At 40.1% G+C, this 63,922-nt stretch overlaps 2 long non-coding RNA genes across 2 annotated transcripts in view; one reads left to right on the top strand and one right to left on the bottom strand.

Moving 5' to 3' along the window:
• Nucleotides 1–6,712: 6,712 nt before the first annotated feature.
• Nucleotides 6,713–19,090, top strand: LOC120324863. Its single transcript, XR_005566534.1, has 3 exons — nucleotides 6,713–6,815; nucleotides 18,131–18,227; nucleotides 18,758–19,090. It is a non-coding gene; the product is annotated as an uncharacterized LOC120324863 (long non-coding RNA).
• A 43,246-nt stretch (nucleotides 19,091–62,336) lies between these two features.
• LOC113995213 overlaps nucleotides 62,337–63,922 on the bottom strand; it is a 5,014-nt gene continuing 3,428 nt past the window's right edge. Inside the window, exon 3 of the long non-coding RNA XR_003543304.2 lies at nucleotides 62,337–62,964. This is a non-coding gene — a long non-coding RNA (uncharacterized LOC113995213). The remainder of the gene's footprint in view (nucleotides 62,965–63,922) is intronic.

Genomic DNA, 63,922 nt, shown 5'->3' with positions numbered 1-63,922 from the left:
CCCAAAGGTTTCTGTTGGCAGGTACTCAACACTCCGTGCCTGACAGTTTTACCGAAGGGTCATTTTTCAAAATGTTACTTTTGGCACTGCCATACAAGCCCTGCATGTGCCCTTATTGAAATATTAAGTGTGGTATATACCTTACCCGGGCTAAGGTATTTTTATAAATATTTGCATAATTTTCATTACATATGGCATTTTAAAATCAGTGTAAACAGTGGATGCATTGTATATAAACATATACTTAGTTTAAAATATGTTTACCTACCCACATCTGGGTGAGAGAATTTTCCCCTTTGCTCTCTTTGCGTTGGAACACTTTAACGCTAACACACTTTACCACAGGGCATTTGTATTTTCTTTTTTTGTAAATACAGTGCCCAGATTCAGAGAACATGATCATTTCAAGGTGTTGAGACGGTAATATTCAGCATACCTGCAGACCGCTGTGCCCTTACATATGCAGGGTGCTGTCACTGGGCAGGAAGCATCATGCCATACATAGCGGTTTATATCCTGATCCTCCTATGTGAAATAAAAGTTACACAGAAAATAGTGACCTTTCACCTGAAATTTCTCGTTGCTGAACTATTTTTAATTCTATGAAAATCTTAATTTACATAACATGATTTTAAAAAAAAACCAAACAACTAAACCAAAAAAAACCCGAACCAAACTAAAAAACATATGTCAGTGTAATAGCCGAGGGTGAAGTTGCTTGCTCCATAGGAGCAAGAGCTTCGTGCAAACAGTCCCTCCCAGTTCCCGGTGTGAAGCCCCCCAGCTGGGAGCAGGCTGTGACTGAGCAGGTGGTTGGAGGCAGCAGCCCCACTGCTGCCCGAGGGATTGGGATGGCTTTGTGCCCCAGCCTCTGACAGTACTGAAGGCATGGCCAGAGTCTGCACAGTTCCAGTAATTCTTAATTGCTATTGCAGAAGCCAAAATAAATTTGAGAGCAGCCCAGAGGCTGCTCCCAGTTTATGCAAAAGGACAGTCAGAGAAAACAACTATTATAAAGTTTGTGTAAGCAAAAGAAAAAAAGAATTCTGTAATAATTCCTGGCTTCCTTGGATATGTTTCCAACTTTGCAATTATTCAATTATTTATCCTGTGTGAGTATACTCCACACTACTTTTAATCTACCAACTCTACTCTTGAGACTACTTTTTCATTTAAGAACCTAATTTAAGTGGTTTAGAACTTTTTAAAAGGGTTACTGTTGATGACATTGTTCATACTTCCTTTTAGTTCAGAAAGGACATGTGTGTGGCATGCATGTGTGTGGCGCCATGTGCTGAAGCTGAAGAAAATCCACACAACCATTTCTGAAGACAAAAGAGACAAACACATGGATTCGTTTGCTATAATAACAGGCTGGCAACATTTGACAGTGGTGCACTCAAAAGCTTGTCTCACTCATGTCACACATCCCTGCCTCTTCTGAATACTTTCCTTGGTTCTCCTCTTCAGAGCTGCGTTTCAAACCTCTGTGTGCCACTCTATTGCACCACAGTTGGTTTTACTCAAGTTTCTCTCTTGTGCCCTTTTGGGTCATGACCTCCTGCATCTCTATCTGTGGCACCTGTTCTAGCTTTTCCTCTTCAGTTTCCCCTTGTCTTTTTCCCATCTGAGATTCATGCTTGTTTTCACTGTGGTGAGGAGAGGAACGGCTTTACTATAGCCCTTAAAGCTGATTCGGCCCAAAGGCACAGCCGTGCCATTTTTGCTGGTCTTGTATCATTGCCATTACCTTTTCTAGTCCCATGTTAGCCATACAAAGGTCATCAAAGGCAGGCTGCAGCCCCCAGCAAAAGGAGCATGTTCTTTTCCCTGTACTGTGCCCAAGTGTACCATCATAGGCCATAATGATACTGGTTTGTTCTCCTGTGTAGGAGCAAAAGACATATTAATAGGAAAATGTCAATACAATTTGTGTTTTGAGGCAGTAATGGTTAAGAGCAAAGCTTCAGTTTCTCTGCAGAAAAAATGCTGATCCTTTCCCTAGCTAAACATGTTACGAGAAACCCTGGAGGACAGACATGTAGAGGCCAGAGGCAGAACCAAGGTTCCTAGGATTCTGTTCCAGTTCTGAATTTCTTCAACTTCTTAGCAGCTAAAGTATCAGCATTATTACTAACATGCAGGTTATGAATTGGTCACCAGGAAAGAGTGATGGGATCCTCTGCTGTTCAGTCTCTTTTGATCACAGATTTATGCCCCCTCTCCCTGTCATTTCAAACCTCTCTCATCCGGAATTAAAACTGGAGTTTAAAGCATGGTCTCAAGATTCCTAAATGGCAGGCATACTTGAATACTTAAATACTTGAATACTTATGTCCCTGTGATATCTAGAGAATTTGAGTATCTGTTTAAGTGCTTTGCTGAATCAGGACAACTTCTATTTGTCATAATATTGGGTTTATTTATATATGCCCAACTCAAGTGTGTGGTGCTTTTGCTCGTCTTTCAGCTAGAGCTAGACCACGAATTTAGTGAGGTTTGTTAAGCAATCTGTTATGCTTTGAAATTGTGTGTTTAAAAGCTGTACTTCGACAAAGGTTTCATGATCCTTAAGTATGCATGATTAAACATAAGCTCTGGAAACTAAGTTTAATTTAATGTAAACACTCTTCATACTACCATAAACAAGAAAATGTGACTAAAATCTTTTTCTAAAACGGTCCGTTTTCCTGTGTTCTTGAAGATTGCATTCTGAAATACTATTGCTAAATAGTGTTTAACAATACTACCTAGGAATGGTCTAAATATTTGCTCTTTTTTAATAATTCCTGTGGATTACCAATGCACACGTATCCAAACATACTACATTTCTGATAAGTTACTTAACAGAGCAACTATACTGTAGACTACTATAGAACTGTAGGGTCAGAACTGAAGGGGCTTCAGTTCACATAGTGCCCCGATGGAGGATCAAGCAACTTATTGCCATGCTCTTTTTCAGGGGACATACAGCCCCTTTAGAGTTCCCTAAAACAGGCTGCTACATAGTGCATACAAATTTGTCTTCACAGCCACCTTTCACAGTCCCTCCCAGATCCCTGTGGCACTGTGGGCAAGTGGGTCAACTACGTACCCGGCCTATTCTCGCACATCTTCATTTATCCTGTTCCTAAGATCACCCACTGATGGAAAATCCACAATCTCCTGAGGTAGTTCCATAGTCCCATTTTTTCACTATCTGTATTTTTTTCTGTTTTCCCAACAGATACACAACTTACATCTGTCTTGGCTGCAAATTAGTCTAGTTTCTTCTGTCAATGACCTCAGTGAACAGTGAGACCATCTTCTTTATAACAATCCTATTTGGAGGCTCTTATTTTCCCCAACTTTATAGTTTTTCCTCACTGTTTGCTCTTACCAATTGAAAACAATGATAAGAGCTACATCACAAAGCTTCTTTTCATGGAAATTATTATACAGCATGGGAAAGCAAGAATATGATCTGACTGAGGGAAAAAATCTTCTGCAACTTGTTTGCCACAGATTATCTCTGTAACTGTCACTTTGGGAATTTCTATAAATAAAATCACTATCACTCTTCTGAGAAGTGAGCATTTACTACCATTTTTTAAACAATGAAAAATACAGATCTGTTTTTCATCTAAATTCTTTATATATTTGAAATCAGTCGGAGAAGAGAGTCCAAAGAAATGTGGTTAGGTTTGACGAAAAGAAGTCTCCCAGTGGGATATTTAACAGAATACCTAGAAAACAGTGTTGAAAGACTTATACTATTTGGAACCCTTTTTTTGACTCTTGTTCCATGACCTCTGAGCTTCAGAGGGCCTTACTTGGCTTTAACTCATTATCCTCCGTGGTGATAACACCTTGGACCCAGGGGAGGAAAGAAGGACTAATTGACCCACATTTTGAGCAAGGCTTTTGCCTGACCTTGTGCATATTGGTGATGGATGTTTGACTTTCAACTTTTTTGATATTCAAACACTGCACAAGATTTGGCTTTGCTAGTCTGCCTTTTCTTTTGCTTTTTCTACTGCTTTCTGAAATGCCAAGTGGAAGCAGGGATCTGTGCAGGTACCAATCTTCCCCCTCTTCTCAGTCTTCCCAAGCTGCCCAGTAATGCCTGGAGGAGTGCATGAAGTGAAGTGGTGATTCATCTGGTGAAAGGAGGTGGTAATTCACATATTGGCCCAAAGGGCTTTTCCTTTCTTTTTTCATCTACTTTCTCTTGGTCCTCTAAGCTCAGAGCACTTTTTCTTACAAAACACTTTGATATCAGGGAGATATCAAAAATTCCACTGCGTTTGGCAGAAGGGCATGCAAACAAGTATCTAGTGCCAGACAAATGTCACTGTCTGTGATCACCAGCAGCTTCAAATACATCACTAGTTAATTTTCAATAAAAGGGCACTAATGGCTGTTTTAAGCTTAGAAGGGGAAAAGTAAGACAAAAGTAATTTGAAAGGATATGGCATTAGGTCACATAAATGTAATAAATGGATGTGACATAGAATAAATATTATGTTTATCAAGAAATACAATGTAAAAGAAGAGTGAAAGAACAATGGTCGCTCTGCAAAATGTTGTCTTGCTTAATATGAAAATTTGCACATAACTATCAGTATTTAGGGACTAATTCTGAAACTGCTGAGTACTCTTCCCTTCTATTAACTACTGTGGGAGTTGAGAGCACCTGGCACCTTGAGAAATTGGGCTCTTTGGCGGTTTTAATTTAGTCTGACAATAACGCTGAATAAAAATATTCTTGGGGATAGCCCACAATTATATAGCATGAGCTCATTTCTTCATTATAAAATGTGAGCTGAAACCATTCATACCTGCCAGCCAATATTACAACAGGCAATTCCAGTTTTTCCTTGCATGGGAAAAGCACTAGCGAGCTTTAATGAGTTTCAAAAATAGCTGCCGCATCAGAAAATTGCAATGGTGCTTGTTTTTCTAATGCGAATACCTGTTCAGCAGACATCGCTTAAACAATGGCATCCAAATAGACCAGGGCATGTAAAATAGCTACCTCTATTTGTCAGCTGCACACCCATTGTTTTAAGTCAGAGCCTGCAGAGCAGCTTCAGCTGTACATTCCTGGGAAGTGAATAATATCAGTTGAGATTACGCTACAGTACCACATCTATTACAAGCACATTATAAAGATTGAATATAACCTAATTAGGAAATGCTGAAGTCGGCTGGGTGTGGATGTGGGCTGGGAAAGAGTCATTTTACATGACCTCCTCTTAATGAAAATGAGAGTTCATAGAGGATAAAGCAAAGGTAACAGTGTAGATTTCAGTCCCAAATCCAGATATCACGTGCACATCCCATATTCCTCATACCCTTCCTGCTAAGCTAAACAATTGCTCCCCGTTTCACTTCCATTAAACTCGTTTGTAAACACTTTGTGAATCCAGCATGACAAGCCAAATTTGGTCACATTCTTAATTTTCATGCAGATTAGAAGTAGAGCTCTATTTCAACTTTTAGTGCTGGAAGGAAGAGGTTGCAGAGGGAGGCAGGGAGTTTCATCTTCTCTGGATAAGTAAAGGGGCAAGGTCTTCCAACAGCTTCATGGGACCTCACTCTTCTTGTAGATCTGGCTCTTCTGACACCCCTTCTTGTCTTAAGACAGAGTTGTTTCATTGCTTTCTGCTTGCAGCCTTACTACAACATCATGATCAGCATCATGGGATTTCACAGTTAAGAAAATCTGTATCAGCTGCCCTTGTATCTGCATGTTGTTAGCCAGGCGTGCTGCTGGCTAACAAGTCGCTGACAAAATGCCTTCAAACATGTCTCATGTCTTGCATTTACCTCCTGGTTCCAAAATGAAAGTTGCATTAATGCCAACAGCTGGAACAGATCAGTGCTCCAAGCTCGATTCATGCCTTACCACTGATTGGAACAGAGGTTGCAGAGAGAAAACTTCAGCATGCCAAGCTGAAAGTAGTTTACTGTGTTTGTGGGACAAAGTCTCATCTGTACAGGTACTCACAAAGGACAGACCAGTCTTCCCATAGCACACCACAGAATGGTGCAATTGAGCATGCAGTCAAAACCAGTAAATATAACCTCAGACATCGTGGTCTGTCCCATAAGTGAATACATTGTCAGAGTAGATACACTTGAGCAGAGCTCTGCTGTTCATGTGCTTAAAATCAACAATTACCCATTTTCTTTGCCACGAATCTATTTCTGAGATCCTGTTCCCACCAGAAACAAAGGAATGATTCATCTTTTTTTCTGTTGGCCTTTGCATATTAAATACTATGAAATTGATTCTCAGCTGATTTTACTGTAAGTTGAGAATAACTATTAATATCAATGACATGATGCTGGTGTGAAATTACATTCAGGAATCACTTAAAGAAATGGACCTCATAGAAACGTGCCTTTACTATGTATTTACTACAGGGTGCACTTCTGCGTCTCGTGATGTTGCCATAGGTGTACAGTTCCTGTCCTCTGCCTTGTAGATTGGAACTAAATCTGCTTCTGCCTTAGACTCTATAAACACCGGGGACTTATTTCTTCTCACAAATGGGGTTAGCTATGTCTATCAAAATCTGCATTTAAAATGCAAAATGAAATTACCTATTCCACAGTCCTACAAATATTCGCTAGTTAACAACTTATACAACTCATAAACCAACCTCGAAACCACCAAACCACCCAAGATTGTAAAGATGTGACTTTTTTTCTGTTCCCCAGTGTCCCCAGAGTGGTGAAGTGAGTTGCTACCTTATTTCTGAAGCACTAGTTTTGTGCCTGTTGTCTGTGGGGCCTTGTTGCCCAGTTCTGAGGCCCAATTATGAAAGGTAAGTAAGAAAAGAATGCTTATTGTCAGTAGGTATGGATCTGCAAAGGAAAATTTTTAGGAGTTTGCAATTTGAGAAAGATGGAAGTAGCTAATCCAGGACACACCTTTTTCTTACATATGGAAAGATGTAGTGCATTATTTTAGACTGAAGAGTATTAGTGGAAACAAAATACAGGAAAAGCTTAAAAATGGTTAGCATTATAAAATATGAAATAATTTTTTTTAAACATACTTCCATTTCATAAGATACCTAGTGCATTGTCAGAAAAATGTCTGGTTATACATGCATTATAAAATATGAAATAATTTTTTTTAAACATACTTCCATTTCATAAGATACCTAGTGCATTGTCAGAAAAATGTCTGGATACCTAATAACAAATATAACTGTTATACATGTTTCAATTTTCATAATCTTCACATCAATTATAGTAATATTTTTACCAGTACTTCTGTTATATAATTAGATGACCTGACGTCTGGCTAAACAAACAACATACCATATGTGATTAAAACACTGATCAAATTGCATAGGGTAATAATATGACAGTGCTGGAAAAATTCATTTGCTTGTGATAAATAGTGCATTTTTTTCTCCCCAGACAAAAATACTTTCATCTGAAGAATATAACCATCATTAACTCCTTCTCTCTCTTCCTCCCCATGCCACACATATGTTATCATCCTGGAAGATCATTTGGGAAGCAAATGGACTAATCTTTTTAAATGTGTAAACAGCCTACGAACTGGCTATTAACTACATGCAAATGGTGCATTGCAAGTGTAAAAAGAAAACGCCCACTTAATTCAGTAGGAATTTTGTCTGCAAAATTCCTGCTGCTTAGTCCAGAATCAGATGCTTGAGTGGAATTTTGTCACTTAGTGAATATTTTAAATCCTATTCTGTTTCAGCTAAATTATTGGTTCTGAGTAACCTCTTAAGAAAACTGGCATGACTGGAATACATATTTTAGTGAAGAAAGACGTGTACCAAACCTTAATCAAGAGTCTTTCTGCTGAATGACATAATTTGTTTTTCTTAAGTATCCACAACACTTGGAAGTTTTTATTTGGGATTTGGTATGTTAAATGTTGGCTTCCGTTTGCTGGTTTTTTTAAAATGGTGTCTACTATAGGTGTATAATACTTACACTTATGTCTGTCAAAACTGCTGGAGTGGAACAAATAGAGTCAGTTAGTAACATCTGCCAGTTTGCTAGAAACACAGAGTGGGTTTTTTGCAAGATTTTCATTACTTACAGCAGCCAGTGCTCTGAAACCTCTAAGAACAGCTCCTTCTACTTGGTCTAAATTTTCAGAATGCTACACAGAGGTATGTGTTAGCCGAAACCAGATTATACATTTGAGTTGATATAATCTGATGACAGAATTAAAAAAAGTACAAAAGTTTGTTTCAAGTCCTCCTGTAAGTGCAGTCAATATGGAATCTAATGAACCTTTCCAGATCTGAGCTAGCACTGCACAGAGAACAGAAAATCACACTTCTTTCCAACCATTTGTTTATTCAGCCTGACTGAATACTTATAAAATCTATTGCATGAATCTTTGTATTTCACTTCTGTGTGTCTGTTCAAGACTATAAATCAGAAAAAAATGAAATTGCTTTCAGTATCTAGTTTTTCTCCATTTTGATCTGATTTGTAAGTGAGAGTGTCCTTTTTTCCCATTAGCTTTGAGTTCCTTAAAATATTTCAGGTAGATTCATCAATCTTCAGTTTAATGTTTGAGCCACATCAACTTAAAGCTAGGGTGTTAGTGCTCAGCTTTCTATTTCAAGCCATGTATGGTTGTCTTGTATTTCTGTCCTTGAAGAGATGACTTTTCTACTTGGTCCATTCCATTTTTAACTGGACTCCTAACTGACATGCAAATCGCAGTTGTATATTTTATGCAGTACAGGCGCAGCTTTCGGAAAAAAAGACCTTGGCACCATGGAAAAATGTCATGTGATGACTCTCTCATGACCTGTCCAACGATGAATAAAAACTACTTAAAAATGCATCACTGGAAAAAAATGCCAGAGCATATTTCAATACATTCCCTAGTGAATTCCATCAAGAAAGGAAGTTGTCTCACTCAGTGTTTACTCACAGCCAACCAGTTCCTGAAGTCCTGAACAAAGATTTACTCAGGCTCTGATTTGGTAGGATGTTCACATGGAGATGCAGAGGCAATCCTTCCTGAGGGGATGCCAAAGCTCTCAGCATGCCCAGTGGTTTGGAGAAGGGAGGAAAGTATCAGCTAGGAGGAGACAGAGGATGGGATCTTATTTCTGCGTCTCAGTGTTTTCACATTTACCTTAGTTTGGCCTTGCTTACTATTGTATCGTGTTTGTTTGTAAAATGAGTCAGAATTTATGGAGCCGTTCAGGAGGATGTCCAGCAATCTGTGATTCACGACATCCTGAAGAAATTGCATGCTGATTAATAATACTCTCTCGCATGGAATAGCACTTCTGAGCTGTGAAATGTAAGAAGTGCTGACAAATCCTTCTAATTTAATTCTGTCAAAGACCTATTTTGTGATGTGCAGCCTTTCAGAGTATAAGTCTACCCCTCTAAAAGGCTTCCAGAGTATTTGGTGGTGCTCACAGAGCCCATCCCTCCACACACTGACGTACAAGAAATAAGGGGTCCTATTTAAAGTCATCTGAAAAACTGTTGCATATTTAAAATGTGAACTTCATAATTAAAGTTTTAGTTTGTAAAGCCAATCACCATGCCCACCACTCCCTGCTATAGAACGGTCCCAGGGATTTTGCCTGGGGGAGGTAATCTTACAGCCCACTTGAGTTCAAAGGGAAGGTTTTTGACTTCAGGTAGCCCACTGCCTGGTAATATATCTGTTAAGATTTACAAGTTTGGAACACATTGACTAGCGAGTTGTTTATATCTAATTTTAGATTACACTGTCATTTAGAATAAATAAACCATCACAATATTAACAAATTAACAGTATTAGCACTTAGGGAAATTAATTTTGAAATATGAAGTCTCTTCAAAGTAAAATGGAAATAAAAATGTAGAAAGGAAAATGCCATTAAAAGCAAGCTACTGAAATGACGCAGCATGCAAATGGATGGGCTTTATAGTTCATTATTAATTCCCATGGAATTTGCTCTAGTAATCAGCCTTTCTCTCCCTCTGCAGTTGGTGCTTGTAACTAGGCGTAGATTGGGGGACTTTGCTGCTGAGATTTGGCAAAATGCCCTAAGCAGTAAGTGCTGCCTGGGCACCAAATTGACTTACCAAAACATAGGCCAATGACATTATTGTGCATTCCTTACTGTTGGGGGGGGGGGGGCGATTCCTTTTCTGCAAGGTAGGAAAGTTTTACGCTTCTCAACAGGAATTACCTGAAAGGAAATTATTGTCTGGGGAGATAAATACTGATCCGAACTGAATCACCTTACAGCTAAAAAATAATTTCTGTGGGTGCAGACATGATAGTCCACACTAGAGAAAGATCAAGAAACACTGAACTTGTACATTCCAGCACCTCTCATGTTGTAGTATTTCCATGTGCTGTAAATAGCTCTGGCTTCAGCAGAGCAGTACAGGATATTGTAAACTGAAACACTTCCTAAAAAACACAATGCCTGCACAGGTGCAGTGAGCCAGCAGGATGACATAAAGAGTTGTTCTGTGACGCTCATCCTCACAAATATATGTCTCTTGATCTCTCTGGCCATAAGAAACCCTTTGGCCACCTTTCCTCAGCGTTGAAAACTCCAACATGCGAAGAATGTTTTCAAACAGGATGACAAGGCTACATCCTGCATGGATTTGAAAGGAATTGATTGCAAAGAGCAGGCAATAGCCCATTATATCCTTCCTGCTCAGTTGGCCCTCCTATCGCTGCTGATCTCAATATGGGGAAGTCCCAAATAAATAGGAGCTTTAAACTTCCCCTGTTGTGCTGCATTCCTGTTTGGCATCTAAACCCCTATTATTTGCTATCCAATGGGGAGACAAATGGATCATCGATTAGCTCATGGTAGGTTTGAATTGAGGAATGTGAGTACGTGAAATTGCAGCACCATTAGGTCACCCTGGACTGATAGCTGCTACAAACGAACCTCGCCCCATTGTTTTTCAAGGATCTTTCCCATTCCCTGTGGAACACAGATTCCCTGGTAAGTGCATCTGGCACATCTAGGCTGTGTCTAGGCTGGGGGTAGATGCTTGCTCTGGTATCCAGTGAGGATCCTGATCTTCTCGCAGCACTATCAAGGTCTTGCCCTGAGCAGGTGGCAGCTCTCAGCTCAGTTTCCAAGTTGCTTCCTGCACAAACCAGGGCAGGGAGGAGACAGCATGTGTCTGAGTTTACCTCCAGGACGCAGCTGGGAAGTGACTGGCCTGCCTTCACCCAGGGGATCGGAAGTGCTTCTGGATCAACCAGTTTAGACAGGCCTCAGGCGGGTTCTACAACCCTCAGGTGGGTTCTACCCGTTCTACAACGGGTTCTACAAACCGTTTGGTTTGACGGTGAGAGCCATCCCTTTCTAGGTTGAAAACATGAGCCACACCTCACCCTTGTTTGCATCTCACATCCAAACTCTTTTCACAGCATCCATATGGTGCTTCTTGATCTTCCAGCAGTAATGACCCTCTAGTAATCAGCCTTTCTCTCTCTCTGCAGGTGGTGCCTGTAATTAGGGGTAGATTGGGGACTGTGCGTAGGGTGGAATGGGGGATTGCCTGATTGCTGCTCAAGGACTCCTTGCACTGATGGTGTCCTGCACTGGGGTGTTTTGAGCAGAACAGGACTCCCCCTCAGGTGCTGATGTCCTTCTGGCCACGTGGTAAGGATCTGCCAGGAGCGAAGTGAGGGATCTGCTGCAGAGATGAGGTGTGGGTTTGGCAGCAACTCACAGCCCCATTGGCCACCACTGGGGCTCTGCTGTGGACATCTTGAAGGGAAGTCAGGGATCAGATTAAATTTGTGGCCGACAGCAGAGATGTGTTTTCTCTTAACTGTCCTGCAGTTACACAATAATTGTGAAACTTTTATCAGGTCTGTTTGTTCTTCCTCACAGTTCATCCATGTCTTATGTTTTCACTGTGTTTGTTTTTCCTAGTTTTAAAGAGTGAGAATTTCATATGATTTTCTCGGACAAGACTCCAGTGGTAACTGTGTCTTTCACTAATATGCTTTTTGTTAGCAACCAAATGTGACGATTAGTGTTTCATTTTCATAACAGAGGTCTCATAAAGAAAATGGCATAATCAAATAATGCAGCATTTTGTATTGCTTAATTGACAGAAGGGAAAGGCTGAGATAATTTACCACTTCATCATCCCTCAAATTAAAAATCTGGTGCTTGAGGCCTCTACCCAGAACTCCTAGTTGTTACTGTTAGGCTAAGGAAAAAAAGGTTATGGCAACAGGCCAACTTCTGATAAAATTATGATCTTCTAAGGTACTGATTCTGCTTTCATTAAGCATTGTGCAAATCAGAAGGAAACTCCATAGCTATCAGGCAGCTGTAATGCGAAAACATCAGTAATCTGGATCTTAGATATTCATAAAAAAACATGTAGTGTTCCTGTCTGTCCTACATTTGTTGATAGTTTCGTTTGAAGAAGAAGGTGCAGACCAAAATCCCAGACTGATGGTGATTACTTAATTCCTGTTTTTTATTTTACATATGTATATGTATAGATTTTATTTTACCTTATATTTGGATAATTTCATAAATTAATGAATAAAAGAGGAAATAAAAGAGTCTGCACTAAGTAGATAACATTGTACTTTTCCTTAAAAGCAAGTCCTTAATGTAATAGACTAAGCTAAGGTACTGACATGAAAATCAACTCTAAAGTGAAGATTAATATACTTTTAAAGTGTTCTCTGTAAAATGTCCTGAATCTCCGTGTATATCAGAGGAAGTAATTAACTTTTTTAGCAATGGCCAAGTGGTTCTGGATAAAAGACTTAAAACTGGACTTTGAAAGTGTTATTGTTTTCATTAATTGGAGGGATGAACAGGACCAGAGCTGATGAGTCATTGCGGGAGCCTGCTGGAATGTTGCTCCAGCTGTGTATTGGGATTTGCAGGTGCACATTTCTTGGCCCAGATATTCAAAATTAGTAGGGAGGCATTCAATATTCAGCAAATTCTTACTAGATGGAGAATGTTTTCTACAAAGGAGTAGCCAAACTCCTCATGGCAACATATAGTGCACATAACAGTATGGAAATACAGTGATTTCTGATCTGCTTTGACTTTCAGCCTTGGTTTCTTTTTTTAGCGGTACAAACACAGTAACACACTAGTGAGCAGGACCCAGTACGAAGAGATGTCTCGAATGTTTTCCTAAATTTTTTTTGCCATTTTTAGCCTCTAGCCTACACTGAAAGAGAAAGTGAACATCCTGGGACTGACAACCAGCCAAAAGCTCAGGGGCTTCTCACCTAGAAGTTTCTTGCAGAGCACAGCAGAGAGCATGTGCAAAAGGTATGAGCTATTGTTACTCAGTTTCTAATCTGACAAAGTTGAGTCAGATCTGCTGTGCTCTGCAAAGGACTCTGCCTATAAAATCCAGCTTACTCGTTGGTACCATATTACACTTCCCTAAAAATATTGAAAATTATGTTTCCTTTTAAACAACATGCATTTTTAATATGATTTGTATTTTTTATCACATATCTTGTAAGTGTTCATTTTTCATTATGAACAACTACTGAGAGAATTTCTCAGTATGTTTTTGCCGTTCCTCCTAAGGTTTCCTTTAATCCTAAATGAGAAATTATAGTTGTATGCCTTTAATAGGACTTTTCTGACCTGACCAACAGAAAAAGATGACTGTAATCATGGCAAATTATGCAATGAATCCGAATTGAGTTTGATCCAGCTCTAGTCATTAATATGTAATACAGACTTTTGATTACATGATTCTAATCATGATTCCTTAAGTGACTTTATAACACTCATTCACAACTAATAGTAGGAAGACATGCTTAAGCAGAAGGACTTTGAAATTTATATTTATATACTTTACAACAGCAATAGCATGCATTGACAGCTAGGAATGATACAGCAAAAACTGCCATTCCTAGCATGTCCCCTTGTTTGATGTTTGCTTTCTGTATCCCAGCATTTATCCTCTTTCTTCCTACCAGGCGATCTTGCCTGGGCAAATTTTGATCACTTTCTATATTTGTCTGGGATTTTAAGCCTTCCTGTTCTTGGTGAAAGGTCAGATGCTGGTTTTCATATGCCCTGAACTGACATGTGAGCTGACAGTTTTGGACCTGGCTTGTATTCAGAGGTCAAAGACAACCGTACTGTGAGTGGACACACAGTATGGATTTTAAACCTCACTTGCACAATGCCTGGTGGTTTGGCAAGCATGTGATATACCCCACATGCATTATACAGCCAACTTGGAGCTGTGCAATCAGTTCGACACTTACAGGAGGACTCAACTTTAATTACTGGGCTTTGTGGAGGGACAGTAGGTCTAGGAAACCCCAGAGGTATGTATGGAGGTGCCACACAGAGGTGAAGCATCTGTGGCAGAGTTCAACTGGTCCTATCCTCAATTGCACAAGAATAGCCATTGAATCAACCTTAATATTGTACTCCCTGTTAATTAGACTTGACTTTCTTGAGTGCTTTCTCAAAGACAAATTCTTATTGGAGATAGCCTTTTTTCTAATTTGACCCAGCTCTAGTTTTTTTCAGGACTACAAGAGGTTTGGACACTGCTTCCTTGTGTGGTTTATTATGAATCCACATTAGAGAGTTAATTATGCTTGTTATCTCAAAGAACTCTTGATGATCTCCTGTGACAACCTCATTCATTCTGTGGCCTGCTGAGCACATGTATATAAGAGCCTCTGAAGTGTAGCTGAAACACTGATGTATAGTTCCTTTTTCAATTGACTCATTTTAACTGGAATTTAGTATAATCAGACATTCTATTTTTTTTTTTAGATTTATGTTATTATATAAGCACCACTAAGACTACAAATAAAGCCTTAGATCATTGTGAAACAGCATCAAGAGTCCAAGAAAAACTCCAGGTTACCAGAAGAATGTTCACTTATGGGAGGAAAGATAAATATTTCTAAGACACACATCATAATTTTAGCAGTATCTGAAAGAATATTTTTTTTCAGTTTATCTTTTACCTTTGGTAATTAGAAGTTATAGTTCCTGCCCGGAGGATCTCCGGTTTCCATTTAACTTTAATTTCACTGCATGAATGGAATGTGGCTGCCTATTCAAAATCCACATGTTGCCCCGTGGCTTTCTCATGGTGGAGGATGTGCCTGTCTGGTGCTAGAGTTGAAAAACACTTTGGGTTGTGCAATGTCCTTTGCTTATGGATATATGGGACAGATTTGTACACAGCTAGGGCTGTTGGTGTCATTTCCATATATGTGAGCTTGTCAAATATATGTTTACATTTTAATCATGTTTGTGTTTATGCTTATTACATGGTTTTGTTTCATTAACTCTTTCATTCTGAATTTGCAGTCAAAAAGGGGTTCCCTAACCATTCTTTTCCAGAACCACTATCATATAAGAATAAAGATAAACATTAAAAAAGGGGAATAATCTTTTGCCAAGATTATAAATTCTAAGGAATTTAGTCAGTTTATTTGACTAAAATGTTTTATTTTAAATAATAAGAGGTTTTATAACACACCACATCATTTCCCAACTGAGCTCCTTTGGGATTTGTAAAAGCAGTCAGAAAAACTGAAAAAAAAATTATCAGGAGCTGGTTAATCATGAAATTTATTTCATGTAATTGCAGAACTCAGACATCCAAAAATAATAAGATAGTTTCTCCCCAAATCATAACAATCTAAGCAACAAAAAATGTTGAGGCTGTTTTTATTCCCTGCTGTTAGATACACTTCGTGTGACCTTCTACCTAGTCATACCTTGCTCTAAAAACAGCACCTGATATTGTATTTCATTGTCCTTAAAGAGTCCACTATGTCCCTGGACATTCAGCAGGTCTCTCTGAAGTATCATCAGTTCCTGTGCAGTTTTAAGCAAATCAAAAATAGTTCTAAGTAAGAATCATTCCATATGTGCATTAAGTTAATCAGCACAAGTTTTCTCATTAATATGGTGTCTGCTTACACATACACATATTAGCAATAGCTGCTATGAAGCTTTAATTCTGTTTAAACAAAAGCTACGTTCTGTATTTCTTCATTTAGCCTTACCAGTCCCAACATTTTGCATAACCTGAGTCAAGCCTTGAGGTCAGCCTACAAATCACAGTATTAAAAAAACAAACAAATGTTGTACTTTTTTGTATATGTCTTTTTTTTTGTGTATGTGTGTGTGTCTGGGGTGGGTGTGTGTCTTTATGACCTATTAAATAGTACCACCTGTTCATTCTTTTTGCAACACAGAATTACAGGAACTATTTTTTTCATGAAACATAGTAAATATCATAGAACTTTGAGTGAAAAGCTGTGTTGGCAGCTGTACTGCTATTGTAGCATCATTTAAAATGTTCCTGCTTTCCTTCCCTGCCAGCTATGTATAAAGACATCTGAAGTGATCTAGAGGGAAAGATAGAGCAGTGTGGTTACCAAGGGCTTCAAAAGCTGTCACAAAATCAGTGCCTAGTTTGAAAAAAGAAGTTTGTAATTTTAAGTATAGATTTTGGCACGTGCTTAAAAACACAATGAAGAAATTTAAATGAAGAAGGAACGGTGGACTGAAAAAAGGATTAAAAAGCAAAATAATATATCTTAAATTTCCTTAAAGCTCCTAGCATATATGTAATTCCTAGAATGGCACGTACACCGTGCTTAACACAGAAATAGGCAAAGTAAGCTAGGATTTCTAACACTGTATAGAAGGGTTTGTAGTATCTCTTGTGTTAAAATTGTAATGAGAATGGGTTTTTTAATTTCTGAAGATTGGTGCCAAAATCACTCACATTTTTGTTGTTAGACAAAACTATGTCTGCTAAAAGGCTCTTTTAATTTTGTCTAATAAAATAAGAATGAAAATGATATTAAAATATTTAAATCAAATTATATAGTTACATGAACTGTTAGACACTGAAGGCTGAGTCATATCCTACTGCAAATGTAAATGCTGGTAATAATACTTTACATTTTTTGATTCAAAGCACCCTTGATTATCAACTAGTTATCTACTGATTATCAATTATTTACTAATTTACCCTCTCTGACATAGCAGTGACTTCCATTTTATGCATGGAGTAATTTGAGTGTCAGATTTACCTGACACCACATTCTGATTCAATGATGCAGTGAAGATGAGACTTCAAATTTCTGTCTTCCACTGGCAGTTAATAATTTGATAAATTTAGGTAACTGAGTAAATGTGAACAAAGCTTTTCAGTTGTGAACATGCATTATAAGGGATAATTTTAATTAATTAACTACCAATTGAATTTGATCTAGCTGACCTGGAAGTCTGCAACTTGTGTTTTCATGAGAGTTTACATGATTGTTTCCACCAAGAGAAAGTGAAGATAATTTGCTTTCAAGTCTGAAGTGCAGCATTTTACGTTCATTGTGCACTTCCAGAAAAGTGGAAGTGATTTCACAAGTGATATAGGTCTCTGGACATGAACCCTCATACTCTAACCTCAGGCTGTAGTGTCACCATGCACCTCACGCGGTAAGGCAGATAGAGTACATTGCATTGCTCCAAATGTAAACTCTGGAAAACAAAGAATATGAAAGCAAGACACACATCACTTCTACAGCACCATCTTGCCTCTTTCTGAAATGATGACACCATACACCAGAAATGGAATAGCTTTACAGATGGTGTGGGGACACTTTGGAAAACAATGCCAAGGTAGAGCCCTGAAAGCTCTTTGTTCAGACAGCTCAGGTCAGTTACATTGAGTAGGAGATACTTATTTCACACGAGCCATCTCAAAGTCTGTAAATGTTGTGTTTCTCCTTTCCTCTGCTCTCAACATGACTTCAGATCTACTGCATGCCTTTGACCTTCACTAAACACTGGAGTTTTTTCTGCAGGATACATCCAGCTTGCTGGTAGTTTCTATGGTGATAGGAGAGCTTGTATACCTCTGCAGGCACAATCTGCAGAATTAATTGTCGACAAAAGTCTTGTTTCATGTATGTGTTTACTTCCCCTCTTGCTGCAGCCACAGCTCTGGCAAACTGCTACTCAATTTGTTCACCATTCTCTACAGCTACCTACAGCCCAGTGGCTGTAGCCAGACTGAGTACAGGGAATTATTGCAGTTTAAACCATTAGAATACAACCCCAGAAAAAAGCAATTCTTTCTACTGTGTACTTTCCAGATTTTGGACACCTTGGAGGTTAAGCGTGATCAAAGCATGGAATGCCAAGCTGAGCTAGAGAGGGTGCCTCCAATTCACAGCCTTTGGTTGTAGCTGGGTAAGGAGAGGGAGGGGGTGGGGTGGGGGCAGCAGGGAAGAGGGACCAGGTTCAGATGGAATAGCGAGTGTGTAGCTGCTGTCTTCTCTCACCTCTGGCTGCTCAGTGTTTGTCACTGCATTTGGCCTTTGCAAAGCAGGAACCTCTCACTTAATCATTCAGCAACTTTATTTGACCACACTCAGTCTTTCATCTTTTCTCTATCTAATTAATGCTAATTTCCTTGATGATACTCCTAAAGTACAGTTGGAGCCTGGACCTAGATTACAGAGCACTTTACAATATCAGCAGTAAATCAGATAGAGATTGTGAAGCACATATATAATATGCATTTCCTGAGAGTTGTGAAGGGTGGGATTTTATCTTGCAGTGCATTAGTGCCCCTAAGATTGAATAACGCTCTAAGTGTCAGTTATCATGACACTTGATTGCCTGGAAATCCTTTTGCGTTACACCATATGCCTATTTCATTTCTGTAGACAAATCAGTTTGGCATATGTAAACATGAAACCATAACTTTTGTCTTTTAGACAGTTTTCAAGAGTGATTTTCCTGAGGAGCAAGATGTGTTGAGAGAAATAAGGAGGGACTGAAATCCTTGTATTTTGAACCCAGAAGTGTACCTGAGACATAAGAGAAGAATGCAGATTAAAACTAAAACATACATTCAGCTTGCACTGTAATAGGTATGGTATCATTGAATTAATGAAAATTATCCTCTGTTTTACAGATATTTGCCTCCAGCAAGAAAGGTATATGGGTTGTTTCGTTCTTTTTTAATGTAAAGTTAGACCACTTGGCTATATGACTTCAGCCAAATCATGCAGCCAGCATCATTCCATGTATTACCGAGAAGTCTTTCATATGACGATATATGACTGCTTGCACAAGCAGATTTCAAGGTATATTTGTGGAATTACATTCAGAGCTGCAGGTGGAATTTGGATATCAAGCTCTAAACACATGTCCTAAATACTCTAAAAGCCAAACCTATCCATCTCTGTAAGTCTGATTGCAGTTGCGCCCCATTGTCTGGTTACTTCCAGTGGTGGAAAGCAGAGATGAAATATGTCTCTTTTTGCCTGGTAGGATTTTGTCATCATTTCTTACTGATTACCCAGGCATCTGGTGAAACCAGGGAATTCCCACAGATTTTGTCTCTGCTATTCTGAACAGTATCTCTTTGATGGCAATACATGCAGCCCAGTACAGTTTACAACTTTGACTCAGATTACTGTTGTAACTCTCAGTTACAGTATTGGCTCAGTTTCTCTGTATCTCTTATTACTGCCAAAGATCAGAAAAGCTCTTAGTAGACCTTCCTAGCTAAAATACAGCATCTTCTAAAATCTATTCAAGGAAGGAAAACTCAACCAAATAGACACATTCCTCCAAACTTCTTCCCCATGTTTTTACCTGAGTTTTATAAAATGAGAACAGGATCAGAGCACATGTATATAAATTTAGGGAAAATACTATATTGAGCGTTCTCCAGAGATGTTTTTCTGAGCCACCATGTATGAAAGTCCATTCATTTTTTTGATAATATATTAGCTTCAGTGACTACAGTTACCCAAACCCAAATTATTTTCATTGTATGTTATGATACCCACGTTTTCAGAACCTATGTGTTATTTAGTTGAAACACAGTAGCTGGCACTTCTACTGAAAAATCATTAAACATTTCCATATTGGCTTCCAACTTGTCTAGTGTTTTTGCCTGGCAGAATACAGTGCATCTTTGTGCGTTATTAATGGGCTGAGCTTCTGGACAAGACCATGCTTTTTGCCACTGCGGAATTTTCTTAGAAACAATGCCTTATAAAAGAGACGGAAACTTTCATACATCCAGAGGACTATTTTTGACAGAGTACGTTAAGTCGCTTTCATTAGACAAAAGCTGCAATGGAGATTTCTTCCATTCAAAGCATAAATTAAGTGTTTTAAAAAAAATTCTAGGCATTTTAGCAGTTGCAATACTGGGAGGAATATGGGAGGCTGTTAGTCTGCTGGTCCAGTCTTTGGCCTGTATGAGTCTTCACCTACTTTGACTCTAAGATGGATAACGGTATGAACACTTCAGATGCAAAAAGATATAGAAGGGTTGCCGGATGCGAGTGGTTCGGAAAAATCAGTGTCAAACATTAGAGGAACCTTTCCAGGAGGACTGCAGGCTCTGGGATGGGAAATCTTACAGATTTCATGGATTCACACTTCACAGATTTTACAGAATGCTCTGAATTGGAAGGGATCCACAAGGATCGTTGAGTCCAACTCTTAAGTGAATGGCCTATACAGGGATCAACACCAAAACCTTGGTGTCATTAGCACCATGCTCTAACCAGCTGAGCTAATCTCAGGGTCAATGTGCCATTCCCAACAGCACTAGGAGCCATGTTCAACCCTGCTACATCCCCCAAGCACTCCTGAGATGTCCCAAAACCTAAATGCTGAAATATAGCATTTCAGCATTAGGCACCCTTTCTGCCCTGGCACCCGGGAATCCTGTAGCAGAGCAGTCCATACTTATCTGCATACTCTGAAGCTCAACTAAGACCTCTCTGTGCTTCATGACATGCTCAGCACAGATGGTAGAACAGGAGAGCAGCTGTGCATGGCCCTGTGCCCAGTGGGCAGGAGCTGGCAGAGCTGGTTCTTCTCATATGGAGGAGTTAAACAAGAAGTTTCTTTGGCTGTGCATCTGTCCTCTTAATCCTCACTCCTACAGCTGAACATGTCTTCTGAAATGAAGGCAATTCAAAAAGCTGTCTAGGAATTGTCAGCCCTTTGAGATCTTTATACTACAAAACAATTTTTGGGGAATCGTCCAGATATTGTCACCCCTGGAGCAGAAATAAACATGTGCCTTGGTCTCAGCTGCAATACATCATAAAGCTGGGTAATGTGTTAAAGCTGGGAAGAGAGAGTTGTGCTGTTGAGCCAGCATGTGAGTTGTTGGGGAGTTCATGATACGCTCTCCCTTGTGCTGTCTCCCTAGCAGGGTGTGGGGGTGGAGGGAGTGGGAGGGGCAACTCTGTCAGACAGGCATAGAAGAATTTTCTGAAATTAGCTGATCCAAATTCGACAAATGAGACCATGCCCCTTAAATGACAACAGGAAGGTCTCATGGAGATAAATATTTTATTGGCAGCATTTCTGGTTTCCTTCATTTTAAAATGATTGGAATTGGGATAAAAACAGATTCAGGCAGACAAATTGGTCCCCTGAATCTCTTATTCAAGAAGTTTAATATAGTAAAAGGTGAGGTAAGAGTCACTCTTTAAATCTGCCTCAATCACTTGCACCAAATTTATGTATTTAACCACCAGCAATCTAAATTATTTCAAGTGAGCACCTTCCCAATCTTTCTGTTTACCCCCACCCAAAACCCCCCTCCTGCCTCAAGGCTTCTAGGTTTTGAATGAAGTGGTGTTATCTGTTATTTGTCAAAGTGAAGATTTCCTTCAACTCAGTACAGGATGAAAACTTACATTGTGTCCTTAGCCTTGACTAGGTCACAAAGTGAAAGTCATACAAAGATAGGAGTCCATGTCCTAGGAGTTTCAGTGTTAATTTCCTGGGAGGGGGTGGGGATCTGACCAAGGTGGACTTGTATTTCCTGGCTGGTTGGCAGAAGTGAATCTCTCAAAATGATTTTGTGCACAGTGGCTGCCCCATGCTTAGAAGTCTCATATCCTGGAATGAGACATAAAGAAATGAAAAAGGAAGCAGCAGTGGTTGAGTAAAAAAAAAATATGTCAGGATATGAAAATGTGTATTGTTTTAAAGCAAGAGGAGTTCGGAGAAGGTTCTAACATAAGGTCTGCAGTGGAGGAAACAGAATATTTTTGATGAAAAATTTGTTCTCCCTTTTGCTGAAAGTTCTTCGCTCAATATTGCAAGAAAACTGCATTTTTAATCTACACTAACAAGATGAAAATTGAGATTGTTTTTTGCTTCAGCTGTGTATGCTCTACCACCAGCAGCCACTTGCTGGAAGAAACAACCTAAACTCGGGAACGTGCAGCACGTTCTTCAGCACCATCTACTGGCACTTTCCCCACCCACCACTTGGGCACTGCAACACCTACAGACCTTGAGAGAGTCAGGAAGAAAGAAAATTAGTAAAATCCTCCAAGAGACCGTTGATACATAGTAAATCTAAAGACTAGCCTGACTGAATTAGTGCGTAAGTAGATTTTGATTCTAATAAGAAACAGTACAAATCAGTCAACTTAGAAGCTGTGTAACTGAGCTTACAGTTGTATAGGTCCCCTAGCAAAAACATAATGAAGGCCAGGGACAGAGTAAAACAGGTCAGATAAAATAGAACTCATGAGGTAATGGAAACACGAAATGAGGTTATCTGGGCAGGGAAAAAAGCTACAGGAAATGTAAGAAGATATTACCCTAGAAAAGAGCTTTTGGAAGCAGAGACTGGGAATAGTGTGTATTTCCTGAGATCTGTACCTTAAAAATGGCATTCCTGAACAGGCATGGACTGTTATTCTCTAATTTTGCAACACTAATTTTTATTTGTAACACTGATTAAGAGGGAGGGATGACTGTGTTTTTTAAGAAGACAGTAGATAAACAAGCTCTGATCCCTCTGACTAGAGCAACTCTACATGCTGCTTCAGCGGGACAGAGCTGGTGTTATGTTTACTGACAGTCTTCGGGAACAGTGACATGAAAACAAAAAGGAAAATAAAATTTGGAGCACATCTTCTAGACACTGTAAATCAGTGCTAATCACTGACATCAAAAGCACTTACTGATTTGCTGCAGTGGAGGAACCTTTCTCTCTGTTTGGTGCCTTTTCTGCCAGTGGAGTAAACCCAAGTTGTTGCACAGCCACTGACTGAACCCTAAAATATATTCAGTATGTTGAATAGTTTCCAGAGCCAATTCTCAGTATTCATTTCATTGACGAAAGATGGTGTGCCAAAGGCATTCCAGGTAGCCAGGAATGAGCTTTTCCTGGTGTTTCAGAAGACCAAACAAAAGTTACATAACAGAATGTGCAACTGACACATTTGAATAAATACTTGTTAAACCTAGCTAAGTTTTCTGGTGTTTTTGTTTTTTGATTATCTACAGCTCTATCTTCACAGATTTATAACAATTCAGTGAAGTAGTACAGAGAAAAAGGTCTCCTCACCATAGCACTTGACCTCAAAGTCATCTAGTCCAATAAAAATTAATTGACCAAAGGCTTCTATACACAACTTTCTACTCACAACCTTTTCTTCTAATTAACGTTGTACTTAACTGCAACATCAGCAAAATGCTGACAAAATTAATATTTTGCAGTATTGGTTTGCAATATCTTCTTTAATGGCAACATCTTTTGAAAGATTGTTAAGTTGGCAGCTTGGCTTACTGAGAATGATATTTAAGCAAAATTTCATTTATCATCAGTGCTTACTTATGCTGTTGTTACAAACGCAAGTGCCTCCAGTTCTTAAAGACAGGATAATTCATTTACTAGCTGTATCTGGAGAATCCAGTAAGCTGTATTTCCTCATGACATCTACAGGCTTGTGAGTTTTGTAAATTTTTTTGGAAGACGTTATTTCAAAAGGAAATACAAGGACCGAGATGTCTTTCAAAGTTAATGACTTTCTATGAGTCTCTTATTGATAGAAATGGCCATATGTGCGGGCAACAGTTTATTATAGAAGTCAGTGGATGAACAGACCATGGGTAAAGTGAGACTGGACAAGTGAGGTTAGGGAGATGAAGGCTTGAAACTACAAATGCCAGTAATGTTCTTTGAAAAGGCAACTCATAAAGAATGGGCAAAGGCAGATTCAGAAAAAGTAAAAATTTTAGAAAAATTTTTCTCAGAAGTTATTCTGGGATTGATGCGGATCAAGCTGTTTACTATTTACATACTTCTTTAAAAAGACTAAAAGAAAACACTGGAGTATGCTCTTGGGGTTATAAAACTTTCAACAGGCTCCTCTGTTGCAGTGCAATTTTATGTTTCCAAATTTAGTCATTTTAGCAACTATGAGCTCAGAAAGTTGCTACTGTACTCAACTGAAGATCAGAAGTTGGCAACGTATTATTCCAGATGGCTTTTAGACAGATCCAGGATGCCCAGATAAGAACTGAAAAGTGTTTGGTGAACATATGGGCAAGTGAATGGCTTGTAGATTTTGTGATACATTGATGGCATCACACTTCTGGCAAAACACAAACTACTTGTTCCTATTTATAAGAAATGAAAGCCTTGATAAGTGTTTGTCTTGGATTACAGTGCACCAAAGAATTTCCTAGTAACATCTATGGCAGAGGTAGAACAAATGCTAGAACTTAGAGATAAAAACATAAAACTAAGAAACCCCACAGCTGGAGTGCTAGAGCTGGAACTTGGCTGGGACATGCAGCTGTAGTGATAATCATATATATTTTTAAGGGCTGCAACTCAACGTCTTAGTCAGTGTTACAATTTGGTCTTCAAGTGCAATTCGAAGTGCTGTTTCAAACTACCCTGTCTTCCATCCTCCAGGAACAAGTCAAAACTTGACATTAAAGGAAGATGTTAATTCTGGGTCTGAGGGTAGTCAAAGAGAGCTGAGAGCCAATACCTGAGCAGGTGGCCTGTGGTAGTAACAGATTTTAGCTCCTATTCCCTTCCCATTCAGTGTTTTGCACATGGCACACGTATCTTTTGCTGGTTCTGGCATAATATGCTCTGTATGCAAATGCAGAGTAGCAAAGCCCAGAATAAGATTTAGGAAGGGTAAAACATGCCTCCCACATGCACATGCAAAGGACAGGATTTTTCCACATGTATCAACAAACTTGTCCAAGAACTACAATGAAAGGAATGTAGCTTCCTGTTAATAAAGCCAAAAACTCATGGGAAGGAGTATTTATAAATAATCCAGTGCTGATACTCCTACCTTCAGTTTGCCTGGGGACATCTGTGCACCCGGAGAACGCATAGGCAGAAGGAAAAGAACTCCTAGCCAGTCCTTGCCCCATGCCAGGGCTCAGCCAGCCCAGAGTCTCCTCCTGATGGGTAGGGTCCTACAGCTCAGTAAGCAAATCATATTACTGTACCAGTGAAGTAACTGTGCTAGTAACTGTATTCTGTGTCACTTCCACTCTGTTTGAAATGTCAAATAGTGGATGACTCTCCATAGGAAATGAGAACAACCAAGCATCCGTTTACCTGTTTGCAGACATACAGCAAAGTCCAAATTTCTGGGTAATTCAACTATACTGTCTTGTGCCAGGAACCTGAACACTGTTTAATGATGCAGGGTAATTACAGCTATGTAATGTGACAGCTGCATGTTGTTGTAGATCAACAGGATGTAGGAGCACTTGGAACAGTTTTCTAGTAAACAGCATCAATAAGAGGGTGGTTGAGAGAGATTCTACTGGGAGAGCATGAAGAACATTGCCTTTGGGAAGAAAGCAAAGTTGGAAATTTCTACTTTGAGTGATCAGTAACGGGTCAAGGCTGGACTCCTTGTAAAGTATTCTATAATGTTTACTAGATGGAATTCAATAAACTAGTAATTGCTAGTTAAAACTAGCAATTTTTTTGTTCAATACAGAAATATATCCTTCTCTTAGTCTGCAGATCTGCATCTCAGCGTTCAACAGGCTCACATGCCCTCCTTCTCCAAGACAAAGGAGCCCATGGGAATGCCATCTGGGGCTCTGCAGGGTGAGGGAAGTCAATAAAATGTGCACATAATGCCCACTTCAATCAACACTGATATCAAGTGCGATTTCATGAAGTTGAAGAATATTCAATAGCATTGCTTATTTATGTTTTAATGAACAAATTATTTTACTCCAGAGGACTGTTCATAGTCACCAAGAAAACTGAGTTTCTTACAGTCATTGCAATTGTGCTGTAATAGATAATTTAGTCACAATGCACAATGATAACAAATATCTCTCCTGCATATGGCATATACAATAGTACTATAAAATAATTTACTTAATGGAAGTTTTGTCTCACCTGCAATTGTTTCATTTTTTAGGACAATATTTTTGGGAACAGAGGGGAAGTCAGAAGGCATCATCCATTTAAAATGAAGAGTACAGATTATTATACTTGAATATACTTGAATAATTGCAGTACTAACAATAGGGTACAGGGCACGAGTGTTCAGTAAAATACTGCTTGTAACTTCTAGAACAGATATTTGAGCCTGCTTCAGTCTGATGATATGTGAAAGTTATAGGAGGCTTACTTAAACTGAGCCTTTAGGTCTGGCTGAAGCATTCAAACCTATCCTTAAAAACCACCAAGTCATCTGAAACTTTTGCTTAAGCATTCAAGCACACCATCCAAGGTGCAGCTAGGGCTCACTGACACTAGTGCATCTTAACAACTGGTTAAAGTAACTTTAAAGAATTCTGAATTTAGAGAATGTTTTGTTTTGCTTTTATTTCCTAGCGACTTGTAAAAACTTGGCTTTTGGCCTTGCTTTTTACTATGCTTCATTAGCTATGAATCAGAACTTTAAGTCTCAAAGGGATGACAATCCAGCATTTACTAAGCTAAAATCAAGTCAAATTATTATCCTAGAAAAAATGCAGTCAAACTACTGTGCAGTGTTTGACAACTTTATTGGAAAGTCCAAAAGTACTTATTCAAAAAAGTACTATGTAAATCATAAGACGCAAAAACATTTCATGTTGATTATACGGTCCAACTGAGCATTTTCAAGAATACAATTTTTCATTTTATTATATCTCTAGAGAACTTGAAATATGCATAATACTGGGATATGCATAATACTGCCCTGCTGGGATGGGTAAGTAAACAAATGCTGGCAGCCTAAGTTGTTAATTATTTTTCTTGTTATAGTAGGGTAATTACAATTCTTGCTAAGGGTGAAGAATGAAAGACTTTGGGAGGTATTCAGTAGATTTTAATACTAAAGTAAGAGCATGTGAGTAAGTTTTAATGATGTCGGATAGATTCAACTTCAAAGAGTGGGCATACTGAGGTCATTTAATTAAAAACGTACAGAGTACGTGGATAGAATATGCTCTTGACTGGTTATTAGCCAAGAATATGCTCTTGATGGCTATTAGCCAAGGTAACATGCATATGGCCAGTTTGCAAACCTATACCAAAATGCTAATGGTTGAAAACTTCAGTCAGAAAGACACTATTTTTTCTTGGTGAAGAGAAGATCATCTGTCAACCCTTGGCTACTTCTAGGCATATCCTAGTTTTATCTGAGAAAATAAGTTCTCATATGGTGCATGTATTTCAAATGCAGACTGGAGAGCTGAAAGCCACTTAAAAGGCTGCCTTTCCTGACACAGCAAACAGAGAAACCTGAGCAGTTGCAGTTTGGCTAGGAATATCACTGGTAAGATACTCTGATAAAGACTGCGAGGGTTGAACATAAACTGCAAACCAGAAGGGTACAGACAAGTTTTCCAGCTGTGACATCTATATCTCTTTATTTTACCTAAAAGCACTGTCCTAGCTACAGCAGACATCCACTGAATCCTAAGCAGATGCTCTGACTTGCTCTCTTTTCTTCCAAAAGTTTGGCTTTTAAAAAGTGCTTTTGGACAAGGACTTTTATGGGCAAAATCACAATTCAGCCCCTCAAAGGGCTGTTTTCTGTTTCTGCCTGAGCAGTATGGTGGAGTCAGCATCCTACGGAGCACCTGGATAGAGCAGGGGCAAGCTGAAGGCTATTAGCAAGAGGGACATGACACAACTCTGTAAAGACAGGGATTATGCAGCGGTGCCCACAGCAGTAACTAGAGAAAATGGATTTCTATTAAGAAAAGGAAAAGGCCGGGAGAATGAGATGCTATGGGAGACGAGTGCTTTCAGCAAGATATCTCTCCTGTTCAGAGACAGGGAGCAGTTAGACTCATTGGAGGAGTAGTAGAGAAGTACTGTGAGAAGAAATGCAGGGGCAGCCTCAAAGGTTGTCTTGTCAATGTAGCAACTGATGGTTTCAAGTATGCAAGGCAGAAGACTGGAGTGTAATACCACCTGTTTAAGAATGAATGCAGCTTCTCCTGCTGATCAGACCTGTAGCTGGATTAGAAAATTTTGCGTGCCCCTGTCTCTCACTTGCATGGCTGCCATGCAAAGAACACGGTGCTTGGCTGACCCTGGGCTGATGCACAAGCATCCAGAAGAGCTAAAAGTTGAGTTCTATCAGATGGTGGCTTGGAGTCACACAAGCTCTTAGAATAGATATAAACCAGGGAAGAGCAAAACAAAAATATATCTGTGAAATGTTCATCAACAAACACGTCAGATCAGATTATGATTATCCAGAGAAGGGCTGGTACATCAGACAGCAGCTCGGCTTTCTGAGGAGGGCGGCTTGTTGCATGTGGGGTATTTGGCGGCCTTCTTTGTGGGAGACAACAAAAATTGCCCAGAAGAAAATATGATGAAGGGCTATTTTCAAAGAGCTCAGCTGACTCCTCAGAAGTTATTTGTGGCTATGATTTCTCCCATAAGTAATACGGCATTTTTCTGTTTCAACAAAAACGTATGTTGTGTGTCTGCATGTGGTGAACTGCAGATGTGCTGGAGAGGAGGAAAAATTCATTTCAACCTTGCATGTTGAAACACTTCATGCAGTGTGAACTTATTTTCTCTTTAAACTAAATATATGTTTGTGTACATTAAAAAAGTGCTGATTTTAACTGTTTTTGTTTCGGATCTGGGAACCCAAAGGGCAGTCATCTGAACAAATTTTTGCTTTTACTGAGCTATTATTACACCTTAGAGACTTGACCAGTTCCAGTGGTGAATTTGAAGGTAATTTGACAAGACATGTGGAATCTAAGGTAGAAGAAGTGTCGATAGAGGGTCATTTTCTTGCAGCAAAAAAAGATTAAGAGTGTAAACCAACCTGAAATGATGACTCAGCAACAAGGTTCCACAAAAATTTCTTTCCAAACATTGTGGCATCTGTTAATGCCAGGAAACCTGACAAAAGTTAAAGAATGTGATTGAGATGTTCAAAGTAAGACCCTGAATTCTACTTCAAGCACTGGTGATGACATTTCCTGGTATGTCCATGCAGGAAAAGAATAGTTCCATTGTTATAACAGTAGGACTACCTTGCCAGCAAAATCCAGTAGCATGTGTGACAATAATAATGAAGACTCAAAAGTCCAACATATTAGCACATGTCAGCAACTACACTAAAAACTCTGCAAGAATCCTGGCCATGCATTTTGCTTTCTAGCATGTCCCAAAGGCCAGGTCACCAAATCTTCTTGGCTTTCTTCTGTCCTTGCTTGCTGATGCTGATGCAGCACAACCTGCAAACACACTCCCTCATTTTGCTGTGATACTAGTATCACAGTGAGAATATTTAGATCCATAAATGTAGATATCTAAAATAAGGAAATTGATTTGCATTTCATTTTGATGGTTATCTGAACTGACTGTCATACTCTGGAAAGTGAATCACGGGTGCTCGTTTTGGCGGCTGGCTGCTGCTCACTCCCATACGCTTTCCCAGCATCTCTCTCTGTCTCAGAGCACACACTCTGTCGTTGCTGGGTGGCCAGTGATGTTGGTAAATGAAAGGAGCATTTTAGACTGAGTACACAGAGATGAGGAGGTGTAATGCAAATGGGTAATTCAGAAGTAAAAACTAGGTAGTTGTTCTAAAGTAATAGTTAAGATTTATCATCTGTAAAATTCTCTCACCACATCTAAACCAAGGAATGTTTTGGAACACCTGCACTTTGCTGTTGGAAGCTCATTTGAGCTGGAAAATTCTTCCTCCAGAGGCAATTTATTACCCATGTAACGGATGCTATTCTGTTGAATATGTGGCACATTGAGGTTTGGCTACCAGTTTCACTCTTTCAACGCAAAGTGAAAATATGGAGATTGTGGGTTTGGAAGAATTTCTTTTATTGATGTGAAAAGCTGAGAATTTAACTTGGAAATTCTTTGATTAATTCCTGATTCTGTTTATGCAGGGAAATGACTGTTAATATTGGAAATTAGGTTCAAATACATTCAATAACAAGCTCCCTTCTTCAGAAACAGCTCTTATTTCACCTTTTGGTGGGTCACCATTCCCTGAACAAAAAGTCTATCTTTCAATAGGCTGTTATCAAGATTTTATATATTTTAAAAAATGATAAAGTTATACACTTTACAAATGGGAAAAATGAAGGTCTGAGAGGCAAAAAGGGAACATTTTACCTGTCTGATGTGGTTTTAAACTGTTGAGAGCAATTAAGAAGCCAACAACTCTGAAAAAAACCTGTGCACCCTGAATCAGATTAAATCACTTGATTTTTCTATGAATGACGTACAATATATTTCCACAGTTTTAGAACACACTTCTCTGGAGTGTGTGCCTACCAATCTGACTGATGTACAAGATTAGAGAAACTCTAAAACTAGAAATCTAATCACTTCTTATTTCCTTCCTAAATCTTTATTTGAAAAAGTATTTTTGTTTCCTTTTGTATTTTAATTTCAGTAAGCACAGGAAGACAGGTATAACTTTGTTCATTTTGTGTATAGAACTGCTAAGGAATTACCACACTAGACTACTCACATCCATCTGGTATCTGATTATTCAAAAACATATACAAGAAATTGTGAAATGGCTAATCACAAAGTGAAACGCACTCATGTGAAACAGCTGTGGAGCTGTCATTGGTCTTTTAATTCCAAACGTTTCAAAGTGATCAGAATTTTACATTCATTTTTCTAGTTCACTTCAAAATGACATTGACAAGAATGCTGCTGTTATACAGTCCACAGTGGTTTGACCATGTAATTATAGCAGTTTTAATATTGTTCTTAGTTTTGAACAGCTTGTGAATCTTTTTCATTTAAAGTGAAATATAAGGTCTGCTTTGTTTTAACTGCAAATTAATAGAAATTTGTAAACAAAACCAGCTAAAAGTAGATCAGTTTGATACTTCCCTGGTGTGGATAGCTGTAGCTCAAATAAGTTTTTTCTTCAGGCCAATCCCCTATCAGTCCTAAAGGAAGGACTAGATTTATGTGTTCTCTCCTTACCTTCTCCTTTGTACATTCATATTTGGAATAATGTCTTTGCAAATGTTCTAGGGAAGTGCCAGATCTGCAAAGACAAAGAACAGGTATTGCTATTTTTGCTGTGAAGCTTAAGTTTATACAATGGAGAATGACAGGCTGCTTGTGCAAGTGCAGCAGTATAAGTAAACAAAGTGGAAGGAAATATCTCAGAAGCTGACATCAGCAGATAAACTTAGCCATAAAAGGTGTAGAGAACAATTTATGGGCTCTTTGTGTTAAGGGTTGAGGTAGGAATTGCTGTAGTCATACAGTTTGTTGCTATTGAAATAAAAATAATAATACTACCACACAGTTCTGATCAAATCCATTACTTTAAGGTAGTTATTAAGGCCAGTGCTTAAAAACTATTAGCCCAAAGGGCAGGTATGTGGTGACATGGAAGTGGTTTATCGGAATTGTATCATTCTGTAAACAAAGTTGTGTATCTCAGATTTCACAACGACTCTTTTGGATGTGACCTTTCGACTAAAGCATAAACTCTGTTAGTACAGAAGAGACAAGTTGCACTTCAAGAACTGTTTATTAAACAAATATAAAATCAGAACTCTAGTTTTTTCTTTCTTTCTTTCTTCCTTTCTTTCTTTCCTTCTTTTTCATTTTTTTCTCATTTAATGCTGTATTTATAATGTTACTTTCATGTTGACTATATGTATCCTTGCATCATTCATATTTGAATTATTAAGGGTCCTTTTCCAAGCCTTATTGTCAAAGCAACTGCAAACTGCAAAAGTTGTGTTTCCTTCCAGCTAAGGTAACTGCTCCATTCTTGTCAGTGGGGCTCCTTAATCACTGGCTTCCAAAAACTTCAGTCTGCAGATAATAAAAAGAGAGAGAGAGCATGTTATAAACAGCAGAGTTCCCCCTTCCATGCAAGGCTACATCTGTTTCCTGATTTAGACAGGAGTGAGGAGAATTGAGTCTATCTGGATTTTTCTCTTCCACCCTCCAGTTCTTATTTTAGTTTCTTTCATCAGCTGAGCAATTGAAAACACTCTTCTTCCAGGCTCTCAGCATGGACAACAGGAGGTATGAGAGTCATAACACATGATAGTGTCAATTAAATCTCTATCCTGTATCATTACCATATCCATCTGTAAGATGTTCTTTCCCTCCTGGCTGTGGGTTCAAAAGAAAGGTCTTGCTGCATGGAGCTGCTGGCACAAAGTAGCTTCAAGGCCCCAGTCCTCATCTGGGGATAGTGACTGGAGTCACCCTGCCATGGGGAACACCTCCTCATGCCTGAGGTGGACAGTGAGTGACTTTGGGGGTTTTTTTCCACTCAGCATTGCTTTCTGTGTTGTCATTCAATTCTGCTTTCCTACTCCCCCCATTAGGGCTGCCTTTGCACTCCTAATCCATTTGCACACTCTTTCGAGTGGAGGTGGAATTACTTCTACTTCCACCACTAGTCTCGATGGGTACAGAGCACTCCTCCAGGCACCAGCAATTCTCTCAAGGTTTGAACACACAGTAAATACTGTACATTTGGGTTAGTTTGGAATCAATATACAAAATGGCTAAATAATTATCCCAGGTCACCAAAGAAATTGATGGCACAGTGGGGGCTTAAACCCCCAATCCCCACATCTTAGATTGCTTCTATAATCTACATAGTTATTTCCCCCTCTTCTGTGTTCACATTACTGCTGGAAAGGAAGTGGTTCTGGGGCGCTCTTCTGCCTTACTCATGTAATGGGTGCTGCTGCCCTACAACCTCGCCGTTGCCTCATGTACCCCCATGCAGGGCAGAGCCTTACCTTAAATAAACTTCTTGGCATTTAGTGATTAAATCTCTCTGATCATCTTACAGTATGCTTGTGCAACAACATAGAAGTTGGTACGCATTTTTTTCTCTTATGAGCTTACCTCCAGGAAGATGAGAAACCACAAGGAATCTGAGTGCTTTGAACATAGGCTTTGCATGGAATTCCTACCATCCACCCCGATAAATGCTTGGAATCAAAGCTATTTTCAGATGTCCCCAAAGAATATTTTCATCAATTTGCTGAGATCATGACTAATAGCTTTATTAATGAGAAATGTTTCTGATTGCCTGTTCAGCAGCAAAAAAAAATATGAGGGCACATATTTTTTGGCCAGATCTTTCAGACATTTTTTCCTCACCTTCAGACTTTCCTCTGGCACACATGAATGAATTAACTGTGCAGCCCTCTGCCATTGCCAAGATCCTTCGTATCCTGCTTTATAGATGAAAGGATGAGGAATCTATGGATCTGCTTTGCATCTCTCACTGCAGGCAAAGTCCCCTTTATCACCAAGAAACACACCATGGCTCAGTTAAGATTTTAGGTACAGACTTGCTGTGTTCAGCGCAGGTCAGAGCTCGGCAGGCAGTTGCCAGCTGGCTCTAAACCTCATGATCGCTCGAGGCAGACAAGCAGTATTTCAGTCTTGAACATTAAGCTACTGTGACACTGGCATGTGTGCTTCTTTGTGGTGTCCCTATTACCAAACTAGTAAACACAATTCTAAGTCTTAGGTCTTGAGCTGGATTTTGAATTCCCCAGCTAAACACCACACTTGCAAAAGTGTTGAACTAGTCTGGCCAGAAGGGTGAAGGTTAGTATTTTCAACAGGTTTTGGAAATCACGTAATTCAGAAGCATCTGTATTTTCTATACACTTTTCAAAATTAGGGCCAAGGTCTTATTTTGAGAAAGTAATATTTGATCCACTATAAAGTTAGTGGCACACAGAACATTTAATACTGAAAAGGGGCTGGGCTGAAGACTTCTTAATACTTCAAGTACTTAATTTCTATATGGCAGAGACAAAGTGAGGGCCTGTTTCTACCCCTGCTTCTCTATCAGGTGTCTATTTGCTTCCAATATGATGACTTTGATCTGTAAGCTCTCTTTATTAAAAATAAATAAGGATAACAACCTAATCCACTACTAGCAGTGTATTAACAATGTTTTAGACTTAAGAGTATGAACTTTCAGACACAATTCAGGTGTGACTACAACCCATGCAGCACCAATATTTTTCATCTTGTACATTATGTATGAGAGACCATCATGGTGGTCTTACTTGGAGCTCACATTAACAAGGAAAGTGCTTTTAAAAACTTTTGTAAGCGTCTCCATACTTTTCTATGGATACCCCTTTAAAATTACTGTTTTATTGCAACCTCGTTGCTGAAAACAGCTTTCCTCTTTCCTTTGCTCTTAATGCACAGGATAACTCAGAAGTAGAAAAGATGGTAGCTGCTTTTAAAATACCTAGCATTTGAAACTGGAGATAAAAAACATATACGGCAACTCTGGCATTACAACACCTCACAAAGAGGTAACATAAGGTGACACTCAGCTTTGAAAGTAGCTGAATTCTAAGGCTGTAGCTGAAGTCTGTGGGAAGAGTCAAATTGTTATTTAACAATTTCTCAGTGATGGACACTGTGCTGTTTCCTGTCCGACAGCTTCCACCTGATCCTTTACCTGTCTCACATATTTACGAGATTATCTAAAGGCAAATTTCATGAAAAAAAGTGGAAAAGAGTTTTATTTTGCTTTATTTTATTTTAAAGCGGCTTCTGAATGGCCTTGCTGAAATTGGAATAAACCTGGCTGACTTTTATGTAAGCGTCCAGACAGTTTATTTTCAGTATAATAGTTTAAAATAAAATCTGTAAGATAGTTTGACTGAAAGGGTAGGCTCTTGGCTGTTCTGCTGTAAGGGTTGTTCTTGACTATATAATCTCTGCTAAATTCAGCAGAGATGGTTCTGTGATTACTGAACTAGTGGGTTTCAAGACCCCAAAACTTGTTTACATTGAGAAGAAATGTTTTAGCAGAAGAGATTTTTACCTACTCTTTTAAAAATACTTCTTCTCAGAGCAGCAGAAAAAGGGATGTGTTGCTCAGCAAGTTACAAAGCATTATTTTCTCTGCTATTTTTTCATCTCTGGCTCTACATGCAACTTCAGTGGGTGCAGACTCCAGCCTTAATGGTCAAGGTCCACTTCCTTACTGCTGAAGAATCTGCCCCTACCAGCACTCCATTACATTGAGCAGGAAATAAAATATCCTAAAAGGTGCCCCAGCATAAGGGAATGGGAGAGCAAGTGTAAATAAAGCAGAGGCTGGGCAGACCAACAAGAAATGTTTAACATTCCATGCTCTCCACAAAGGGCAGGTCAAGGAAAGGGAATGAGTGGTTGGGATGAAGCACATGCCACGGATATTTTTCAAGTACTGTTCTGCAGAGTATATCCAGTCACATAAACATCCACAACAAACAGAACAGCCTTGTTCTTGAACATGACAGACATCCTGAGATCCCTCTATATACACAGGAGATGGGTCTTACTATGCAGGGAAGCCACAGCTGCTGAATTCACAGCACTGTATTTGAATTCATAGGCACAAATAATATTGAAAATGCCAGGCAATCTTGGATATGACCAGTTGAACAATTGCTTGCTCATGCCCAAGTCAAACCAATGTATTGTCAAGTTATCTGTGCACTGAATGACTCTGGGCAGGTAAGAGGTGGCAGAAGTGAACTTGTCAAAAGTTGTATCTCAAGGTTTGGGGGAAAGCTAAAAAAAACCCTTTACAACAAATGAAAGCTCCAGATGTAGTAGGCAATACTTCTTACTCTTTCCTATTCTCAGATGCAATCAAAATTAATTGCATGAAAATCAGAGTTATTAACCCTATCTTTTAATTTATATAGACTGGATCTTTTAATTTATGTGGACTGGAAACAATGGGTTTGATTCCATTTACAGCTCAAATCACTCAAGGCTTTGAATTTATGAAGCTGCAATAATGTAAAAGTGGTAGGAGACAAAAATTATGTTTACTTTTTGCTTCCATTGAAACTTAATCCATACGATGTTTTATAGCAGTTTGGTCTTCACAAAGCTGCAAAACATTCAGCAGAGGTAAAACATATCTATGAACTAAACCTTCCTCCCTCATGAATCAGTGACTACTCCAATCTGAGAATAGTCATGCAGACATACAGAAGCAAGCGCATGTCACTGAAATAGCCACACAATAGGGAAAACATAAGCACTCTGCAAACAATGGTATGGAAAAGAGTACTGTCAAGGTCACAGATACCCATGAGGAAGATATATGCCCACTTGCTTATCTGGAGACTATTTTGTTAACCAGGACAGGACCACCAATGGCTTCTTGAAGGGGCAGAAGTCCTCCACAAGCATCCCATGAGTTCACACCATGCTCCAGCTGATGCAAAGATTCAGCAGTGACCAACAGGTTGCATTGGTTGGCAAAACCTATTGTTTATTGGGAAGGAGGGAGAGGTAACTGCACCGGCACTCCAAATCTCTACTCTTAGGGATTACAAAGGAACAGAAGGAACAGAATAGTTTTCTTAATTCCACTTTGAAAGACTTGAACATATCCCAGGTTAGCATTAACAGTTCTCTAGAAAAGCATATGGTTTTTGATGCCATGCTTAAAACTACTTCTGCCTTACTGCAGAAGAATGACATAGCTCTACTACCTGGGCCAGGCACTGTAACCATTTTCCCTTTTTTTTCTTTTTTTTGTATTGGTTAATAGTTAGTAGCTATTTTGCCTCCTGTGCAGTTTGAAACCCCTTACTGGGTAGTTTGCTTGGTGATCCAGAGAAAGGTATGCTTCCAGGAACTTAAGACTTTAGCAGACATGCGATTTTAATTTTTTTTTTTTTTAAGATGGCAGGGTTCAGAAATCGAGCCAGAGTTCATGAACCTATTCTTCCTGTAATTGAAACCCATGTTTTACTCAGGGTTGATTCAATTTTTAAAATAAATGTTTTCCTAGTTACAGGGAAAGTCAATTCTATGTATAAGGGGTAGAATAACACCCTTCCAAAATCCATGTGTCATAGGTGGGTGGCCTATATACAGGATATGCATGCACAAAAAGTCTAGCTAAGAGATTTTTCTTCTCTCTCCCATCTGTTCTCTCCTGCCTACTCCCCTGCCATACTTTCTGTCATTTTTCTGCCTTCTCATGGAGCTATTTGCATATCAACTACCATATTTTTTAAAAATAAGTTTGTGGTCATTATTTTCAATTTCTCTAAATGGAAACTGAGCTTAGATTTCACCAACACAGATTCTTTATTGAGTTTTGACTTAAGTACAGTTTACTTTTCCTTAAGGGAGTTGGATATCTGAACTTGGATTACTGACATAAACACAGTGATAAGAGGTTCTTACTGCTTGGGCATGTCATCTATTCAGTTACCAATAGCATCTACTGTCTTGAAGCATCTGGAATACCAAGTGTCTCTGCAGAGACCAAGTGTGTGGAGAGCAGGGACATGCAACACTAATGTCCACAACTTAACCCTTGCAGGAAAGGAAAGATGGAAACCTCCAGTGCTCTCTAGTCTTTATGCCTGAGTCCTGCAGCCCTTTTGCACAGTGGAGTATCACTGGTGTCCCATCACTCTGCAGGAAAAGATCCCCGAGGACAGCAGGATTTTTCCTTTCCTGGACTGTGGTCATACACATTTGAAATTCCCATTCACACTGGGGAAAATTCCATGTACGGATCAGCGGCAGCACAATCTTAGGTATGCAACCCATCTGCCAAGAACAGACACACTGATTTTCTTTCATAAACCGATGGAATTACCCTTTGCAAAAGGGAGATAAATTATTAAAAGCACGTTAGGGTGTCAGACAGGAAAATGTAAATAACTACACATAACAGCAGCTGTTCCTGATCAGGTTCCGTTCTTTGATCTTTAGAAAGATGGGTATTAATTAGCAGGGTCAACACTAAGCTTTTTCTTAACAATGCTCTTCTGAACCACCCAAATAATAGATAGTTGCTTGTAGTTTTGCTGTGCTAAGCTTCTCTGGGAAGGATTCTTCAGATAAATGGGATAACAAAATTACCTTAATATAAACAGTTTTGAAGTTAGGCCATATCTGTAGTAGATAGAGGATCCATTTTATTTACAACCATGGAATGGAATTCTTTGAAATCTTAAATGAAATGAGTTCCAATCATACTGAGATTGCTGTTTTGCCACTGATTGAGATTGCAATCACTGCTCGTGACGTGGATACCCATCTGCTGTGCGAGGTTCCTTCTGCGAAAGTCACCACATTGCAGGCTCCGAGATTGCTGAAACACTCCTGTGAAGCTGCATTCAGTACTGTACTACTGCATTGAATACACTGGATAAACCGCAGAGTTCTATTGATGCCCATGTGACTGGACCCCATGATGGAGTGCAGTATCAGACCCTGAGGCAGGTACCAAATCCAGAAGAGTCAAATCCTAAAGCCTAGCAGTAAACCATATGGCAAGAGTTAAACCCCGGATACTCAGTATATTCTTGAGCAGGGTCTGACTAGTCTTTAATGTGCAGTTTCTGATTCTACTTATCTGGAATTCAGCAGCAAACTGGAACAAGTTACACCTGTAATTTAATTATGAGTCATAAAATTTACAGGCAACATCTTTCTTGTTGACATGGTATAATCATGCAACCTTTTTTCAATTAAAGTCATAGCAACCCCTATGGAGGGAGTCTACTGAAAGAGTGGGAAATGACCTTGATTTTTCCTATTTTCACACAACAATAGGGATTAGAAGTTCAGGTCTGTGATTATGTGTCTCCCTGCCACAAGACACGCAGAAGACTAGTCCATGTGAGTTTGCACATGTGTTTGAGACAGGCCCAGTATGGCCCAAAGTAATAGAATTAGAATTTATGTTTTGCAATTTCCAGGGTCAAATGTTCAGAGAATCATGGACATGCCATCTTATCTAACTGCTAATGTAGTTTGACAGCAAAATAGCTCATCCTCTCAAAAAGGATGTGTAGTCAAATACACAAACACTTCCTCCTACATCTGACTGAAAAAGTAGAAAAAATGTAAACTAATCTGCCACCAGTAGATTGCTAAGGTTATAGTGATTGCATAGTTGGGTAGTATTGCATTGGGCGTCATGAAGCGAAATATGTGGTACTTTTAAGACTATCTTTCCCATTTTTTAGCACATATTGCAGAATCATAAGATTATGTTTCATTTTCAGCATGCAAACTGACCTATAGATTTCAACCAGGTCTTCACCAATCCCTACATCCAGCTTGTTCTCCAGGACTGGTCAGCTACAAGGCTGAATTACTAATGCCTCTGTGGCTGCTTGCAGCACCAGGGAACCATGGCAAACCACAGTGTCTGGCCCCATGCTCCCCATTCCGCTACTTTTAACATCCACACTTACACACACATTACTTCTAGGCATGACTCACTATCCACCTCTCTCAGGAAGAGCTGGGGCTCACTGAATTGCAGAATGTTTGTGACTGTGTCCCCACACTGAAACACTTATGTAATGTGCTTGATTTGGTAAAGAAATGAGGTGCACAAATGCCTCAGCAACATGAGCTGTATGTACTCAAAGAACCTAGCTGGAAACCAGCAAATGGGGGTAGGAAGTGTTTCATTTGAATTTTGAAATTCATATTTAATGCGGACAGACTTGAGTTTTAGGTGATAATTAGATGCAATATCAGAGCTGTATCTTACTTTTGAGTTCCCTGAAGATAGCATCAAATTATTGACCTTAAAAAGTGTTGATATGTGTCTATTTCCTAAAATTATACTTTTCTCTTCATCCTTCTTTATGTCTTTTGTGCAGCCATGTAAACTGTAGCAAAACATTACCAGCTCAGAGTGCTTGTGGCACCCTGCCTGCAGTGATGCTCAGGTGCATTACAAGCAGGAATGGAGACGAAACTTTCAGAAATAAACCCAAATCTTTCTGTGAAGTGTGTTCCCTCTGTGTTGGGGTGAAAGTGATGGGTTCCTTTCTTCTTTGCGGACCCAAGCCCAGAGTTTATGGTATCTAACTCTGAGGGGATAAAACGTACAAATATTGTGTCTTCTCACACCTTCTCTGTTCTCCCGCCATCCACAGTTTATAGACAGAGCGCTGCTTGCCCCTCTACTGAGACTCTTAACTCTCAGTCTCCAAAACACTTTATTTGTGCCTAGGGAAAATGAGGCTAATAGGTAAAAAAACGTGGGGATGTATTTGGAAGAGTGAGCCCTGTCGTTCTTTCTGCTGGCTGCAATTTTGCAGACTACTACTGACTAGTCCATAGCAACAACTAACAACAGGGACTTCTCTGTATCCCCTTCTGTCTGAAGGCTAAGTACTAAAAACAGATGCTAATTGTATGGTTCCAGAAAAAAATAAAAAGAGCGTGCTGGGGTGACTCAGGACATATTCCCGCTGTTGTGCAAGGACAAATAGTATTTAGATATGTGGAGATTTGTCTGTGGTTAGCTGTGGCTTGTCTGGGGGCAGGGGAAGGGTATGCATGTGCGTGCAAAAACTCAGAAGCACCACCCTGGACTATTTTAAGTCTTGGAGATGAAACTGGTGATTATCTTCTGAGTTGTTAGCAAATGACTATTCAGTGCCATGGTGGGACAAATTGAACTCCGTGACAAATAAAGAATGGGATAATAAACAGAATTTTATGTGTTTCTTTTGAAGCATAAAACTTGCTACAAATTACATATTGTTAAACAAAGGCATAAAAGCTTATTGGAAAACAGAGGGTGGCAACACTTAGACAAAAATGTAAATGTGACTCTGGTACATATATTTTTACCTGAGGGAAATCAATGCCTGTGAAAACACTCGACAAGAATGGTTATGAAAATGAAAACACTCCAGGCAAGAATTTATTACTCTAAAATTATATTTTTTTTACTGTATTCTCAATATCCAGTCAAGTGATAGGAATACACTGCTCTGGATTGCAGTCACCCTTCTTTCTGTGCTTGACTATAAGCACTGACAAGGAACTTAGGACAACATTTTACACCTCAGCTTAGACATTTCAGTTTATAATTAGGCACCTAAATAGCATCATTATCTTAGCTAATAAGCACATGAACAGAAAACTACTTTAGTTGCTTATTTAGATGACTTAGAAGTAAGCCTGACAATGCTGTCTAGAGCCTTCTCGCACCTTCAGTTACTTCAATTGGAGGGATTGTTACATGGCATTGCATGCTGCATCTGGTTTTTGTCACTGTAAAGCTCCACGTGGTGGAGTCACGTTATTAATTAGGAAATATTTTTTGGCACTCGCTCTGCTGTGACTTACACCCATAAAGGACCTGCAGCATGCTTTGGTTCCAAGCAGTTATCTTCCCCAAGCTCTTATTCAAGTGTTTCCTTGAATGTTTGAATAAAAAAAAAAGCTCTTATTATAGAGATCATAGAATCAACTGGGTTGGAAAAGACCTCCGAGATCATCAAGTCCAACCCTCGATCCAACACTGCCGCAGTTACTAGACCATGGTACTAAGTGCCACATCCAGTCTCATCTTAAAAACCTCCGGGGATGGAGAATTCACCACCACCCTGGACAGCCCATTCCAATGCCTGATTACTCTCTCCGTAAAAAATTTCTTCCTAATATCCAACCTAAATCTCCCCTGGCACAGCTTAGGATTGTGCTCCCTTGTCCTACTGCTGGTTGCCTGGGAGAAGAGATTGACACTCACCTGGCTACAACCTCCTTTCAGGGAGTTGTAGAGAGTGATGAGGTCTCCCCTGAGCCTCCTCTTCTCCAGGCTAAACAGCCCCAGCTCCCTCAGCCTCTCCTCATAGGACTTGTGTTCAAGTCCTTTCACCAGCCTTGTTGCTCTTCTCTGGACCTGCTCCAGCACCTCAATGTCCTTCCTGAATTGAGGGGCCCAGAACTGGACACAGTATTCAAGGTGTGGCTTCACCAGCACTGAGTACAGGTGAAGAATCACTTCCCTAGACCTGTTGGCCACAGTGTTCCTGATCCAGGCCAGGATGCCCTTGGCCTTCTTGGCCACCTGGGCACACTGCTGGTTCATGTTCAGCTTTTTGGGAGTCTCAAAACTCCCAAGTTCCATTCTGCCTGGCTGCTCTCCAGCCACTCTGTCCCCAGCCTGTAGTGGTGCAGGGGGTTGCTGTGACCAAAGTGCAGGACTCAGCACTTGGCCTTGTTGAACCTCATCCCGTTGGAATCAGCCCAACTCTCCAGTCTGTCCAGGTCCCTCTGAAGAGCCCTCCTGCCTTCCAGCTGATCGACACTCCCCCTCAGCTTGGTGTCATCTGCAAATTTGCTAATGGTGGACTCAATCCCGTCATCCAGATCATTGATAAAGATATTAAATAGAACTGGACCTAAAACTGATCCCTGGGGGACACCACTAGTCACTGGCTGCCAACTGGATGCAGCACCGTTCACCACCACTCTCTGGGCCCGGCCCTCCAACCAGTTCCTAACCCAGCACAGAGTGCCCCTGTCCAAGCCATGGGCTGCCAGCTTTTCCAGGAGTATGCTGTGGGAGACAGTGTCAAAGGCTTTGCTGAAGTCTGGACAGACACATCCACAGCCTTCCCCTCATCCACCAGGCGGGTCACCTGATCATAAAAGGAGATCAGGTTGGTCAGACAGGACCTGCCCTTCCTAAACTGGGTCTGATCCCTGGTCCATCCTGTATGTGTTTTGTGAGTGCAGAAGGCCAAGTCTGTTTTCCTTGATATGGTCCTTCCTTGTCTCACTTGATCTAAATTCTGTCTTTAGGGCATCTTCTTCACCTTCTGGGCAGACGTAGTTCTTTGTATATGCTCTAAACTGCTAATAAGTTTGTTTACAACAGTTTACTTACAGACTGTAAGTCGTTAGCAAGAAGGAAATCTATTTTTACAGCCATTAAAAATTAAAATTATGCTTTTACATCTTTAGAAACTAAGCCTTCTAGTTATGAGGTCTCATTTCTTGCAATGAAATTTCAGGTTCATTGCTAAACGTTACACTACTCGCCAGTTCCAACCTCCAGGCTTCAAAATCCTTTAGTAATCTCTCCAGAGCAGACAGGACTGCTGTCAGGTTGAAGCCTGGAGTGAAGAAGGAGCAGCAGTGGTATACTGGAGGTAGCCCTGTAAGACTCTGTAGCAGCGGGAAGCTGCCTCTGGTGTCCAGGGCCAGAAGAGCAGCAGCAATCAGCTACTTGCCAGTGGTCACCAAAAAGCTCTTGATGACAGAAGGCCACAGCTTGCTGGTCTCTGACTTTGCACTCCTCAGTGTAACTGTCTGTGGATGGAAGGAACAACCTTCATGTTAGACATGAAGACATTAATTTATATTCCTATCATGCACTGTCCTGCCAGGGCTAGGTATGATGGTGTAACCTGTATATTTACATTAATTCTTAAGGCAATTATGTCCTGAATATTTGTAAGCAATGTCTCTGGCAGGCCTAAAGAAGATCTCCATTTCCTCTGCCTGTGTACATTTTTGGGGATGCTGGTGTGACTGGTAAATGAAGAACCTGATAAATGAAGAAACCAGGATAACTTGCTTCCAAACTTTTAGCAAATTCATGGCAATTGCAGGCACAGAGTCAACAGTAGCATCCCACTGCACTAAAGGCAGACCGGGCTCTCTGCTTGTGGGGTCCTCTGGTATTTGGGACCATATCTGCACTATCCTGCTTTTTTAAAGCTGCAAATGCTCTTAGGCTGATACCTGTGAATGTAAGCTTTTGTTAAGAAGGAAAATAGTAATTTAAAGGCAAGTATTCAGTGTGATAACAAGAAGTTTGAAAATTAAAACCCTTAATGTCCTCAAATCATGAGGAAGCAAAGGCAACATTTAAATCTTCTTTATTTAAATCTAAAATTTTTAATCCAACTTTTGGTGGATACCCAGCAATGGTCTCGGTTTCACTCAGTTGTTTGGCTTTCCCTACTTGTGTCCTGCCACTGGAGCACAACAATGTCCAACTGTGTTTCTCTTACCAGCGATGCTGGAACAAGAGGGTTTGCCACCATGAAGCTTATGTTTACACTGGCTGTACCATGGCCCATTTTTGTGGTTCTTTCCCTCCTTCTTGCCAAATTCTTAGGTTTCAACTGCCAGAAATAAGAATATGGGGTGAGTGAAGGGTTATGGGGTGAGTGAAAAGCAAAGATGGGGGGTGTGATGACAAAGGGAGTAGAACTGGGAAGTTTGGGGGAAACTGAGAAGAAGAGGAAGCTGAGACATCAGGAATGCATGTAAGACTCAAATGCTGTGTGTCATTGAACCTCCAGCACTTCCAAGACAGAGTTCTAAACAACATTATTTTTGTCTGGTTACTATAAACCAATAAACAGGAAATGTGTTATCGTAATAAACAAAGGACAGGAAAAAGGAAACGCCACTAATCAAACAGGAACATGGCCTGGGAACACAAAAAGGAACAAACAAGGGTTATGTTTTGCCCCATTCTCACTCAGGATTGAGAATGATAATGAGTATGACAAAGGATGGGACTAAAAAGAGACAGTTGTGGCAGGACAGAAACAAAGACCAACATTCTCAAAGACATTTTGGGCCTTGTTTACTTCTAGGAAAGACGATGGGAGCTCTTGGTGCAAACTTTAACTGCTGTTCCACCTCTTCCACTGAGAGTTTTACAAGCTTGTCTGTGTATGAAACTGTAACTACCTCACCTCAGATCTTTCTCTTGTCTTTTGCACATGTTTGCATCAACAGAGTGAAGCTATTTAGCATGAAAACATGTACAATACTCAGCAGTCACCATAGGCTGTGCTCATGCTGGATGGAAAGTAAAAATATAATTTCTTTCACTTTTATATATATGCATATTTTATATGTATACACATTATATATATATATATATATATATGTGCATTTGTTTGTGCAGGAACATCCTATTTCCAGAATTTCTAGGTTTTACTTCAGGACTAGGGAGTATCCTTTAATGTATTCTTTGCCCTTTCTTCAAATGTTTGTTCTGTATTTTAGCCACAAAAACCTCTTTAGAAAACAGACTGTTTCTGTAGAGCAACTTCAGTCAAAAATAAGTGCAAGTGTTCCTCTAGATGTTTTTCCATGAGGTTCATCCAGAAAACAAAACTACTTTCTTGGAAATATTCTGTTACAAATTTGATTGGTATATGACTCGCTTAATAATTCCATGGCTTTACATTGCACCTAAAACACAAAGGTGAATAATGAATAATCATTTGGATTTCCTTTCTACAAATAGGATATTCATAAATAAAATGCTCAAAGAAGAAAATGAGCTTCCAGTGGGTAAAAGCTAGCAGCATTTGAAACACATGATTGTTCTTCATTAATGACCTAGATAATGAGGTTACTGCACCGCAAGCAAGTTTGCAGAGAGTACAACAGCAGCAGAAGTGGTTGATGCACCAGCTGTTTTTGGTGCCATTCTGGGAGACCTTGACATGTTGAAGAAATGAGCTAACAGGAAACTTATGAAGTTCCAAAAAAGGAAAGTGCAAAGTCCTTTCCATGAGAAGGAGTAGCTCTTTTGCACCAGTACATTCTGAATGTTGACCAGCTGGAAAGCAGGCCTGGGATCCTAACGTACTGTAAGTTGGTCATAAACTGGCACTGTGGTGGTACTTACTGAGAAGACAAGAGGCAATGGGCACACACTGAAATACAAGAAATTCAATTTAAACATAAGAAAAAACTGTTACTGTAGGGGTGATCATAGGTTGGCGCCAGGTTTTCCAGAGGAGTTGTGGAGTCTCCATTCTTGGCAATGTTCAAAAGCTGACTGAGCAACTTACCTTAGCTCACCCCGCTTTAGCAAAGTGGAGTTGGACTTGATGATCATGAGAGGTCCCTTCCTATGTCAACTACTTTGTGATGGTGTAAAATTAAATAAAAAACCTGCCACAATAACAACAGGCTGAAGATCAAACGATTGGCAATTCACAGTGAAGGACAAGAAGGGGAATATTCTGCCAAGCACCTCTGACTACCTCATTTCTGAAGGTACTCAAAAAGCAAGGAGATGCTACTGAACAGGGTTCTGGAAATGGAGGTGACTGGAGACCTGTCATTGGTAGGGACAAAGCAATTGAAGGAGAACTCTGAGGTTTCTTCCACCAGACACTACAGATGGCTGAACCAGAAGGCATTTGGTGAGGAAAATCATGGGTTCTGGAATGAGAGAAAAGAGGCGCAGGTGGAGTCTCAGCAGGCTGGTTGGAGAGGGTTTAGATGCTGGCACAGTAGCTGGTAGAGATGTGGCTGGCTCCTACTGTGTGCCTCAGTCCTCTTAGTTCTCCTGGACACAGGGTGGTGTCCAGCCCAGATGGAGCTTCAGCTTGAGAACAGGCGTGGGTCTGGCATGAGTGCTTTCTCATTCAGCTCTGGTCCTCATCTGCTTCTCTCACTTTTCCTCCCAATTGGCTTTAGCTGATCATCGAATTCCTACCAACCATGACAAAATGCCTTAGGTACTCATGCAGTGCTTTGGAAACTACTAGCCAGCATAAGGATGGCAGCAGGATGGGCTGAAGCATATCCGTTTCCCTTGTCTCTTCTGGGTGCTAGTGCCAGAAAATAGCACTGCAGAGGTCTGGAGAAAAGAAACTAGCCAGGATTGACATACACCACCTTCGTGACCTTCCCATGTGGTAGCTTAAAGAAAGGAGTGAGATACCGCTCCATCAGAGATCCAGGTATTTTCATCTCCCAGCCTAATTAGCAGTGGACTGTGCCTATAGCTATATTCCTCCATCAGGGAAGCACATGTATGATTGCTTTGCTCATGGTCAGGATAAAGAAATTGCTTCACTGCTGTGCCAGGAGCTTGACTCTGACAGGCTGTGAACACATTTTCTAGACCTTCATCTTCCCTTCAAACACCCCAGCTTCAGTTAACAGACATGCCTTTAACTGGCATCAGAAGGTAACTTGAGGTGTTGACTGCCTTCAGCTCATTTAAGCTGTCAAATGCAGACCCTGTTCCTGAGTTTCTCTCATTGCTGCAGTCTCTGTTCATCATCCAGTTTTGTCTTCCCAATACAAGTAAAAGCTGATGGCAGAGAATAATATGTGGAGAAATAAGAGGTTCAGAGTGGACAGCCCTTCCTACATGGCAGATCATTTCATTAGGCAAAGGGCCCAGTCAGACTGGTCAAATACAATGTAATTAAGCTACTTTAGCTTAATTTTGATAATAAAGGGACTCATCCCTGCTAAAATGACAGCAATAGGAGAAACCTCAAGTTTTGCCTAGAAGAAACCATACTGAGGTCATGAGCAGAAATACAAAGTGTGGTGAGCAGGTCAGATCTCTGACTGGGTACACAAAATACCACGCATGGTTCATCTTCAGAACACATAAGGGTATCAGCATGTATCACCAAACATGGCTGTGGTTTAAAACACTGGTAATTATGATTCTCAGACATATAAGCCAGATCTACAGCTTTAATAAAGTACCACATTTTCCTTCAGGTCATAGTTTGAACCCGTGCCTGATTCTGATAAAACTTCTGTTACTTTATTTTTTTGCTGATCACAAGTATGAAGAATTTTGGTAATAATGGTCAAGCACTCACACTGGCCAAAAGCACAGCTAGCAAATCCTTTATGCAGTCCATTTCTTCTCAGTATTATTAGTAAAACTATTTGAAGTTTAATCAATCTTTTCAGTTCTTGGCTAGGCTCTCATGTGGATGTCTGAATGAAAAATGAAAAAACTCTAATGAAAAATTCCCTACAGACATTTTGTGCCACTAAGCTGATACAGGTGCAATACACCATCTCACTAAAGCAAATTACTCTGGCTTTGAAAACCTGAGACTTTTATTCTTGAGTCCAAATTTTAAAACCTTTAAAAATAAAATCTTAGAAGTAGAAACCTGGGAGTAAAGTAAACCAAAGTCTGCATAAGTTAGTTTTGGCTAAATTAGTAAAGAAAACAGAACAAAATAAAATCAAGGAAGGAGAAATCCACAAACATAAAGGCATTTACAGTGTAATTTTTTCATAGTGGATTATCACCAAAACTTGTGCATAAACTGAAAACTTCATTAAAATATAAAGCTTAAAAAAGTTTAGTGGACAGGGCTCTTGTTTATTATGTGAAACTGTGATGTCAGTCCAAGTGGAGGCTGTAATGAAAATAATTACATGATTTCAGTCTGGTTTCTTTGAAGGTTAACCCAACATCACAAACCCATCACGTCATAAAACATCCACGGGCAAGGCCAGGGTTCCTTCCATCCAGAAAGCCCTAAGAATGTATGGACAGAACATATACAAACCTACAAATCATTTGTGGGACTGTGGCTCAGTAAACATAGGTTAAAATCTTCTGATGCATATTATCAATAGTTTGGAAAAGATGAATGGCCAGTTTTTTCAGAAACGTGCATGTCTCTATCTTGAGCATGAAGAATATTCTCTAGGTGTGAACGGACTCAGTATTTGCATTAAAAAATACCCGAGGGTACCTGATTTGCAGGTTAGTCCTGAGCGCTGTGCACACTCATGTCACACGATGCAGACTATTTAAAGGGTAAAGCAAACAGGATCTTTGTAGGAATATGCTATAAACTGAGAATGGAGAAGGTGGAAAGAGGGGAATTAATCTGAGACAGGAAACTCACCCACATACCAAAAGCTTGACAAGAGTTTTATGAGATGCTGAAGAGAAACTCCTTTCATGAGGCCCCACAATGGGCCTGAACCAGGCTCCACTATCCAAACGTATCACAAACTTTTTTGCATGAGTCTGTTCCTAAAGAAGATAAAGGTGGGAGAAAGAAAGTCCCAATTTTGATTTGGAAAAAAGGGAGCATTTTCTTTCAAGACAGAAGATTTGTGATATGCTGCCTCTGTCTGTTGCTGACTGGGAAAACAACTGCAGAGAAATTCTCTATTAACTGGCTGTTATAATTTCCCCTGGGTTAAGAGAATTACACTGGGCCTTTATTGAGGCTCAGCCACTGTGAGCTGAGGTAACTGTCACACACGTACACATAAAAGGCTGCCTTTATTTATTACAGTGTATGAACCACAGCCTTAGCAAAGTACCTGCACTAAATTCAATCCCTTGCTAAGGAGCTCTTTATTCCAATGTTTGAGGAAGAACGGCTGTCTCTTGCAAAGCATGCATTTCAGATTTCTAGCTCAGGCTGTCAGGTGGGCTGGGAGGGATGCTCTGTGCTCCTGCAGCTCTCCTTGACCGCTTTTCCTCTCATGTCCTGCACTAACAGCTAACAGCAGAGTGGGTGCACTGCTCCCAGTTAGTGCCTGGATACCTTCTCAGACACTGTGTAAGGAGTCCTGGGAGTCTCCTGGAAATTGAAATGCTAATTGTGAAGCCAGTTGAAGGTGCTGAGGGTCAGAGCAAGACTCTGGGGCAGGAGGGAACCTATGTTGGCTGCATGCATTTACACCTCAATATTCATTACCATGTGCCTTTTCCTCAGTGCAGGTACCAAAAGCAAATCAGCCCCTTTTCATGAGAAGAGGGCAGTGACATTCTTTATTCTACATATCCTGAACCCTCTCCTTTTGGGGGAGGTGGGTGTTAGACTCTCCTGTCTTCCACAGGGTTTAGTGGTTAGATGAATCATGAGGAAACACCTTTCCCAGGAACACTGTGTGTCAGACCCTATGACAGCACAAACAGAAAATGCCTGAGAAGCAGACCTGCAGGCAACATAGATCTGCTAATAGCTTATTTAAGAAGGGCTTAAACATGTAACAGCATGGACATATCTACACTTCAATAGTTATGACATGCTGAGAGGCAGTAATTTAGGCAGGCAGACAGCTCCAGTGCCTCCCTGGGCAGGTGCGTTGGAAAAGCTGCCTGGGGATTTGAGGGCTGAATTCAAGTAGCCGAAGTGGCCTCAGGCCCTCTGAGACCTGATCCTCCCATGATTTCCTAAATACAGAGTAGGAAACATATTTTTCTGCATGAGTGCAAGAGAAAATGTGCTGTTAGTGAAAAAACCCCACACTGTTACAAGTCTTTGTGATTTCTGCAAGGGAGACATTGTCACAAGCCCAGGGAGCTGGATCTCAGTGCAGCCTTTAGAGGCAGGTTTATTCAGCTCTGCCACTGCACTCCAGTGCACATGAGCCCCTCAAGTGCCTATGCAGTACTGTGGAGCACATTCAGACTCCAGCTAGCCCCCTAATAACCAGCTCTAGATGTATTTTCCTGACCCATATTTCTCATCACTGTGGCAGTCTTTGGCTCTGATTTGTAAAAGCTAGCACTAGAAGAAATCATGCATTATTTTTTTTTATTCTGAATTTGTTGGATATTTTCCCATCTGTCAACACCAGTCCCCCTGCAAAGCAGCAAGTTAGAAAGACTTCTGCTAAATGCTGCCACCTAAATAAGTAACCACTAAATTCCGCTGACTGAGCATTTTTGTGTGATGTATGAGCAATCCAGACGTGCCTGGTGGCTGGAACTGACACAGACAGTCTGGGTTTCCAGGCAAGTGCTGGCAGCCTGGGCTGTGGTCCAGACCTGAGTAGTAAGTCAGGCCTAGGCTGAAGTAGTCAGGACACCACATGATGTTGCGGTGCTTTGTTTTGGGTACACACAGATTCAGGAAGTCCAGGGATACAAGGTGTATGCCCTAATAACAAATGCAGAAGAGCACAAGTCCTGAGGTCTTCCATAATTCAACAGCTTAGTAAACATAATAACCACTGATAAGTTGTATAGATATTCCTTGAATTTTATTTAGAATTAGAAATTTTCATGGATTTAGAATTTGGTTGATTAGGACCTTCAAAGACCATGAGTAAAAGGATTTACATTTGAAAGTCAAATGCCATAAGCCATATGCTAATCCCTCAAATCATCTTCTCTGGAGATAGGTAGCAAGTGTATCTGCAGTTCTAAACCAAAGGAGAAATTGATGCTATTTTCAAATTACTTTTTAATGATTTATAAACCAAGAATGATGGCAGAATGTCACTTGCGTCATGGCTAACACAGCATGCAAGAGGAAAGGAGTGATTGCTCTATACAACATACCTCTACCTCTACCTCAGAAGTTCTCTTGAGTCTTGAGAGGGCCCCCAGAACTCTCCTTCTCCTAAAACATTAATTAGTTTGTTGGTATTGTCATGTATTTAGTTTTTCTTGGCATCCAATAGCAGGTATACATTTGCTATTACACCTTTGTTGGAAATTTAATCGCTGCTGTTCTTAGACTGAACTATTGTTTCAGTTCCAAATAAATCACCTTAAGAAAGAAAATATGTTTTTCTCAAGATTTTTTTTAATAGAAAACAAATACAGTTTTTAAAATATTCTCTATGTTTCTAACCTCATTTTTATGTTTCCTTTCTTTGAACTAATTTCTCATTCCTGACCAGTTTTGTTTCCCAGTATCCCATCTGAAAATCATTACACTGTGGATATATTCAACCACCTTTTTACCATCTCAGAAGGCGGGGCTGATAACAGACAACTTTCTTGAGCTTGCTTTTATTCAGAGAAAAGTAATGTATTACTATAGGGACCAACTTTCTTTTATTCTGGCTATTGATACTATCATCTGATATCCATCAATGAAGCTTTTTTTATTCTGTATGTATCCATATATAATACAACTGTCTGGAGAATCAATGTGAACTTTTAAAAATAATTAAACCACTGTAAAATCTCCTTTATATGTGATAGCAAGTGAAAGCCTTGTACGATTCAAGTATCAGTATTGGTTTGGTTTAGTTCCCAGATGTGCACATTCCACTTCTCCCACAGCTCTCTGAAGACCTGTTTGGCTCAGTATAGGAAGATTATTAAAAAACTCCCCAGTGACATCCATGTTAGTGCAGAACTTCTTGGCTGCTAGAAGGATTCTGAAGTGTGAATGTATTCCTGTTCGATGCTAGGCTGTGACATCACCTTGTCCCAAATCCTATCCTTATGGTTTCAACTGCTTTGCTTTCCCAAGCTTACAGCAGTTTAAACTCCTCCAGCAGCTTTTTGGTTCAGTGGAGAAATTTTTGACTCTTTCATCCAAAGTCTAACAAGCAAACATTGGTGATGGAGCATGAGGGGAGGGCTTTATTTGCTGAACTCTGCCTCTCAGGGGAAGTTTATTGGCATATTTGAAGAACTGAGGATGTTTTTGTAGTACAGAAGCCAAGTTGACCGCGATAAGACCCTGTGGGGTGGAACATCAGGGTATTTTCTGTGTTTAGTTAAACTCTTATATCTGTGAGTAATTTAAAATGCTGATTAGATTTTATTGAAGACTTGTGATTCCATTTTCTCAAGAGGTCTATAAACATGAAGGTCATCTTAGTCTATGAACAACCCATATTCCAATGCCAAGATCTAAAAGAAACAAACAAAAAACTCCAAAATCTCTCCTAAGATAATAGTAGAGATTCTAAAGACCTATAAATTAATAAGCTTTCCAAAAGAAAGAGAGAGTGAAGTCTAGGAGAGTCAATGATTTCCCAAAATAATGTGCTAAGCAAGCCAGTCTGATCCTAGGCTTGTTGAAGGCAGTGAAGGGACTCCTTTCATTCCAACATGAGTCCAACAATTCCATTACATCCAATTGCACCCAATGAAATATAGGGAATTATGACTCAAATGTTATGACATACTACTGTCATTTGGACACAGGACATGTGAAAGGAACTACTTTATGGACAAGAACAACAGAGCTTGAATTTTATATATGTGAGACTATCTTATAAATCTGTGGGATAGTAGAAGTTACCAGTGCAATCATTAGTTGAACAGTAATAGGAATCCTTGCTTTAGTTTGTCTCATCAACACAAACAGACAGAGCCCACAAATATATAAGGCAAAACTACTTCCAAATTCCTGTCTTTCCTTGCTGAGCTGATGTTTATATGTTGTGTGGAATAGGTACAGCAGCATGTTGTGCACACCAACCATTGTGTTGTGACTGCTACCCTGTGGAAACTTCCTGTTCAGTATATAGCTAGCATATAGCCAAGAAATATTCACGCTAAACATTACTGCTGTTGGAAACGACCTTCCAACAAACCAATGTTTATGGTAGTCACCAGAAGAATTACAAATGCGCAACAATTCCGTACACTTTGAACCTGAAATACTCGATAACTTACCAGGATATCTGCCCCGCTTTTTCCCATTGGCTGACATGGCTGACTTTCATTTCCCAACTTACCCAGACTGTGTTCTTGTGACACAGTGAGCAGGCAAACACAGAAACCTCTCTACTTTCTGTAGCAGGGATTGTAATCATCTATATGCATAAACTATGAAAACACAAATTAAATAACTTCTATAATACTTTGCTAGTTGTATGTTGGATCTTTTCCTGTGCTAAGCTTCTCTGCTTCTTTAGGACCATAGTTTCACACCAGTTGTGTTATCTGCTTTAAACAGCCACATAAGTAGAGATCCTCTGGGGAGAAGAAGATGGGACTGTTGCAGTTGATGTGATTTTGACCCATCCACAGTGAAGAAAGAATTGTGTGTGGTTATGACAAAACAGGATATATTTGTGGGTTAGATTTGTAGTTTTAGTCTAAAAACCTTTTTCTAATTATGATTGCTTTAAAAGGCAACCTATTCGAAGTCTTAATTTTGCAACATCTTCCTCAAAACAAAAATTGGAAACCTAAATATCTAAAGATGCGTTTCTGATTTTCACATATTTGTATCTAAATTCATGAGCACCCATCTGCTGCTCTTCAGTATTAACTAAAAATAAATAATGGTATTAGGAAAAGACAATTATTTTTCAGAGGTTTTTTTCTTCTGGAAAATGAAACTTTAATAGGATTCTGGGGTATTTTTGCCTCATAGGCTATGTAAAGGACTATGAGAAATATAAGTTCAAGCACCAGGTTTTTTTCAGTTCTAGAGCTGAGGGATGAAGCAGCCAGCCAAGAAACACCACAGAGGAATGTGTTGAGGGAATAGCAGTTCAGGTAGATGGTTTGGCATGTTTCCTTCTATTACATTGTTAAATTCTGGAGGCCTGAGCTTGCCAGGACTCAGTGCAGCCTTCTGCATAAGTTACAGCCCAATGGGGCTCCCAGATTCACTAGATACACATATCAGAAAACTGCCAGTAATTCTGCAGAGAATGTAACTCTTTGAAAACCAGATGCAGCCTGCAGCGGTAGAGAGGCTGGTATTGATATGCTCACAGTATGTCCAGAAAATCCCACCTCATCAGCCTCTTGCCATCTTGCCATTTTAAGAAACCTTTCCGGAGTCACCTATAAATTATTATTTTTCTAGAACACTATGCCTTTCATGGAATTGCATAGTTTTTGTCACAAAAACACAACCCCTAAGAAGTTTTCATTCTCTTTTAAAATGCTTTAGAAGTTCTGCAGTAATTTGTTCAGGTTTTTGGTTCCTTTCTGTCTTTATCCCTGTTTAATTTTGTGAAATGCTTTCATAAAGGAAATAATTCATTAATGGTGGTAGCCCTTAGCACTGGTCTAAATGAGGAAGGGAAGTCTGGATTCCCTGTTGCTGGTGATGGCAGTACATAGGAAATCCTTGCCCAATCCTCCCACCCAGTACTTGGCACAGGACATAGTTGGAGAGCAAAAGGTCAGAGTCTGGGGAAGTGCTATATTGAAGGTGATTACGATTTATTAGGGCTATACACAAACAAATCCTCTGCACTAATTAGGGAGACTGGCAGAGAAGGGAGTAAATTGCAGCTGAAAAGGAGGACAGGAAGGTGAACTGATAAGAGCCTCCCTGACCAGCAGCCTGCAGGCACTGCTGTCAGTGCTGCCCATTCTCAGTTCCATGCTGAACTACAGGCCAAATTAAAATCAGTGCTGCCCATTGTGGGCCATGGTCTCAACAGGGCCCTGATTTCAACTATCATCTCTAGAGACTTTATTCAAGAGGAATGAACCTGAGTGATAGAAAGCAGAGGGACAACAGGGAGATTCCTTAGAGCTCTCAAAAAGTTTATCCAGCAAAGAAAATACAGGCTACATGGCTTTAAAGTACTTGTAGGTTACCTCTGCAAAGAACTGCTTCAGGGAAGAACCAAGACTTCTCAAAAGAGTGAAAAAGATCCTTTCTCAGACTCTTTCATTTGGTGTCTAAATATTACTCTGTCTTTTGTTTGGAGTGACAGAATCAGGTTTTCCTACTTTCACTGAACCTCAAAACTCTCTGTGATGGAAAATTGTCTTGTTTAATCTTTTCACAGTGGCTTATTTGGTCTTTGGCTTTACTATTTCATTCCTGGTTCTATAGTCTCCATCTGTAAAGCACACTCAATGTAGCACTGTCTTGAATTTTGTCTGCTGTTCTTGTTACTAGGAGAGTGATTTCAGTGATAAATGTTTATAACACAGCTTGAGGAATTTCATCCTCCCCTGGTAAACTGTGTAGGAGATTGCCTTAATGGACAAAGAAAAATGTCCACTGGACTTTAGCCAGGAGCTTGGACTTGCTTATAAAGAAGAAAATGCAAGTATAACCTTCCGGTACTGTGTACAGAAGGCACATTTAAAAAATATTCACCTCTCTTCTCACAACCTAAAATGGAACTAGTGAAATATTAATGTATTTTTCACTATTTTATGGCAAATCACTTAGTTGTGACAAGTTTAATTCTGCCTTTTGATCAGATGTCTTACAAGGCTGTGCTGCTTTATTTTTTTCTACAAATACCTCTAACTGGGAAAATAAATTACAGATGACTGTGGAAAACTGAACTCAGAATTATGAGAAGAGAAAGTCATAATAGCCTTTGTTCACAGGTGCAAGGAGTCTGATTTGAAACAGCAAATTGAGAGCTGCAGCCCAGTTTAACTAGTTTACTGGAGTAAGACTTGGGACATAAATTCAGCAAAGCCATGATGTTAGTTTGATTTATGCTTGTGCAGTTTGTTTAATCAGGGCCTAAATAAAGACTTCAGGATTTGAGCTGTTCTGAAGGCTACGTGAGAGAGGGTGTTCCTGTGCTGAAGTTAAATTCCCTGTAGACCAGTTTCTATCCTACACTGAAGAGAAGCAGAATCACCCCTGTGTTGTCTGGCTAATCTGTTGTGTTGCATTATTGTAAAGGAAATATACATACTCAGAGCCATATTGAAGAACAGCCACTAACAGACAGAAGCCTAAAAGTATTCATGCCAAATAGTTGATGAGCATTTCACTGCTTGCTTAAATAGCCTGTAGATGCCTAGGAGAGTTTCAAACAGGATGTAAGCATCGCTGAGCTAGCAGCTAAAATGCACTACTGCTTTTCTCAGCCTGAGAACAGTAATTGAAAACTATGAATCATCCTCTGTGTTTCTTCCCCTCATTCCCAGGTTAAATGTCCATTAACTGTATCCCCACAGAAAGTGTTATGTGCCAAGAATGGAAAAGCATGGCGACAACAGTCCCATGTAGCTGATGGAGCAATTAAAAGCTGATGGGTCCCTTCTGCCACTGCATCTCAAAAAGGGAAGAGAGGATGTCTCTTTTTCTTTAAAGCACCTTATCCCTGCCTCTGAGTCTGGGTTGGAGAAGGATGGATGCTCTTTCTGCTGTTGGCATTGCCTGAGAATCTCTGAAATAAGAGACTGACTGTTCTTCATTGAAGCCCTGGAGAACCAGAATTTCTATCCCATATTTCTAGAAAAGACTGTCCATCCAAAGTGAGATTAGAATGGAAATGTGGGCTTAAGCCTGCCCCCTTCTCTCAGGATCACAGGCTCCCTGACCCATGGTATCCTCCCTATTCAGCTGTCAGGAAGCCCAGAAAGCATGTGAACTGCCGATAGAGAAAGCCAAGTAAGCCTGCAAGGGAAGCAGGCAGCTTGCCATCCTGCCTGGCTTCTGTCACAGCCAATGTGCTGCTCAGAAACCTGCCAATTACAGTTTCGAAAGGTTTTTTTCCCAGTGGAGAATTTGCTGTGAGAAATTTCCAGCCATCTCTGCTCTGTGTTGCTACTGCTGCTCAAAATGAGAAAGACAAAATGGCCTAGAGAGCCTCACACAGGGAAGGTGTAGGGCCTTGGGAGACCTGGCCCTGCAGGCCCTGCAGTCCTGGCCGCCACAACCCAATCACAAATGCATTTCTGAAATGTCAGGTATTCCCTCCAGAATTATGTATGCGTCTTCACTCTAGTGTGATCGCAAATCAGTGCATGTACCTTGCCAGGGACTTCAAAGGGTTTTTGTGCAACACTGTAGTCATCTGATAAAAAGTTCTGCTTCTTTTTAGAGTCAGAGTCCTGGTCAATATTCTTTGAATTTATCACAGATAAAGACTGCCATTGCCTCAGGGCGATTAAAGTATTTAAAAAAAAAAAGATACAGATAAGAAAAAATGCACCAAGAAATGCGTGTTTATTTATAAATACTGGCCAAGCTTGTTTGCTGCACGAGTCTGGTGTTCAGCACAACTCCTGAGGAGAAGGCAGCCAAGATAAGCAGGGAAGTCACAACAGCTTCGTGATATTCTGCTCATCTTCCTGTTTCAGTTCAAAATAGATTGCAGGACATCTTGCCAAAGGTTGAAAATAAAGCCACCCTTTTTAAGACCAAAGAGATAATGAGGATCACATGAGCTCACCTCCCATATAATGCATTCCAATATCTGTTCAAATAATTTCCATGACAAAGATGTCTTGCAAGTGGCAGAGGTCAGTATACCCTGCCAGGCACATAAGACCAAGACTCTGCAGTTCTACAGCCTGAAGCAGTTGGACAACTACTGATATCCAGCTTGAAGATTTTTTTCCCCTTATAAGGGGCCTTTCTCTCCACAGAAGTTACAAAAAACCTGTACCTGTGTAACCTGGTTACAGATTTAAATTCAGGAGGAAGGAATCCAGGTCATGACCACCTTTGTTGCAGAGACAAGCTCTCTTGGCATTTAAAATTTTACAGAAACTTACTTCATCTTCCTTTATTTCTTACTTCTTTGCTTCTACCTCCAGTTTTTAATTGTGATTATTCTACTTCTCTTCTGAGCATCTCTTCTACTGCATTTTTCTTTGATTTTTTTTTTATTTTATTTAAGACTTGAAGGACATAACACTGAGCTGAATTTTTCTTAACAAGGGGCAGCTTACACAGAACACACCATGAGAATTACTCTAATTTATATCTACACTAGAAACAAGAACATCCACCACAAAGATCTCTGCTGCTCTTTCAGCTAGTTCTGAGATATCTGTTATTCTCCCTCTGGTACAGGTACAGGATACAAGGTGTTGTCTTTCCATATTTGTACCTTGTACCCTTTCTCCTACAACCATTGCAATTAGTGGTGCACTCCATGAGATGAACCACATCAGTCACCTTTCTCCTTCAGCTCCTGGCCGAGTGCTCCTGCTTTTTTTCCTCACAAAGGGCTTTTCCTTGAGCAGATTCAACCCACCAACCTTGCCGGATAGTAACAACAAAAAAGTGGGGTTTTTCCAGCCAAGTCAGTGAGTCGAGCGACCTAATGAACACGGGATTGAGCGCAAGGAAGGGTGTAAGTGTGCTGCTTTAGGTGGCAGCAGGAAGCCGTGGCACGCCGGTGCCATTTGCTCCCTAGAAATGCACCGCGGAGCACCCGGACAAGAGAGGAACCAGCGGCGACGGGAGCGCGCGAGGACTTTTCCTTCGGGCGCGTTCCCAGCGCCGCCGCCGGGCCGCGGGAGGGAGGGAGCGACGGACGGAGACCCGGCCCCGGCGGCCGCGGGGCGGTAGCGCTCGGGCGCCACCCGGTGGCACCATTGAGGTGCGGCCGCGTCTGAGAGCGCCGAGGGGAGACGGGGGTGGGGTGGAAACCCCTCCGGAACAATAACCCGTGGCTGCTGGGCGTTTCCCAGAGCCTGTGGTGTGTGGGCAGAGACTCGGGAACATGGTGTGCTCCGCGGCCCTCGTGCCCTTGGAGCACGCACGCTGTGCACGGCACAGTACGCGGTGTGGCTCCTGTCCCTGCCATCTCCTGCCCCTGCTCTCACACGGGTCACACCCGCCCTGAAACCAGGCAGCGATGCTGCTTCTCACACTTCCTTGCAAGGCTGTCGTGTGACCCGGCTCCTGTGGCAGTTGCGGTTCCCAGGCTGTGCCTGCCCATGGCTGGCACGGACCGATTAGCTTTTGTGCCAGGGCCGTGCTTCGGCCCGGGTACCCCTTCTCCCGGCCTCCCCCAGCGCGTGTGCGCGGCAGCCTTGTCCTGAGCTCCGGTGCCAGCACCCCTTGGCAGGAGGGGGCTGTTGCGCCTTTAGCGTTGGCAGAGTTCGGGGTGAAGAGACAGTGGCAAATGGCAGGGTGCCGTGTGACTGTGAGACAGGTGGTGTCCCCAGGGCCGTGTGTGGCCTCGGGGAAATCACGTGGGCCGCGTGTGCCTCAAAATAGCCCTGCAAAAGCTTTGCTGTTGGGGACTGAGGGAACCAACCAACACTGATTATGGGGAGGCATTTGTATCGCGGGTTGCTTTGGAGTCAGCCAGTACCCGACTTGTGCCCTGAGCTCCTCAGCCCGGTGCTGCTGGTTGCCTGCTCTCCAAACTCCCACTTGCAAGCCCTGCATCGGCAGTTCCAAACATCATGGCACGGAGACATAACTGCATCATGACACTTAATAGTGGCGTGATGATGTTTTTGACAAAAATATCAAGGAAGATCTAAATGTTATTGCCCAACGTTAGTTTGAAGCCTAACACAAATGAGTAGAAAGTATCCTGAAATTAAACAGATTTCTTATTCTACACATTTACAAATTCTGCTTGCATGGTCATTTGGGAGAACACTGCACTGATTTTAAAACATAAGCACTTTTTTTAGCATTCTTTCTGCATTTTGGAACCAGGGTCTCATGCAAAATAGTGAAATGGATAACTTGCCTACATCATTTGTTGCCTCACACTGTTGGCACTTTAGAGTAACTTGATGTGTATCAGAATTGTTCAGAGTGTGGTGCTAGATTTTATGCTTATTTCAAACTTTTTGCTCAGTAGGACTTGCGTGAGGAATTAAGATCTATAGACACCTTTATAGGCATTTTAAATTTAATTTTTTTAATATAAAATAGAAATGTAAAAAAGGATTGGTTTGCAACTGGAAGATATACCATATTTTGGTATATATCATATATGCCACAATACTTTTGGAAATTATTTTCTTGCCTTTGAAATAAGACCAAATAAGACCAAACCAACCTTTACATTCCCATTCTATTTACAAAGTGACAGACACAATCCCACTGAAATAAACACAACTTAATCAAATTGATTTGACATTAACTTTTCATTTTGCCAAATCTGGGACAAGCCCTTCCATTTCTGTATTTGACTTTTCTAGGTGTTTTTGTTGCTAAAGTCCCACTTTCCCAATCGAAGACTATTGGGCAAAATATAAAGTGCCTCCTTTATGAGCACAGATGATCTTGAAAAGCTACTTAGTAATGTGCTAAAGTGGATTATATCAATATGTAATAGAAGTGTGTCAAGTACTTTATGTGCCTGTTTACATACAAATCTGTATTTGCATATGCATTGGAAAACAAACCAAGAAAACAGAAAAACATGTTTCAGTTGTTGGTGCAATTTCTTCTTAAAGCTGGAATCTTACTCTATTGCTCTCAGAAATAAGTGGTATTTCAGTTTGACTGAATTTTCACATGCCAGCGAAAATGCTTTGAAAACAACTACTCTGGCCCAAAATCTGCCTGTTTCAGAGTAATAGTGCAATGTTGCCTGAGATGCTTTTCTAGCTGTCTATTAGATTTGGATTTTTGAAACTCCATATTGAGTAACCATGCAGTAGTTTTAAATAGTGTCTATAAGAAGTGGCAATAGAAGAAACAGTTTCACTGCTTTCACAGACAAGAGTAGTGCTTATACGCCAGAATGTACTGGGAGGGATTTTCTGCAAAAATGAATGACAAAATTCTGGGCAGTCAAAACAGCCTAAATCACAATCTGGACCACAGTGAATAATGATTCCTCATATAACCCACTGGATTAATCACACTAACACAGTTTTTCTATATTAGAAAAAATATGCAAACATTTCAAAGGCCGTAATTACCATTCTTGACAATGAATCTTAGTACCGTCTTTTACAAGTGTTGCAGTTGCTGCAGCCTCTTTTTCCACAAGATAGCAGCACTAGAACTATGAATGAGCAAGGGGCTTGTAAGCCAATCTCGCCAAAATTCAGAAAGGCCACCTGGTTTATTTACTCTTTAACCTTCAGGAATTTGAAGCTCAGAATCAGAGGAAAAGCTTCTTAAACACCAGGACTGAGTGCAAACACCAATTAAAATAATAAAATGTACATTTACAGTTTACTTTAACAGACCCATCTCCTGAAAAAGCACATCACAGGACTTAAAACAATCTGCAAAACTAAAATGCTGTGTGTATAAATATATTTGTGTGAGTGTATATGTATGCGTGTGTGCATTGAATACAGTAGAAATCTTGAATATAGCAAAAGAACTCGTCTTCCTTGTATACAGCAAAAATCTTCTAAGTGATTAAAAGTTTGTTTATGCTTCCCCTTAACTTAAAAGTAATTTCATCACTTTTCCTCATACTTTTAGCTGCAATTCTTGATTGTCATTGTCCAAAAGTGATTCTACAGTGAAGGAGGAACCCCTTTACCAGCACACGGCAATTGCCAAGGGGAGGTGAGCTCCCTCCCTGTATTCGCTCTGTCCTACCTGAATGATTGTGTAACTCTCATCAAAACCTCCTAGTGTAAATATGTATGTATCAAATAATGATTTGGGTTGGATTAGGTGTGCACTTGGGAGGCAAATTTCTTGGCAACCTTTGCTTCACCATGTACCAGGCGCAGAGCACACGAGTTGCACTTTGGCAATATCCATTGCAGAAGCACACCCAAGGCACTGTAACCAGAAATGGGCACACAGCCCCTGTGATCCGGCTTGGAGCTAGCCAGAAGTTAACCCAGGACACAGCATGGATGGCATGACATCAGCATGAGCTGTTTTGCCTACAGCCTGTCAGTCCCCACTGCTTGCTAATGTTCACAAAACCTTAGTGGACTAGATGAAAAACTTAAAAGCAGAAGGGTAATTTTTTTATAAGCTCACAAGTGGTAGTACAGAAGAGGGGCAAAAATAATGGAAGAACGGACCACATCACCTGCATGATGATTGTTTTTTAATGTGAAATTGCAGACATCCTAGGGCCATATAGTAGTTGATATTTACTGGAGAGATTGATCTGTGGAGTTCAGGAAGGAGCACACTGGAAACAGTAAAGCTCTTTAAAATACTTTAATATGCTCTGAAATAGCATATTGATAGGGAAGCTGAAAAAAAAGGCACTTCTCATTCAAATACAGCAGGTGATGTAGAATATGTGTGTGTACATACACATATATTCATAAAAAGTTTGACTCTTTTTGAGTTTTGACTCTCAAGGAACATAAAAATATATCTGTAAAACATACATTTATGCACACATATTTTTTTTGTTTTTATAACTATTCATATGTTTTTCCTCTTTGGAGTATACCCAGGCACTCCTAGGACCATTTCTCTCTATGAAGAAATCAGACAGTGCTGTGGAATTACATCAGATATAGCCTTGACTATATCTGATATTTATTTCTATTGTTGTCGACACAACATATGCAAACTCTTTTGGGCTGCCAACTCTCATCTCTTACATCAAGGAAACTGAATCACGTACCTTGGCCTGAAAAAACTAACACAGCTTGCATAAATATAGTTTGATAATGTCCTTGAGTTTCCTGAAGACGCAAAGAAGCAGTAACAGCGTGTACGTTTTTTCTTTTTCTCTTTTTTTTTCCCTTTTTTTTTTTCTTTTTGAAATGCCATGCCATTGGTGACCATTTGTACTTGGCTGAAACTGCAGCACTGGATCCTATCGACAAAATAAATAAATAAATAAACAGATGGTTTATTTATTAGTGCAGTTGAACTAATGAAGCCAGGTTTCCTATCAGGTTATATCTTGCAGCTCAATTCCCTCACATCTAATAAAATGTGAGCTCTGCTCCTGTCCTTGCAAAACGCTTTTCTCCTGTGTGGGTTCTCAGTTGTGCACCAAGGGATAAGCAATCTTTCCTATAGTGGTGGCACTAATTCAGGGCTTTCTCCTTTAAAAGATCAAGTAACTCAAAGAAATTTGTCAGAAGTTCTCTGTAGAATTTGACTGAGATTGGCAAAAAATCCCAAAATATTGGAGAGGATGTGGAAGTACACTTAGATTTTTACGCCCAGCGACATAAAGGCAGCAGCAGTCTCATCTCCCCTGGGAACTGTGCTAAGCAGTATATCTTTATTTCAAGAAAACAGAAAAGGTCAGTGTGCTATTACCCATCATCTTGAAACTTCAATTGATTAATTTTTCATTAAGGGCACTGGACAACTGTTCAGGGCAAAAGCAGCAGAGAATATAGACAAGTCTGATAGTGAATGCTTCCCTTTGAGGTAAGATATGATTTTGTTTTTATAGCAAAAAACTCAGGAGAATTCAATAAAACTTGATAGAACAAGTAGTTTTTCTGGCAGGCTGGTTGCAAGTCTGGTCAAAGGTGTTTAAGCTTTCACAATGTTTGGTGACTTATTAACAATGTTTGACTTTATGCCTACAACACAACTACTGAAGTAATAAGTATGAACTGTTACTAATACATTAAAGGTTTTTGTGTTAGTAACAGGCAGTAGATTAATCTCTAGTTGGGGACGGGGGTGGAGAAGCATTTCAGAAAGAACAGCATACCATAAATGTACGGAAGAATTACAGCTGAAGAATTTTATGTCAATTGTAAAATACGAATGCCTCCCATACAAAAAAGAAACCACCAGTAAATGAAGCT

This window comes from Pipra filicauda, unplaced genomic scaffold, assembly GCF_003945595.2.
Source record: "Pipra filicauda isolate LSUMZ 115617 unplaced genomic scaffold, ASM394559v2 scaffold72_size3293161_pilon, whole genome shotgun sequence".
Classification (NCBI taxonomy): domain Eukaryota; kingdom Metazoa; phylum Chordata; class Aves; order Passeriformes; family Pipridae; genus Pipra; species Pipra filicauda.
This window is presented reverse-complemented; position numbering and strand designations above follow the sequence as displayed.